Source organism: Eurytemora carolleeae, unplaced genomic scaffold (genome assembly GCF_000591075.1).
Source record: "Eurytemora carolleeae unplaced genomic scaffold, Eaff_2.0 scaffold113, whole genome shotgun sequence".
In the NCBI taxonomy this organism is placed as follows: domain Eukaryota; kingdom Metazoa; phylum Arthropoda; class Copepoda; order Calanoida; family Temoridae; genus Eurytemora; species Eurytemora carolleeae.
In genome coordinates, this window is record NW_019396138.1 from 389,711 (window position 1) to 458,467 (window position 68,757).

General features: G+C 32.8%; 9 protein-coding genes and 1 long non-coding RNA gene across 17 annotated transcripts in view; 4 read left to right on the forward strand and 6 right to left on the reverse strand.

Annotated features, from left to right (window-relative positions):
• Positions 1–7,862: 7,862 nt before the first annotated feature.
• LOC111696067 (uncharacterized) lies at positions 7,863–8,450 on the reverse strand. The gene is made up of 2 exons (XR_002763995.1): positions 8,231–8,450; positions 7,863–8,055 (listed from the first exon to the last, which is right to left on the reverse strand). It is a non-coding gene; the product is annotated as an uncharacterized LOC111696067 (long non-coding RNA).
• A 154-nt stretch (positions 8,451–8,604) lies between these two features.
• LOC111696066 (protein YIF1B-A) lies at positions 8,605–17,574 on the reverse strand. Of its 3 annotated transcripts, none has more exons than XR_002763994.1 (9): positions 17,503–17,574; positions 15,308–15,435; positions 14,172–14,298; positions 13,049–13,189; positions 12,470–12,566; positions 12,180–12,358; positions 9,610–9,825; positions 9,124–9,365; positions 8,605–8,815 (listed from the first exon to the last, which is right to left on the reverse strand). XR_002763994.1 is itself a non-coding variant. In XM_023465589.1 (8 exons), the coding sequence occupies exons 1-8, from the start codon at positions 17,536–17,538 to the stop codon at positions 9,222–9,224; spliced, it is 1,068 nt and encodes a 355-aa protein (XP_023321357.1). In that variant the 5' UTR covers positions 17,539–17,574; the 3' UTR covers positions 9,097–9,221. The 3 variants fall into 3 exon arrangements, 1 of the variants encoding a protein (XP_023321357.1); XR_002763993.1 differs by having other exon boundaries at positions 8,605–8,820; XM_023465589.1 differs by lacking the exon at positions 8,605–8,815 and having other exon boundaries at positions 9,097–9,365.
• LOC111696064 (mitochondrial import inner membrane translocase subunit TIM50-C) lies at positions 17,543–21,740 on the reverse strand. The gene is made up of 5 exons (XM_023465588.1): positions 21,112–21,740; positions 20,461–20,556; positions 18,776–18,993; positions 18,328–18,497; positions 17,543–17,816 (listed from the first exon to the last, which is right to left on the reverse strand). The coding sequence occupies exons 1-5, from the start codon at positions 21,707–21,709 to the stop codon at positions 17,693–17,695; spliced, it is 1,206 nt and encodes a 401-aa protein (XP_023321356.1). The 5' UTR covers positions 21,710–21,740; the 3' UTR covers positions 17,543–17,692.
• A 1,509-nt stretch (positions 21,741–23,249) lies between these two features.
• LOC111696071 (succinate dehydrogenase assembly factor 1, mitochondrial-like) lies at positions 23,250–23,747 on the forward strand. Its single transcript, XM_023465593.1, has one exon. The coding sequence runs from the start codon at positions 23,440–23,442 to the stop codon at positions 23,680–23,682; it is 243 nt and encodes an 80-aa protein (XP_023321361.1). The 5' UTR covers positions 23,250–23,439; the 3' UTR covers positions 23,683–23,747.
• Positions 23,678–26,676, forward strand: LOC111696068 (putative lipoyltransferase 2, mitochondrial). Of its 2 annotated transcripts, none has more exons than XM_023465590.1 (6): positions 23,678–23,770; positions 23,849–23,999; positions 24,668–24,811; positions 25,507–25,575; positions 26,023–26,156; positions 26,337–26,676. In XM_023465590.1, exons 1-6 carry the CDS (start codon positions 23,742–23,744, stop codon positions 26,563–26,565), a joined length of 756 nt encoding a protein of 251 aa, XP_023321358.1. In that variant the 5' UTR covers positions 23,678–23,741; the 3' UTR covers positions 26,566–26,676. The 2 variants fall into 2 exon arrangements, with proteins under 2 accessions (XP_023321358.1, XP_023321359.1); XM_023465591.1 differs by having other exon boundaries at positions 23,849–23,882.
• On the forward strand, positions 26,673–30,424 carry LOC111696070 (NADH dehydrogenase [ubiquinone] iron-sulfur protein 4, mitochondrial). The gene is made up of 5 exons (XM_023465592.1): positions 26,673–26,746; positions 27,285–27,419; positions 28,394–28,512; positions 29,463–29,619; positions 30,147–30,424. Exons 1-5 carry the CDS (start codon positions 26,681–26,683, stop codon positions 30,228–30,230), a joined length of 561 nt encoding a protein of 186 aa, XP_023321360.1. The 5' UTR covers positions 26,673–26,680; the 3' UTR covers positions 30,231–30,424.
• Positions 30,425–36,817: 6,393 nt separating this feature from the next.
• Positions 36,818–44,554, forward strand: LOC111696072 (pyruvate dehydrogenase (acetyl-transferring) kinase, mitochondrial). 3 transcript variants are annotated; one of them, XR_002763996.1, is made up of 10 exons: positions 36,818–37,166; positions 37,599–37,736; positions 38,549–38,637; positions 40,223–40,322; positions 40,706–40,793; positions 41,078–41,200; positions 41,399–41,484; positions 41,932–42,071; positions 42,376–42,653; positions 43,341–43,428. XR_002763996.1 is itself a non-coding variant. In XM_023465595.1 (10 exons), exons 1-10 carry the CDS (start codon positions 36,909–36,911, stop codon positions 43,415–43,417), a joined length of 1,287 nt encoding a protein of 428 aa, XP_023321363.1. In that variant the 5' UTR covers positions 36,818–36,908; the 3' UTR covers positions 43,418–44,554. The 3 variants fall into 3 exon arrangements, 2 of the variants coding, with proteins under 2 accessions (XP_023321363.1, XP_023321364.1); XM_023465595.1 differs by having other exon boundaries at positions 42,376–42,563; positions 43,341–44,554; XM_023465596.1 differs by lacking the exon at positions 41,078–41,200 and having other exon boundaries at positions 41,276–41,484; positions 42,376–42,563; positions 43,341–44,554.
• A 1,432-nt stretch (positions 44,555–45,986) lies between these two features.
• LOC111696073 (ectonucleotide pyrophosphatase/phosphodiesterase family member 5) lies at positions 45,987–55,503 on the reverse strand. Of its 2 annotated transcripts, XM_023465598.1 has the most exons (10): positions 54,616–55,502; positions 53,767–54,141; positions 52,619–52,774; positions 51,846–51,992; positions 50,461–50,711; positions 50,141–50,322; positions 49,637–49,768; positions 49,120–49,243; positions 48,314–48,362; positions 46,246–46,333 (listed from the first exon to the last, which is right to left on the reverse strand). In XM_023465598.1, exons 1-9 carry the CDS (start codon positions 54,937–54,939, stop codon positions 48,317–48,319), a joined length of 1,737 nt encoding a protein of 578 aa, XP_023321366.1. In that variant the 5' UTR covers positions 54,940–55,502; the 3' UTR covers positions 46,246–46,333; positions 48,314–48,316. The 2 variants fall into 2 exon arrangements, with proteins under 2 accessions (XP_023321365.1, XP_023321366.1); XM_023465597.1 differs by lacking the exon at positions 48,314–48,362 and having other exon boundaries at positions 45,987–46,333; positions 54,616–55,503.
• Positions 55,504–55,582: 79 nt separating this feature from the next.
• On the reverse strand, positions 55,583–58,400 carry LOC111696074 (peptidyl-prolyl cis-trans isomerase FKBP10). The gene is made up of 5 exons (XM_023465599.1): positions 58,244–58,400; positions 56,946–57,147; positions 56,675–56,747; positions 56,018–56,276; positions 55,583–55,783 (listed from the first exon to the last, which is right to left on the reverse strand). The coding sequence occupies exons 1-5, from the start codon at positions 58,360–58,362 to the stop codon at positions 55,645–55,647; spliced, it is 792 nt and encodes a 263-aa protein (XP_023321367.1). The 5' UTR covers positions 58,363–58,400; the 3' UTR covers positions 55,583–55,644.
• Positions 58,401–60,775: 2,375 nt separating this feature from the next.
• Positions 60,776–68,757, reverse strand: part of LOC111696081 (dual oxidase maturation factor 1) — a 13,252-nt gene continuing 5,270 nt past the window's right edge. Inside the window, exons 1-6 of one of the 2 annotated variants that reach the window (XM_023465611.1) lie at positions 67,283–67,394; positions 64,560–64,811; positions 62,643–62,881; positions 62,257–62,369; positions 60,985–62,010; positions 60,776–60,924 (exon numbers count right to left, since the gene is read on the reverse strand). In XM_023465611.1, the coding sequence (XP_023321379.1) occupies positions 60,882–60,924; positions 60,985–62,010; positions 62,257–62,369; positions 62,643–62,881; positions 64,560–64,785 (1,647 nt within the window). In that variant the 5' untranslated portion in view covers positions 64,786–64,811; positions 67,283–67,394 and the 3' untranslated portion in view covers positions 60,776–60,881. Of the gene's footprint in view, positions 60,925–60,984; positions 62,011–62,256; positions 62,370–62,642; positions 62,882–64,559; positions 64,812–67,282; positions 67,395–68,757 lie in introns of those variants that run through there. The other variant, XM_023465612.1, reaches the window with a different exon arrangement.

Genomic DNA, 68,757 nt, shown 5'->3' on the forward strand with positions numbered 1-68,757 from the left:
TCTTTTCTTTTTCTATTAGCTTAAATGAGGGGGGGGGGTGTTAATAAAAACGTGAGTCCATTTATTTAATAGTAAACACGACTGGTCATAAACAACTAAACCAATCTGACAAAGGACAAAAAGATTGTTGTTTTGTTTATGTGAGTTGAGTAATACAATGCAATGAAACTATATCTAATCCTCGTATCAGATATTCCAAACTATATATGGTAGGAGTAATTACCAGACCGATACAATATCAGATAGAACCTTAATATTAAACAAGGGAATTAACAGGATTTAATCTAGGAAGGGGAATCATGTGGCGAAGCGTCAAAATTTTTTCCCTCCAGACATCTCGGAAAGAGGAAGAATTGGTTATTATGTGAGATTACAAAAATTATTGCTTTAAAGAAGGCGTATTTGAGATTTCCAAGAGGGGCAGGGTGTACGACCCCATTAGGATTTCTATAAACATATTCCAAAAAAGGTCATTCTTCAATAGTTCTAAGGTCTTTCTCATTATTGGAAGAAATTATTTCAGGACTCAGGCCTCTTATTTAAACATGTTCTCTGTGATGTTTTGTAAAATAGTTTAAACACAATAAATGTAATTAAATTATAATTATTAAATTATAGATGTACAATGTAACTATGAGTTTCGTCTCTTTCAAATGAAAACCATTCCTCAGATTTAAAAATTTCAATCACAAGGTAAATCTCTGAAAGATATCTAAAATTTGTAAAACCCAAAAGGTTTTCTGATTATAATATATATTACTGTTTGGACCGAACCTGCTCCTGGTAGTGCTAGAGACTGGTATAGTGGTCTACCACCTGGAGCTTCTAATTTATCTATCTGATCCCATATGTTGCTCTGATGCTAACTATACCGTCCTCTCTTCATCTTCCGTTAACTTACTTTCACATTCTTACAACCTATTCTCTAACACGGTCATTGGAATGGAGGGAGGGAAGGGGGGGATATTTTGTAGCCCCATTCTCAAAGTACAAGTGCACTAAACAATTAGTTACCATCACACAAAGAAAGTTTGATTTTCTAGTCCCTTTATCTTTGTAACCCAATGTTTGTAGATCTTAGATATTTCAAACTATAAACTAAAAAATCTAAGTTTGAAATATCAAAGGTTTAAACTATCAGGTTGCAAAGATATAGGAATTAGAAAATTAAAGTTTTTAACATAGACTCAATTCCTTTTAATAATTATCTTATATAAAGCCGAGTTTTGAAATTGTGCGTGATATGTTACCTAAAGTTGACCAAACACGATAGTGTTGAAACAAGAAAATGCCTCCCGAAATTCACGGGAAACTCCGGGCAGTTTATGTTGTCAATTATAATAAGAGTTTCCTTAAAAACTCCCCTCCCCCCATGTCCCCATATCCCCATTTAAAATAAGCAATTAAAATATAACAAATAATTCTGCTGCCTTAAATATGAATTAGAAAGTAGGTTTCTCCTTTTATAGGTTTTTGCCAATGTTATCCCCCCCCCTCGAATTGAAATCATGATCCAAAACTTATTAGAACCACTATGCAATATACAATTATGTGCAGAAACATTAACAAACTATTAATTAAAATATTTGAATCCTTCAAAGAGAAATACTTCATCACTCAGAGCTGATTAACCTATCAATGGAATAATTGGAAGAGATGATATATTTAATGGTTATGTTGATAATATATCTATATCTAAATATTTAGGATATATATCAGAATGTTTGTAAATATTCGCCCCAATATTTGTATATATTGATAACGATCAGACGGCGCTCTTTGTCATGCAGAATCCCTCTGCAGTTTATAACAGATATCCTTCCTCGATTTGAATAAGTAAATTTAGTCCTTATAGATTTAAAAATCGAAATAAAAAGTAGGTAAATTTTTATTTTTTCTTTAAATAATAATGTACTAAAGGCCTTAAAAGGTTGAAATGGGAGGTGAGCGCCTTGAATTTCTATTTATCTGTATATATTACATATTTTTATATTGGTTGAACGGGATGAGCCTGACCAGTGTAGGTGTGTATCTAACTGTATCTAGAGCTCGGGGCTTCTCTGCCCTGATCTGAACCCAGTTTCTCCAACCAAACCATACTAAACCAAACTTCTCATCTAGGCATTTATTGCCTATAATCTGCATTCAGACCAGGGAACCTAGGATACTAAAGGAACCAGGGATACTAGAGGAACCAAGGATACTAGAGGATCCAGGGATACTAGAGGAACCAGGGATACTAGAGTAACCAGGGATTCTAGAGGAACCAGGGACATTAGAGGAACCAGGCATACTAGAGAAACCAGTGATACTAGAGGAACCAGGGATACTAGAGGAACCAGGGATACTAGAGTAACCAGGGATACTAGAGAAACCAGGGATACTAGAGAAACTATGGATACAAGAGGAACTAGGGATAATGGAGAAACTAGGATACTAGAGAAACTAGGATACTAGAGGAACCAGGAATACTAGAGGAACCAGGGATACTAGAGTAACCAGGGATACTAGAGGAACCAGGGATACTAGAGGAACCAGGGATAATAGAGGAACCAGTGATACTAGAGGAACCAGGAATACTAGAGTAACCAGGGATACTAGAGTAACCAGGGATACTAGAGGAACCAGGGATACTAGAGAAACTATGGATACAAGAGGAACTAGGGATAATCGAGAAACTAGGATACTAGAGAAACTAGGATACTAGAGGAACCAGGGATACTAGAGAAACTAGGATACTAGAGGAACCAGTGATACAAGAGGAACAAGGGATAAAAGATGAACCAGAGATACTAGAGGAACCAGGGATACTAAAGGAACCAAGGATACTAGAGAAACCAGTGATACAAGAGGAACCAGGAATACTAGAGGAACCAGTTATACAAGAGGAACCAGGGATACAAAAGGAACAAGGGATACTAGAGGAACCAGGAATGCTAGAGGAACCAGGTATACTAGAGAAACCAGTGATACAAGAGGAACCAGGGATACTAGAGGAACCAGTTAAACAAGAGGAACCAGGGGTACTAGAGGAACCAGGGATACTAGAGGAACCAAGGATACTAGAGAAACCAGGGATACTATAGAGGAACCAGGAATACTATCGAGTAACCAGGGATACTAGAAAAACCAGGGATATTAGAAGAACCAGGGATACTAAAGGAACCAGGAATACTATAGAGGAACCAGGGATGCAAGAGAAACCAGGGATATTAGAGGAACCAGTGATACTAGAGGAACCAGGGATACTAGAGGAACCAGTGATACTAAAGAAACCAGGGATACTATAGGGACTAGGGTTACTAGAGGAACCAGGGATACTAGAGGAACCAGGGATATTAGAGGAACCAGGGATATTAGAGGAACCAGGGATTCTAGAGGAATCAGGGAAACTAGGGGAACCAGGGATATTAGAGGAACCAGGGATTCTAGAGGAATCAGGGAAACTAGAGGAACCAGGGATACTAGATAAAGCAGGGGTACTATAGTAAGCAGGAATACTACAGAAACAAGGGATACTAGATGAACCAGGGATACTAGAACAAGGAACCAGTGATATTAAAGCAAAATATTGAATTAAATTTCCCAGCCGTCGTTTATGTCTTAACCCTTATAGAAGGAATAGGAAATCCTGTAGTTGGCATAAGAAAAATGGAAACGGATACTGGAAATTAGAAGAAGATGGAACAGGGAAGAGTTAGTATAAAACTAGGATGGATAGTGTTGTATTATTCTTCACAAGGTAATAAATAATCAAAGATTATACACAAACCAGACAGAGGCTTGAATTAATGGTGTAAAAAACTTCTTTAATTAATACTTTATTCACTTCTAAACCCCTGATCATAACTAATTATTCTAATTAAACAAATATTCAACTTATCGGAATTGATCTTGACGTAAAGGAGGTCTGACAGGAGTTTTATCAAATGCAAGGAGCATAAATATGAGAATATAATAAATTCTGTTTATGATGGACAAAAGTCACGAAACACCTTTCCCACCCTTTCTTAAACACACTTTTTTCTTCCTTCCCCTTCCAGTAATTCTCCCTTTTTATTCCCCCTTCTTAATTCTCTTTTTTCATTCCCCTCCCCACTTAGGTCTCCTTTTTTCATTCCTCTCCCTTTTCCCATCCCTATATTTTCTTCCTTATATTCGGGAAAATCGGTTTCTTGGCATGTCCTTCCTTTCTTCCAAATATTTTCTCTATCCTTCCTTCCTCCTCTTTCTCCCATCCTTCCTTCATTCCAAATATTTTCTCCTATCCTTCCTTCCTCCTCTTTCTCCCATCCTTCCTTCATTCCAAATATTTTCTCCTATCCTTCCTTCCTCTTTTTCTCTCATACTTCCTTCCTTCTAAGTATTTTCTCCTATTCCTTCCTTCCATCCTTCTTTCCTACCAAATATTTTCTCCTATCCTTCCTTCCGCCTTTTTCTCCCATACTTCCTTCCTTCCAAATATTTTCTCCTATTCCTTTCTTCCTCCGCTTTCTCCCATACTTCCTTCCGATTGCTTCCTCCCCTTTCTCACATCACATCCCCCCCCATTATCTTTCTTTTCGGCCCTCTTTCTCCCATTATTTCTATTGCTCCCCTTACAAAACATTGTAAACAAAGATTCTAAATATTTAATTAAAGATTGAGGTAAATCTGGTAAACCTCTGAACAGCGGGGGGTTCTCCCCCCTACCCCCCCCCCCACACACTTTTCGTGGGAAGGATTGTATAAAGGTTGGTCTCTGAGGTTTAATTCAAGGGATTGATGGCTAATCTTCTTCTGTATAATAAAGCTCTTCGCTCTTATATATATTATATATATAATTCAGCTATGGCTAAAGTTTTTGGAGTAAACCCATAGGTACCCTGGGGGTAACCAAGACTAAAATAAATTCAAATATTTTTTTCAAAAATTGATTTTTTATTTTAAAATTCGATTTTTCGATTTGGACACTTCAGCTAGCTTGTATACAATAGTAAAAATACAAAAAAACGATAATGGGAGATTGCTACAGATTTCAATTCTTCAAAATGACACCACGGCTATCCATTGAAACAGTCCCTTTAAAGTGGATTGGTAACCATGGTAAGGTTGAACCGTATCTAATTGGATCTGACAGGAATAAAGATTTGGTTCTCTACGAGAGGAAGGATACTGTGTCTCAAATCATGCTTTAGTATTCAAGGATTTGAATCCATATAATTGTGTTTGAGTAATGAATATAAACACATAAAATTTTACTTAACATGCACTGTTAAAAAACAAAGATTACGCATTTTTTTCTAGGTTTTAAATTGATGAAAAAAATTTCTTTCTTATATTTCAAAAGTCTGGCCAATAACAGATTTGGTATTATAAATAGATTATGATTATGAAGTCCATAGATAAAAATAATTGTTTGTTTTTTATAATACATATTTGGATATTTAAAATCGTGAATAATGTTGTTAAATTTAGAATATTTTTGAAGATTTGGATAAAATACCTTTAAATCTTCTGATCTATTTAAACTAGCCTTGAGATGAATTAAATCCCAAATATGTTAAAAATTCTAAAAAATCAGATTTTAAAGATTCATGTCGAAACGTGACAAGGTCTGACAAGTTCATTAAAATGTATAGAATGAAACAAAGTATTTTCAACTTCTAGGAATAAGAATAAAACCAATAACATCTGGATTCTAAAATGTTTAAAACATAATTGGAACGTATCAAGGACTTCAATTTAGTATCTACGTATAGTAATTAACCAATCTCCATTCAACAATTTTCAGAATATCTAATTTTCAGTATCAAGGGCTTATATATTGTATTTTCAGTATCATGGGCTTATATATTGTATTTTCAGTATCAAGGGCTTATATATTGTATTTTCAGTATCAAGGGCTTATATCTTTTATTTTTCAGTATCTAGGATTTAAACCTTGTATTTTCAGTATCTAGGATTTAAACCTTGTACTTTTAGTATATAGATACCTTGTATTTTCGGTTTCTAGGATTTAAACCATGTATTTTCAGTATCTAGGATTAAAACCTTGTATTTTCAGTATCTAGGATTAAAACCTTGTATTTTCAATATCTAGGATTTAAACCTTGTACTTTCAGTATATAGATACCTTGTATTTTCAGTATCTAGGATTAAAACTATGTTTTTTTTCAGTATCTAGGATTAAAACCTTGTATTTTCAGTATCTAGGATTTAAACCTTGTATTTTCAGTATCTAGGATTTAAACCTTGTATTTTCAGTAGCTAGGATTTAAACCTTCTATTTTCAGTATCATAAGATTTAAACCTTTATTTTAAGTATCTAGGACTTAAACCTTGTATTTTCAGTATCATAAGATTTAAACCTTGTATTTTCAGTATCTAGGATTTAAACCTTGTATTTTCATTATCTAGGATTTAAACGTTGTATTTTCAGTATTTAAGATTTAAACCTTTTACTTTCAGTATCTAAGATTTAAACCTTGTATTTTCAGTATCTAGGATTTAAACCTTGTATTTTCAGTATCTAAAATTTCAGATTTAAACCTTGTATTTTCAGTATCTAAGATTTAAACCTTGTATTTTCAGTATCTAGGATTTAAACCTTATATTTTCGGTTTCTAGGATTTAAGCCTTGTATTATCAGTATCTAGGATGTAAACCTTTTATTTCATTATCTAGGATTAAAACCTTTAAATAGAAGTATCTAGGATTAAAACCTTTAAATAGAAGTATCTAGGATTAAAACTTTGTATTTTTAGTATCTAAGATTTAAACCGTTGTATTTTCAGTATCTAGAATTTAAACCTTGCATTTTCAGTGTCTAGGATTTAAACCTTTTATTTTCAGTATCTAGGATTTAAACCTTGTATATTCAGTATCTAAGATTTAAACCTTGCATTTTCAGTATCTAGGATTTCAACATTGTATTTTCAGTGTCGAGGATTTAAACCTTGTATTTTCAGTATCTAGGATTATAACCTTGTCTTTTTAGTATCTAGGATTCAAACCTTGTATTTTTAGTATCAGGATTTAAACCTTGTATTTTCAGTATAAAGACTACATCCTGCGCATTTTTTAAAGTAGGATCAGACTTAATTTTTGAAAAAATTTCTCTTATTGTTTGATTAAAGTATTTCACGTCTGCATACGGAGCAGTGTTAGGCCTGTAAATGTTACCTACAACTGTATATTTATTCTTCCCATTTTTAATCTTAATAAATTGTGATTCAAAAACGCGAGCTAATAAGATTAATTAATTAATCGGTTCAAAACAAAGTGATTTCTCAACCCAGAGTCCTACTCCTCCCCCTGCATTACTATTTAGCCCCTGTTTATCTCTTACAGTAAAATGAAGTGGATGATAACCAGTTAAATCAAATGAAAGATTTGCAGGTTTATTCCAAATTTCCTGAAGAGCAATTACAGATATAGGATAAAACCTGAGAATCTCAGGTGTTGAACGATACAGACATTTATCTGATGTTTCTGTCTCGAGAAATTTACTAAAAACTGTGTCAAAATTATATCAAAACGTATTTATGTAAAATATACGTCTGTATCGCGTGACCAGAACTCCCTCCAATGGTAGTGCAGTATACTGGTTACATGATACAGACGGAGACACGTGACAATAATACTTTACTACCATTGATTGGAGTTCTGGTCACGTGCTCCGGACGTATGAATAATATTATCAATTATATCTACTAGAACTCGGATAGGTCTCAATCAACTTGAGATTCTCGGGTTTCAGCCTATACCCCCTTCCAATTATCCTTCACAGTCCCTTAAAAAGAAATCTTCAAAATAAAAAAATAAAAAAAAGGATAAAAAAGATAACATTTGGACTTGTGCAAAATATATGGACAAATTAGAAAATGTTGGGGAAATTTATTAAATTCTTGAGATTGTTAAAATGTATCACAAAATATTATATTTCCATCACAAATAATTCAGTTGTTTGTTATTCACACCGTACGCCGACAAGCTAAATAGCTTAGCTCTTTACCCTTAACTGAAACTTTTAACGAGTTTGCTACATTTGTTAAAAATTAAAAATGATCTTGACTTTTGATTGGTTGAACAGGAAATTTTTCAGGCTTCTAATTGGTCGAACCCATGAATTTCAACTAATGAGATGTAGCATAGAAAATAAGCTTCTTTGTAGAGTACAAAAGTTTGTAAATAAACCAAAACAATTTGTTAAAACGATTAAACGAACATACAATTTTGAAATATTAACATTTTTTGTAGAGCCAATTAAAAGTCAGATTACGTTTCAAGTCTTAAATTAAAATATTCTTTCATGTATTCGAATGACTAAAAATGGCAACTTATAAAATCCATTGATTTGCTCATTTTTAGTTTAGATTCCCAGACAAGCTCCAAAGGAATTCAGTCTTCGCCACAAACTCAAAATTTTTAACTCCTTAATCTTAGAAATCTAATAAAATAAATATTTCGAAATTATTTTATTTGATCTAACAGAATTCATGGTTTAAAATTCGGTTGCAAGACTCAATTTTTTTTTATTTGTAAAGGATAAATCTTATTCGTCCGTCGAAATCGGAGATAAAAAAGATGACGTGTTCTAACTCTCAAGGTGTAAATTGTAAATATTGTTGAGTCAGGTTTTATTAAATAGAAATAATTATATCATATTAGGAGACATATGCTGTTTTAAGATTTAAGTGAAAACAATAACAAATTTTCAAGTAATTAAAATGCACAAATAACAAATAAATTATTTGGCACTATTTGTTTATTATTTATACGATGGAAAATGCAAGTTAGGCAGAGAACAGGTTATTTAGGTCAATAAACAACTCTAATCTAAAATATATAATTTATCAATAAAACTATTGTTATTTTTAAACATATTTAAACCAATAAATAAACCTTATTTTTTTTGGTCAATGGTATAAAATATCTGGGGCGTGAACGATTTGCATAAAATATTGGATAAAAGAAGAAAAATGTTTTTTTAAAATAAAATTATTTTAATATGTTATAAGACAGGGCATATTTTCTTATTCTAATTTTGATAATTATTATTTTAAAACAACGCATTTTCATTCGAGACATAAAAAGATAAAATTTGAAATTTGAACCAAACTAAATATTTTATTACTATACTCTAGATTAGATATAATTGTTGGATCCAATAATAAATAAACAAATTTCCAAATCAAAAATATTGGTAAATTTTCCGTATTTGTTGTAAATATATTTATCTATATTTCTTCCGTAACATGAGTTGAGGTAAGCTGTGTAGGAACTAGGCTGTATGTTAACCACCACATAACCAGGGGTTGCCAGATTACCATCAACATTATCAACCAGATCTTACGCTTTCCATGACTCTCTACTCCATGCACCTTAAAATATTTATTCTTGATTAATGCCTTCAATAAACGTCTAAGCGGCTGAACCTATTTGATTTTTTGTAGGACTTCACTTGACACCAGATCAGGTTTATGGCCGGCAACAATAAAAAATTTTGTCTTTAAAAACTATATATTTTTAGTGGTGAAAGGAACACAAAAAAGAGGAACCCTCATCGACTGTACAGATACATTTGATCATTTAATAACGTTAATATTTACTATTTAGTTTCCATACCTCTGGTTCGATCCTAAGATGAAGAGTTCTGAAGAGGAATATTGCTAGAGCTAGAGTGGAGTAGAGAAGAGCAGAATAGTATCCAAGTTTGGAGAGTAGGAACCCGGAGAATAAACTGAAGATCATTCCAACATACTTGTACATACTGAAGGCAAGGAAATCCCACTTAGCCAGGGTAGAAGTGATCGACATCACAGTAGTACACAGGTACACAATCTTAACAGTACATATAGTGTATTACAGAGGTACACAATCTTCACAGTACATATTGTGTAGTACACAGGTACACAATCTTAATAGTACTAGTGTAGTACACAGGTACACAATCTTAACCGTACATATAGTGTAGTGCACAGGTACACAATCTTCACAGTACATATTGTGTAGTACACAGGTACACAATCTTGACAGTAAATATAGTGTAGTACATTAGTTCACAACTTAACAGTACATATAGTGTAGTGCACAGGTACATAATCTTAATAGTACATATAGTGTAGTAGACAGATACACAATCTTAATAGTACATAATAGTGTAGTAAACAGAAACACAATCTTAATAGTAAATATAGTGTAGTACACTAATTCATCTTAACAGTACATACAGTGCAGTACACTGGTACACATTCTCAGCAGTGCATAATACTGTAATACAAAGTACATAAACTTTAGTAGATACTTACATACATATTTATACATAATTTTGGCATAAATTTTCCTATAATATACAAAGTCAAAAAGACTATAATGTATATATAGTACATTAGCACACAACATATGATGAAATATTAGGAGGGTTTGATTGATTTCAACTTTGGAAAAAGAGGAGTTAAAAAACTTAAGCGTTGGCCCTCAATCCATTTCATTTCTTCCAGGGGCGTACACAGGAATTTGTACAGGGGTCTTAAATTGTCTTCTTCTTTCTCAGGGGGGAAGCCCCATGGCACCCCCCCCCTGTGCACGCCCTGATCTCTTCCGTATCCTTTACCGGCTTTAGTATAATATAGCACAACGATAAAGAATGAGATTGTAAAACGTTTTTAATATTTCACTTAAACCCATTGTTAGGATTTTATTACAACTCAAGTTCAGTTAATCAACCGTCCTTTTCAGGATACCTCCTAGCATACACGAACCAGATTCATACATTCATATATCTTCAACAGGATACAAATAGGATCCAGCTCATTTCAAGAATATATCCAGGGGGTGGAGGGCCTCTCATTTAAGGATATATAAGAACTATATCCAAGATTGTAGACAGAAAGAAAAATTGGATTTTTAAAAGAACTATCGACGTAGTTTCGAGCAACTCTCAAATTAAAGCTAGGAAACCTGATTCACAACTGTACCTTTAGAATACGCTTAAAGATAATATATGTAAACCTTCATTTCAATAAAAACATTAAGGATATCCTTATTTTCTATCTAGGAGTAATTGTAATCAACTGTGGCTTCACTGCAGATGTGAAATGCAGATTTCTGCAGCTGAGAGAAAAGAAGGAAATTGACCGAATTTAAAGTGAGCCCGTTGTGTACATTCAACTATTTAAATGTGAAATTACGTTTACAATTCCGTTGAATAATAGTATCTCGAGTATCCTGTACCCTAGAGAGTTTTATGCACCTGTTTAATGTGAAAAATCATTTATGTTTACAAGTATCAATTAAATTCAATAAAATTGATATAAAAAATTATTAAAAAAAGTATTCCTGTCTACTATTCAGTTTATTCTAGAATAAATGTACTAGACATTGGAAAACTTGTAGTAGTAGCTAGGGATATAATATAATATCTAAAGAAATCTAAATAATACTTGGAGATGGGACATCTTGTAGTAATATCTAGGATATCTGAAAGAGTATTTGAGGATATCTAAATAATACTCGGACATTGGAGATCATGAAGGTACATGTAGGTACATCTAGGATATCTGAGGGAGTATTTAGGGATATCTAGATAATACTTGGATATTGGAGATCATGTAGGTACAACTAGGATATCTGAGGGAGTATTTGAGGATATCTAAGATAATACTTGGACATATGACATCTTGTAGTAGTATCTAGGATATCTGAGAGAGTGAGGATATCTAAGATAATTCTTGGAGTTTGGACATTGAACATCTTGTAGTAATATCTAGGATATCTCAGGGAGTATTTCGTGGATCAAATCAAATCATCATGTTCAGGGATTGCTTTGGGCTCCCGCATACAGGGAGAGGTTTCAATTCACTGTGTACTTAGGTTTTTCAGCCTGGATCTATATAAAGTTTGTGTTCCTATTACGCTTGCTCGACTTGAAAACATTAAAACCCGATAAGATCCCAGCAGGGAGTATCTAGATAATACTTCGACATTGAACATCTTGTAGTAATATCTAGGATATGTCAGGGAGTAATTAAGGATATCTAGATAATACTTCGACATTGAACATCTTGTAGTAATATCTAGGATATCTCAGGGAGTATTTCGATGATATCTAAGAGACATATGACATATTGTAGAATAGTAAGTTATCAAGAGCATTATTTTTTTTTAGTAAATACAAATTAATAATTATAGTATACCAGGATCTCTAGGAAGAGTGCAGTAAGAGCTCCACTAGCCGTGGTTGCCAGCATCTCAGGACTGAACCTCTCCTGGACCCCGAGCATGTATCCGACCACGAGAATATACGTCACGAACGCCATGCTGGGTATATAAAGATCTGCGGCATTTAACTCAAACCTGGGCTGAACTGGTTCGTCTTAATAACAAGATGATTAAAACTGTCCAGTCTGAGAATATGAGAGCAGGGAGTACCCAGCCCTGGAACTAAGCACTGATTGAAATGTCGGGTTTAAAATTAAAATCTCACCATGATTATATCTGATGGACCAATCCTTGTGTGTGAATGGAAAGAGAATAAGTCCAAGCTTCTTGCTCACATAGGAGTTATCCACGGCAAAATAATACTAAAATATTTAGAAAAGATTAAACCTTAATTATTAAAGAAGTTGAAATCATCGTCTTATATTAAAAAGAAATTCATAAATGTTTCTTTTTCACGAAATATTCACAGCTAGGTTTAAATTGGATTGGTAACGGATTAAAAGAAAATTAACAATAACAGACTTTAATTTTTTATTGGGAAAATTATGAATATTATTTTAATTTTGATGCGGATCCGGATCCTAAATCCGCACTAGAATAAAATGAATTTGGATCTAGGTCATTTACATTTCTATAACATTTTCTGATTTTCTGAACAAAATAAGAGTTTTTCTTTATTTTCTTTATTTTTATGCTAAATCTTGATGAACCATTCAGAGATAAGGAAATTTTTGATATGTTAATATTTTGACCCTTGGGTCAGGATCCGTGGATTCGAATATTTTGGCGGATACGGATCCAAATAGCCAAAATGTTGCGGATCCAAAGGATGAAATAAACCAACCTTTAGCTGTCCAATTGAAACATATTTATCTAGATTCTTCTTAATCTCCTCCTGACCCTTTCCGACGAAGTCCCTCCCGTAGGACATGGCGAGGTTCGTGACCATGGGGTCCTGAAGCATTCCTGTACCAGGCATCAGAAACTACAATTAGAATATAACTTATAACAAATTAAGTGTTCTACGTTTAACTTGTCTTTTTCTACAGTCATAATCAGAAAAGCCCGGAATACATTGAAAATTAATCAGACTACTTTACATATAGAGGTTTCAGATAAGAATGGCCGCCCAGGGTGCTAGCGTGCACCGGTCCTAATTATCCCTGAGAAGTGAACCAAGCGGGTGTTAGCCGTGTCGGATAGATTGTCTTTAGACATTCAGATCTTTCTGAAAAGCATAGTATTGAGAGTTTCAGTCTCCCTCTAATTAAAATTAAAAACATTAAAAAATTAAAGTTACTAAAATGGCAGAATCTGTTTGAACAAACAATAGTGAAAAGTGATAAAGAACAAACATTAGTGAAACGTGATAATGAACAAACAAATCAATAGTGAAACGGATAATGAACAAACAATAGTGAAAAGTGATAATGAACAAACAATAGTGAAACGTGATAATGAATAAACAATAGTGAAACGTGATAATGAACAAATAATAGTGAAACGTGATAATAAACAAACAATAGTTTAATTTAATTGGTTTAATTGGTGTGATTATGTTTATATATCACGGGTGTGATAATTTAAAACATCTCTTTTCCGACTTCATTGGCCGTTCAGGAATTCAGCCAGCTATCGAGCTTGTTTTTGAAAATGTTCAGGTTTCCAACACTTTTGATTTCATATGTGATATGGTGATAAGTGGTAATGAACAAACAATAGTTAAAAGTGAAAATGAACAAACAATAGTTTTGAAAATCTGAAAAAAATGAAAATTGGACTTCAAAGAGCAAATCTTTAATGCTTTTTACACAAAATCCCCCCCCCCCCCCAATTCGGGGGGGGGGGGATGGGGGGGGGATTTTCAATATAATAAACACCCTTTAAACTTTCATTCCATAAAAGCGTAATAAAGCCGAATAGTTTTTTTTATATATTTTGCCGACTTTGTACATTAGATATGTCACCTGTTGATGTCCTGCGGGAGCTTGTCCCTGCGATATTCCGGCGGGAGTTAATCGTCCTCCCGCCTGCGGTATCCCTGTAGGGTTCAAATACCCTGGATTGTACTCAGATCCCCCGTATGTACCAAAGCTGAACAAGAAAATTAATTTTATTATAATATTTTTTTCTTCTAAAATGGCTTATCCCACCTCAAATTGCTTATTTTGCTTTGATAATAATGAAACTAAAAAACTGGAGAAAGATTAAATTTGTTCATTTCCACATTTTCCGAGACAACATGAAAAACCACATCAATCAAAATAAACTTCAGAGAAAAGCCGACCGCAATGCTGTGGTATATAAAAAGATGGTGCTAAAAAAATGAATACGAAAAGCTGTGCCACACTGTTGTGGGGTTATTAAATCAGTAATGAAAATAATTTGTTTAAATTTTGTATCGATTTTACAAATAATGTGATTTGAAAGAAAGAAAATAAGCGCAAAGAAAAAAGAAAAAAAGATATAATATCAAAAAATTAAAGTATTTGATCAATACAACAAAATAAATGCGATGCCATTTAAAACAAAAAGCAAAGAACCCATCCTTTATATTATTTATACGTACATGCAATGAAATCGCCTTATTTTTACTATCAGATGAATAACAAGAAACTTCTATTGCAGATTTATTATGTTAACCACTGTAACTCCTACTTTAGGGGTCCTTGGAGTAATCCAATAACTAAACTAAAAAACCTTAACATTTCTGAGGTTCTCCTGAAGTCAGAACTTAAGTGTTATAAATCAAGGGATTAAGCATTGATCTCCATCTAATGTAGATCTACGGATAACTTTAATTGAGGGATCAAGCATTAATCCTAAAATTAAAGTGCCCAACGTTGGATTTTGAGATCTAACGTTTTAGATTACCGAAACTCCACACACAAGTTCCAGCCTCTTGACAACAACCTTCTCATTTTAAGGAATGTTTAAACAATTTCTTGCAAATCTTCAAGTAAAGTACCCTATAGATAATTTACACATCCCCCAGTCTTTCTATTAGTTTCTTTTGTAGAAATCCACGAGTAGCTTTCTTGAGAAAACGCAGATATAAAATGTCAATCTATTGTTTGTTAGAAAAAATGTATTCTTCTTCTACCTTGAGTCCTGGCCGTTTCCTGGTAGTGGAGAGCTCTGATACTGGTTCGGATTGTAAAAGGTTTGCTGAACTGGATCTGCAGGTTTCTTAGCTGGATACCCACCGTACTGGTCATACTGAGCATCATACTTGAATACAAATTTATATTTTTATTTAAACTTATAAAATTAAAACAGAACTGAGATTTTTTGATGAATTGATCTCTGATTTGTCAAACCTGACGATTAAACTTCCATTCATTCAAAAGTTCTTAGCTCAATATGATTCATTAAAAATATTAACTAGTGGGTAGGTTTTCACCAAATTTTTGCAATGAAAATGTGGCATTTGTAGAAAATTATGGAAACAATTGAAAAAATTCACAACTGTTGACTGAAATTAATCTAAAACTTTAATTAGCAATTATGCTATGACCTTCTGAACAATGAATGAAAAGCATCTGTAGCCTATGTTTAAAACATAAATTAGGAAATATTACAGTTTGATTTCTTCAGGGGTGTAGAGACTTAAAATACATAACTTATTAAACTGTCAGCAGAACCAATAAAATGATTGACTCGATGACAATGTCACAATTTTAATTGGACTTTCTGAGGGTTTCACAAAATGAACGATAGTCTTCTGAAATCTACATAATTCAAAATGTTATTCTCCACAAGTTTAATTTAGATTCATAAGATAAAATATTTTACTGTGACAGAAGGCCCATGAAGAAAAACTAATCGTTTATTGAAAAATATAAGAAATGCAAATAATAAAGATACAGAAAACATATCTTCTGTCAGCTACATTTTGCCTAGTCACATTTTGCCTAGTCACATTTTGCCTAGGTAACAGTTTGCCTAGGTAACATTTTGCCTAGTAACATTTTGCCTAGGGTAACATTTTGCCTAGAGTAACAAAAGAGCGAATTTTTTGCCTAGTCAATAATTTTTTCACAAAGAAATTTTCATCAATCCGAGATTTTTTTTTCAATAATCCGAGATTTCTTTTTAAAAATCCGCAAATTTTTTGGCAAAAACTTTGCAAATTTTTGAAAATCATTCAGTTTCCTTTAACCCAATCAGAAGGAGAGACACATTGAAAATGGCTCCCATGATAACTGCAGGGCTTACAAGGCGGGGTAAGCCAAACTACAGAGATAAGAATAACTTCTATTATGTTTTCAATGGGAAGAGGGCAGAGACCAAGAATTGGCGCTGTTCCCAGAGATCATGCACTGCAACCCTAACAAGGAGGATATCTACTGGAATCCTGGTAGGGGATGTACTCCCAACTCATGGCCATACCAACAAGCTGCTGAAGACGAAAGCTAAGACCACAGAAAAGGCTGTGATTGAGAAGTATGCCAATGTTCAAGGAAAGCAGAGATCAAAGGACTCCAGACAGAGGGTGAAATTTGTTGTAGAAGCTTTCCATACCATGCCGAAAGCTGATTATATCCAAACCCTTGCATATGACCAGCAGAAGATAAATAATGATAAATAAAGATCACTTGTATTAATTCCTATGTATACTCCATGATTATGTAAAATGTATTTAAAAAATATATATATATATATCTGATGCATAACCATATTTTATCTTTTGTAGAGTGACAGAAATGTTAAAATTGCTGTACAGCTAAATTCAATTCAATTTATTAATTTTAATTCATTAAAATTTATCTGGTTAAACTTTAAAAAAAATGTTTAATTCTTGACAAAATTTGTTTTTTTTATAAAAGATTATTGACTAGGCAAAAAACATGCTCTTGCGTTACCTAGGCAAAATGTTACCCTAGGCAAAATGTTACTAGGCAAACTTGAACTAGGCAAAAAGTTACCTAGGCAAAATGTTACCTAGGCAAAAGTGAACTAGGCAAAATGTGACTAGGCAAAATGTGACTAGGCAAAATGTGACTAGGCAAATTGTGACTAGGCAAAATGTAGCTGAGCCAGTTTGTCTAATGTAATGTTAAAAACTTTAAAAATCTAAAACTTGATAAACCCTCCTGAATTTTGAACATACTTGAAAAATAAAAAAATAAAATGTAAAAAACGAGTAAAAACTATATCTTAACACTTTTCGCAATAGTGATAACTTACTTATTATCCTAATCAAAGATGAAGATCTTTGTAATAAATAAATAAATCAATAAATAATGAAACAAATAAATGGATGATTCGGTGATATTTTTTCTTTCTTCTACAAACCTGATAATTATCCTGATACTGAGGATCCCACGACATTTTATTCTGAAATCAAGAAATATTCAATAGTTTAATTTGGCGCCAAACCAATATTTTCATCATTCCGCAGACCTTGTACAGTTCACCACCGAATATCGGAGATAAACATTCCTCGCTGCGATTACTCGAAATTATTTCTACTCTCTTTAACAATTTATCGGCGGAATTTCGAAAATGCTGAAATTCCAGGAAACGATGAAAATCTTGAAGTTTCTTTCTCCTTAAGTTTTCTCTCTTCTTCCAACCTTAATTCTTCTTCAAGTTTTCGCTGATTCTCCCTACAGACATGTTTAGATTAGTTTAAAAATCAACAGAAGAATATCCAATGGAAAGAATTCTAATTAAAAGAATAAAGAAAGAGTATCCTCCCCGAAAAGGAATAAAGAAATTTACTTAATCTTTAATCTTAGAGATGAGGGATAACATTTACTGAATTTTTGTAACAAATCAGAATTTTCTAATTTTGTCTTTTTTCGCATATTTTTATGCTAAAACTCAATAAACCATTCAGAATTCAGGAAATTTGTATTATCTCTTTTATTGAATTGTTCGGTTTTGAGGTTTGAGTTAATTTTTTCTTGCAGTTTTTTGTTGATATTTTGCCCCGTGGATCCGCATATTTTGCGGATCCGGATCCAGGAAGCCAAAATCTCGCGGATCCGTTTAAGTATTGAGTTTGGGTCCGGGAAGATGATTTTAATGATCTAAAAGAAAAAGAAGAAAGCATGAAAAGATAAAATCGTGAGAAAAATCGAAATAAAAATATAAAGGAATGTGAAAGTAATATACCTGAAGGCTGCAATAGGATCTTTAAACTGTCTGTAGTAGGTCAACACGTCCCTAACATCCTCTAGACCACTGTCCTTGATCTCATGCAGCAGCTGAGCTAAACCGATCAGGTTCCTGTCCGTGTTATCTCCGTCCCATTTCTCCAGGATCAGTGCATTGTCAGGGTTCGACTAATACATTTTTTTAGGGTATTTATTATGAAGTAATGATTTTTACAAAATTTGGTTGGGGGGNTTTATCTATTTTCTCCAATTTAGTGAAAAGAAACCCTAAAAATTCATTACTCACAGAAAAAATATCTCCCCTCAAAGAGAGGTAATTATGTATCAACTAAATAAATATATTATACTTGATAAAATTTTTTTTTAGCAGAATATGTCAAAAAAAGGCCATTGGTTAAAAATTAAATAAAAGGGAAAAAATAAATATCTTAAGGTTTAAAAGATACCTGAACATGATCCTTGTTCCAGTCTATAACAATAACCTTCCTCAGATCTCTGTTAAGACTAGAGAGATCTTTAAGATGTACACCGTTCACGTATCTAGTCGCGTCTCTGTACAACTTGTACATAATGTACTGCTGCTGGGGATCCATGCCAAGTATTATTGGGTAGAAGGTCATACTGTTCTCCACAGTCCAGACAACCACCTCGAAGTTGGGATATCCTGAATGAAAGAAATGCTTTAAGGAATATGTATTTTTAGGCTTCTCTCCTGCCCCTGCCGACTTCGGAGTTATTTTGATATTATTAATACGCAAATTCATAGTTCTCTTTTTAACCTAAAGAGATAAAAATATAAAAAACAATTTGTAATTATATAAACAACACAATGAAGAGTGTAGAATAGGTAAAAATTGAGTGAAATAAATTTAGTATTCACAATATATTTACGCAAATTTGTCCCATATGTTTTTAGTAAAAGGGTATATATATATGATAGCCGGCCGTTTCATCTAATTGTCTTAGCGGCAAATGTTTGATTTTACAGTTCTGATAACTTGCTAAAGCAAACATATTTTATGTTGAGATAGGGTTTACCAAAAATTGCATATTAAAAAACCAAAAATTTCCACAAAAATCAATTTAAACATCCCAGGGCCAAATAATGTGTGGAACTGTAATGTATACATTATACACATGTACACTGCAGTGGTTGATGTAAACAAAAATTGTACACATATCCAGTTTTTCAATAATAGTCATGGAGGAACCATGTTGTTTTGCTATCGGGAAACGCAGAAAAAAATATTCTCCAGGATGGAGATTGTTTCCGGTACTTCAAGAATTCTACCAGAAAACAAAAATCTTACTGGAAGTGTGTAATACCAAGCTGTAAAGGTAGAGCTATCACGAGTGGGGATTTCATTGTAGAAAAAAACACACAGCAGATAGTTCTCTTGTCAGGTCCAGAAAAATTGAGACAAACCTGATTAAAAACTGCTCAAGTATTTTGAGAACACTTCCATTGGAAAGGAAACCAAAGGCTTCAGAAAAGCCCCGATGTTTCCTTTAGAAATTTGGAATAATGAAGCCACTACAAACAACCAAACTGAACGATGGTTTAGAAGTTTTACAGCTGACCAGCCTGGAATACAGACTGCAGGGAAGTCCTTTTTAGGTCTTAGAAGAGAAGACTGGCTAAACTTCTTTTCAAAGAGCCCAAATACAAGACCTGCACTGATCCGAAGCCAGCTCAATCGACAAGAATTCTTTAGAGAAATATAAGATTTAAACTAATTGTAAATTCTTTTGATGTATGCAATACAAATAATCTTATGGAAATAATAAATAACTATTTTTTTGTCAAATTATTAATGTTATTCATTGCTGTAGTTTTAAGTTCTAATCTAATCTAATCTTGACGAAATTATGTTGTATTAAAAAAGCAGCCCTGACTGCATTTAAGTAATTTGCCGCCAAAGGAATTAGGTGAAACGTCCGGCTATCCTATATAAATTAGCAAAGCAGTTATTAATGTTTTACCATAAAATTTGTAATATGTATTTGTGTTTGACAATCGCAATATTGATGTTTCAACGAGGATATTTTTGTCATCTCTATTTCGATAAAGCCTTGGACGGTTGAAATATTAAGGGAATTAATGAATGAAGGTGCAATGCAACCTATTTACCTATCTGAGATAGGAACATGTCAAGTCCTGGTCTTTTCTGAAACCTCCATCCGTGTTTATGAGACCAGGTTGAGTGAACCAACAGGCCGGTTAGTTCTACGAATATATTCAATTTATCAATCAAATTATTTACATCATTTTGGATCGTGATATATATTTAAATTACAATTTCCCGGACTTCCCGGAAATCTAAAAAGAACAAATTATTTTTAAAATTGTATGTTTTCGATTATACGGCGTATTTTGACATTATAAGCTTGGAGAAAATCTTAATTATTTACAACTAATTTTCAGTAAAGTTAAGGGAATTTTACTTTACCTAGGGTTCCCTAGACCAATTTTGCATACAATACATCCAGAGCTCAGAGAGGGGGTGTTTTTAAGTCAAAATTGGTCGAAGGAACCCGTAGATTCCCCCAACAGAGGGAGGTAAAGTTACTTAGCGTTCCTTGGGACAGTTATGTAAAATAATAACCCGCTCTAGGAAGTTTTCGTAAAAAATTGCGCATTTTCATCTCTAAAGACGGTAAGTTGTGTACAACTACTTTTTCGGGAAATTAAATTTCTTACCTAACCATGGATTCCCTCGACCTAGCTCTTACAACTATTAGAATAACATAAACTATATTCTTTATTATTAAGTAAACTAACCTAAAACAATTGTGTATTTTGGTTGATAGTATGGAGGTTCCAGTGGATCAGGGAGCAATTTATCACTAAACGGTTCCTCTATTAACTTCTTGGTGGTGAAGATCTTGTTCTTGAGTCTATGATAGTACTGGGAGGGGAAGGTGAGGTTTGAAAACTCGTCCTCAACATTATTACCGTGTTCATCCTGATCAGGGAGAGAGAATAAAACCGCATTACCGATTAGACTACCGCCCATCAATACTCCGAGGAAGATATATCCATACTTTTGCCATCTCGGCATAGGTTCTTGGGGTTTCCCTTCGCTCTTCTCTTCAGATTTCTTGGTTTCTGCAACCCTAGCGGAGAGAATCTCGTCGGCTAGGGAAAGTTTACTTTTCTCTCCTTTTTCGGTGTGAACCCCTTGGGAGAGAATAGAAAAACGTGGAACCTGGTTAGGTTTGATGAGTAAACTAAAACATCTGTAGGAACCAGGAACATTTAAGGTTTGAGAACTCCGAGTTCCAAAAGTAAATATGGGTCGGGAAATAATATTGTGTTGGTTTCTGACTATTAGATTAAGGTGTCTGAATGAGAAAAGAAATGAACTACTCGAGGCCATTTTGAACCTGAAATTAATGAAAATCTAGAAAAACATTTAGAAGGATTTCGATAGAATAAACTGGGTCTGTCCTAGAGAATAATTTTTGGACCTGACCACTTTTTTCAGCAAAATTATTATTATTTATTTTTTATTATTTTAGGGTTAGGTTAGGCTAAGACGATTTCTGGGCTGAGCGCTGCGGCTAGGTCAGGCTAGGGGGCCGAGCGCTGCGGCCACAAGTCCAATTTTATCAATATGTTACATATGAGATCCGTGTACAAACCTGATAGGAGGGAGGGGGCGAGGGGTCCAAAAATCGTTCTCCCCTAGGAATTTGCCAATAAACTTTACATATAAACCAAGCCTTTACTCCAGATATTACTTTTATAAAAGAAACAAAGCGCGAATTCTGTCGACAAAAACTCCGCTTCGAATCGATGATTTCGGAAAAAACTTGGAAATGACAAGTAAATATTAATTGAACTTTTTCTATAACTCCAAGTCTTGAATTCCTAAGTTGATCAAATGTAAAAGGTGTAGTAGCCGTTGCGTGACATACCTACTGTCACTATTTCGGCAGTAAATACTTACAGTCATGAATCAGAAAGATCCGGAAATATTTTAATCATTAATCAGACGACTATACTTTCTAATTTTTAAAATATGATTAATGAAACCTTAATAAGTAAATAGCCCTAGTCCTGTAAATTCCAAAATGTGGTCTGCCTTTATTATGCGTTTAAAATTGCCAGAGATATATATAAAGTCGTCTGACTAATTATCAATGAATTCAGGGTTATGGCTGTAGACCAAATTAATATAAAATTATTAAATTTTAGATAATTCAGCTTGAATTCAAATATGTTTTTGTTTTTCGTTTTATTTTATAATGTTTCATAGAAATTAAATAGCATGTTTGATGAAGCTGCTTCACTTTGAGTCAGAGTGTAAGATTTCAATACGTAGCGCGTATAATGCCGCAAACACAGTTTAAATGTATTTATTGATTAGAACTCAAATAGGCTGTTCATTCTTCACAAAGCTTTATATTTTAAACAATAGTAAATTGCTAAAACAGGGGCATAGAGTTTAAAATGTGTGCTTTTTTGGATTAGTAATTATTTTTAACTTAGCCAATGTCTGCTTCTTTAAATAGTTTTAGTTCGCGGCAGTTTGCGCATTGTCATTCATCTTTATTTAAGTTTCTTTTATTAGTTTCTAGTACTTTGGTTTAAGTTGCTTATTAATGGATAATAATCTACTTTCATGAAACTATGTTTGACCTTAGATAAAATACTTTGAATTTTAATTTAGTCGAATGCGTTGGTCGGCCTTATCATAAGAAAATAATTAAGATCTTAGCAATAAAGTTTATCTGGACCTCGATACCACTTTCAATTATCAGTACTTTTTCCTTCATCAATAAATTAAGTTATTTTATGGAGGGGGGGGGGGGCCTCAACATTAGATAATATTACATGATTTCGAAGCAAAAGTAATTAAGTTACTTTTTGTCCGAATGTTTTCAGAATATGATGCTATTCAAAATCTGTATAGATACCACCTAGTGAATCTTGTGTTCAGTTTCTGTATTTTCTATTGTAGCCGTTATAGTCGGATTTTTAGCGGGTTATAAAGTTATTTTATCCCTAAACATACTGATCCTAGTACTATTACATTAAATGTGACCATGTTTCAGATAGAATAATACCATTGTCCGTGCTGACATGAAGAGTGATGTTTGAATAATGAGACGAAGTAAACTCCAATCCCAGGTTCTAGGTTTATATAAACTATGCATGCGAGCTGCTGAAGCTAAACCTGGTTTTAAAGTGAATGTGCAGAGTGAGTTCAGAAGATACGCTGCTCTCCCTAGAACTGATACTCTCCGGGTAGAGCAGTTGATTAGGAACGGATACAGGAAACTGGATATGATGAAGGATCCAAATGTATCTGGGATGGGAAACTTTGTTGAAGAAAAGAAGAAATAGTAAAATAAGTTGTCATGTCGTTTTCTCTTGAACTTGATGATTATTAAGAAACTGAAGAAATGTCATCCAATACAATAAAAATTCTTAGGTAAACTTTAGTAGAATCTAATCTAAGATATTTAAAGAAAAATTTGAAGGAAAACAAAATTTAAATTTATTTATTTAGGTTTGGTGCACTAGAATATAATCGAGCTTATAAGGTCCAGGAGCATCTTGTAAATATATTAAAGACAGGAGTTGAAAATAAAAAATCTCATCCTAACTTTTTAATTCTTCTTGAGCACAAACCAGTTTATACAACAGGAATCCGTACTAAGGTAACCTAACATACCATGTTTAAAACCAGTTTATACAACAGGAATCCGCACTAAGGTAACCTAACATACCTTCTTGAGCACAAACCAGTTTATACAACGGGAATCCGTACTAAGGTAACCAGTCAATTTTAGCAAAAAAAAATTTACTTTTATTCTATTCAACAAGGAGTGCATTTTTTTAGAATTTGAATTAATATTTTAAGTATTTTTCCTTTTTTATATCTGTTAAACTAATTATACTAGTTAATTTATTTTCCATTAATTTGTGGCGCTTCGTTCAAACATTCTCCAACATTCAGAAAAAATATTTTTTGACGAGGGCAATCATTTTCAAGAACATTTAAGCTGTATGTCCAAATTTTAAATCATTGAATTTGAATTTATCTTTCAAGTATTTTCCCTCTTTTTGATACTTTTCATACTAATTCATTTATTTTCCACAAATTAGCAATTGAAACTTCTGAAATATTTGTGGCGTATCGTGCAAATATTCTCATCATACAGAAAAAAATATTTTTTTTGACGAGGGCAATAATTTTCAAGAACATTTTTTTCTGTCTGAAAAGTTTTTAAAGGAGGTTTAAATTTTTAAAGATATTTTGTTATGGTAACTAAAAGGGGGGTATTTAAGCTTTATGGCTAAATGTTAAAATCTGCAATTTATTTAGGAATATTCCTCTGATGAAGAGATGTATTTACGAAGTCTTGGAGCTGATTTTGTGAGAACTAATCGAGGAGGTCTCATCACATTTCATGGTCCAGGACAATTAGTTGCTTATCCTATACTCAACCTTACTCAATTCATCCCTCAGGTTCAAATAGTTGCTTAGCCTATACTCAACCTTACTCAATTAATCCCTCAGGTTCAAATAGTTGCTTATCCTATACTCAACCTAACTCAATTCATCCCTCAGGTTCAACTTGTTGCTTATCCTATACTCAACCTTACTCAATTCATCTCTCAGGTTCAACTAGTTGCTTATCCTATACTCAACCTTACTCAAAGGTTCAACTAGATGCTTATCCTGAACTCAACCTTACTCGATTCATCCCTTAGGTTCAACTAGTTGCTTATCCTATACTCAACCTTACTCAATTCATCCCTCAGGTTCAACTAGTTGCCTATCCTATACTCAACCTTACTCAATTCATCCCTCAGGTTCAACTAGTTGCTTATCCTATACTCAACCTTACTCTATTCATCCCTCAGGTTCAACTTGATACCAAGATTCGCATGTTCTGATTTCTAAACATTACAGAGATATATGAGTTATAATAGTTAAAAGTACAAAATCTTAAAAGGCAAATCTTACTTTAAGGAAAGAGCGAAAGAAGACCTTTACTTAGCTTTAAATTGGTTTTTACTGTTTTGCAATAATATTTTATATAAGCTGAGGTATAATTGTTATTTTTAAGGAAAAATAAATCCCCTAAAATGGAGACAATAATAAAATTGTTGGCCGTCAAATCTGGCGGAATGTACATTTTACACATTAAACTTTTTCAGGCGAACCGTAGAAAATCTGCACTTGGGATGAGATGGTATGTGAAAACACTAGAGGAGGTTGTAATACAGGTAGGTCAGGGACCATTAACTGACCAAAGGCCGAGTTTCAAGAATTTAAACCACGTCGTTGAACGCCCAAAAAGTGGATCCGGCTCAAATCTCGAAGTGCTGAATACAATTTTAAGTGGAACCATCTATGTTTGAACCGCATCTCAAACGCGGCTCAAATTCTTTAAATTCGGCCTCAGGGTGAAATTCATTCGCAAGGATATATATATATTTTTTCAACCATTGAATTGAATGAATTGGAAAAAAATCAAAAGAAAAGTGGTTTATTCCTTTTCTTTATTTTCCCTAGAAATGTTCCCTAAATACTAATTGGTTTCCAGAAAAGGCAAATAATTTATGTAAAATTGGGATTAAAAGTTATAACTTGCTGTATATTATATATATATACATTATATAGATATATTTTAGATAGTTTTAAAAAATATAAATACAATTTTCTTGTTTAAGGTGTGTTCTGAATATAATCTACAAGGATCCCGGTCTCCGCATACAGGGGTTTGGGTCGGAGACAATAAAATCTGTGCCATGGGAGTTCATAACAGTCAACTTATTACTAGCCATGGACTAGCTCTGAATTGCAAGTAAATATTTTATTTATATTATTATTTACTAGGCCCGTAACTTCCTTTACTGTTGATACTGTTGATTTATCTGCAAGACCTTCATCTTCGATCATTGTAGAAGTAAATGACAATAAAATTGAAAATTGTAAACAATGAAATTCTTTTGTGCAATGTAACAACTAAAAAACTTTATTTCAGCGTGGATCTTGATTGGTTTACAAAAATAATTCCGTGTGGTATAATTGGAAAAGGAGTAACCTCCCTCACCTCGGAGCTAAACCAGGAGATCAAAATAGAAGAAGTTCGTCCTGTCCTAGTCAAACATTTCGGAGACCAGTTCTCAGCTCAGATGGAGGACTGTTCTCCGGAGGACCTGGAGAAGTATCTTCCGTCTGAGTTAAACCTCACGCTTGAGCCGGATTCCTGATAATTATATTTAAACCAGTTCGTTCATTCCGTGATAAAACTATTTTTAATGTTGTAGAGATTTTAGTTTTGTTGGCCGGGTTCCTTGTATCCAGGTTCTAATTATTACAGATAAGATGGCAGGATTGCAGGTTGTAAGATCTGGTTTACTCAGAGGATTCCAAACAGCCTCCAGGCTCCAGGTATTAACCAAGGAATGGCTTCAAATATCTATATACAATTCGCCGACGATAGAAGCGCCTCAAACGCCGAAATCGACAAGATTTTAAACAAAAAATATTTTAAAAGTCAAATTGCACAAATCTTTAACAGATGGTCTAAGGTTTTTAAAAGTCTGTTGGATAAGGATAAGGATGAGCAAGAAGACTTATTATTTTAGTTTCAATATTTTGTTTTCTACATCAATTTCAAAAAAATATATTCCTCATTATCCATTTATGAGGCATTCAAGTTTTTGGTCACCTAATTTCTTATCTATTTAGCTGGGGTTGGATTAAGCAACGTCGCCATTTGAGCGTATGTTGTGATAGAATAAGGAAAATGAAGTTTTTGTAATTTTGTGGTATCGACATATCGTAACGTTTGATATCGTCTTCGAAATTGACAATGATTATAATTTGATGGGTGAAGAAACGAAAGAATACAAGAACTTTTTGTTTGAATCTCGACTTCCGGGAATTCCTACGACATTACAAGCTTGACAAGAAATATTTCTCCTAGGTTGCTTCTTTATCCCGGAGTATCCCAGTACTCTCAGATATACAGATCAAGGATAAAGCTAAGGAGGTTAAGAAATTTTCCGAGTCCGAGATCCTTGGTCAACATCAAACCTCAGGAGGACTTATTACTGTTGAGGTAGGAAGAACTTTATATGTTCTTATTTTTAAAGCTCAATAACATCATCCTAACTTAATCATTCTTGCTTTATTTCCTTTAAAATCTTCACTCTATTCGAGGGTAAAAATTGATTTTTATTAATATAAAGGATTTGAAACAAATGTAAAATGACAATATGTAACATTCTTTTAAAATTCTTTTTATGCTTCAGATCATACTAAGTTGGATGTTTTAGTGTTATGAGAAACAAAGTTTGATGTGTCATGGTCCTTAGGATCATAGTGTGATGTCCCGATAGTTGATCTTTTAGAGACCCAGAGATCATAGTTTTATGTTTCAGGGATAATATGATCCTGGATCATGGTTTGATAGTTTAGGTTCATAAGGATCATAACTAAATTTTTTAGGGTTCAGAGGCTCATAGTTTGATGATGTAGGGTCCAGGGGGATCATAGTTTGATTTTTCAGGGTACCAAGGATCATGATTTAATATTTCAGAGTACCAAGGATCATGATTTAATATTTTAGAGTACCAAGGATCATGATTTAATATTTTAGAGTACCAAGGATCATGATTTGATATTTCAAGGTACCAAGGATCATGATTTAATATTTTAGAGTAACAAGGATCATGATTTAATATCTTTGAATACCAAGGATCATGATTTAATATTTCAGGGTACCAAGGATCATGATTTAATATTTCAGAGTACCAAGGATTATGATTTAATACTTCAGAGTACCAAGGATCATGATTTAATATTTCAGGGTCACACGAATTATAGTTTAATTTGGTGTATTTGGGTCCTTTGGTAATAGTTTTATGAACTTGGTCCTGAGTAATAAGGATCATCATCATCATATTTGATGCTTTATGGTTTATGGTCCTTGGGATCATAGTTCGATGTTTCAGAGTTTTAAGGATCAAAGTTGTTTTATTGTCCTAAGGATTCATGTTTTAAAGCCCTGAGAATAATAACAGAATGTTTTAGGGTCCTGAGGATCATAGTTTGATCTCTGGTATGCCTGAGGAGCATACCCTTGAGCGTACAGTCAGGATTTATAAACCAGCAAAGAACGCTATGCAGTCCGGAACTGCCGGGATTAAAAGGTATATTTTTAAAACATTTTTAGAACTACTAAAGACATTCTGTGATTTTACAATGGATTAAAACCATAGAATTAAGTTCTTTGTTTTCCGTTTCACTTACAGTTGAGACTTCATTGCTACTTCTTAATGAACGATAACAAACCAGAATTTTCTTGAATGAATGGGTTTACTACAGGGTCACCTACAAAGGATCAGACTGTAAAGACGACGCGACCTTCTTTATGACGATTTCAAAGTTAAATTGAGTCTTCTGTCTTAAATTTATACTTTTAATAGTTTATTTCGTGAAATGATTTAGAAAGAAACAAGTTTACAGTTGTAGGGAACCATGAAAACAGGAAACAGATAGTATAAAATCCGCACAGTCGTCTCTGAAGTCTCATTCTTTGTGGGTAACCCTGTATTTTAGAAAATATGTATTATTTATTCAAAGTTAAACTTAAATACCTTTATGTTGAAAAATTTGTTATTTTAGCTTTTCATCTATAAAAACATAAAAAAGTCACACTTAAAAAATTTAATGATGAAAACATGAACAGATTATAAATACTCTATAAGCTTACAGTACTTGTTGCACAACTATTTTAGAAAATATTTTTAATGTAAATGAAGGAAATTATATTTCCGGGCCGTTGTAATTATAAGTGACTTTCCGGGCAAAGATGGGCATGCCAGCTTCACAACTGTACCTTTAAAATCTTTATTTGATTAAAAATGTGGAAGGTATTTTCGGTTTTCTTGCTTAAGTGTTTCTAAAGCAGGATTCTGCATGTCACTAAACAGAGAAGTTCGACGACTGAAAAAAGAGTTCAAAAAGAAAATTATGAAAACCTCTTGTATTCTTGATTTTACATCGCTATAAAAATACCGGACATGCCACTCTATAAATGGAGAGTCACTTGAAATTACCTCTAAGTTTAAGTGTCGATTTTCAACTGTATTGTTTTAAGGTGGAGGATCGAGTTTGATACTCGTGAGAGATGGGAGAATAATCTGATGGGTTGGAGTAGCTCTGCTGATCCTCTCTCCAACACACTTCTAGACTTTGCTAACAAGGAGGACGCAATCAAGTTCGCGGAGAAGAACAGCTGGACCTACTCTCTAGAGGTAGGGTTCAATATATCCTCCTCGGCTCGTGACACATTTCTTTAAAAGAAATTAGAAATGATACAAAAAAATAGCAAATTGGTTTTAAGAGTGATTAAAGGATAAAGGATAATAAGAAGAATATTAAGAAAAACAAGAAATAATAAAAGAACTTCCATGAAATAATGTGTACTGCAGTTTCTGGGAGAAAACTTAAAAGTAAATAAAACCCAGGCAGGTTAGCGCTGCTTTGCTTAGATTCCTTTCAGAAACTGCAGTAAACCTTATACTTTGGGGTTTCCTGTCATATTAATCCTTAAGGTTTAAGTTTTAGTAGAATTAAATAGATAAACTTATTAAATTTTTAATGAAGTTTACTTATAAAAGAACTGTACACCTGCAAAATTGATAAGAAATTCAAACTAAACGATGGGGAAGAAAATAAAATTATGATATACGTCTGAATTAGAATAAAAGATTTATTAAGATTAATAAATATCTAAACATACAAAATAATTCATGAAATGTTTAATATAATATAATTTCAGGACCCGAAGGAGCGTGCCCCAAAATCTAAATCCTATGCGCTCAACTTTGCCTGGAACAAGAGAACGAGGAAATCTACCAAATAAACCAGTTCTCCGCCAGCGGTACCTCGGCGGGGAAACATATCCTCCGTCAGCGGAATCCGCGTAGCAGAACTTTGGTTGATTTTCATATTGAGGGGTGCAGAACCTGGTAGGAATATATTAGGATATATTTGTAATACTGAATATTTAAATAATAACTTTTGAAAAACTTTACGAAATTAAATTGGAAATTGAAATTTGAATTCAATTCTAAATCTTGGCGACTAGAGAGGTAGTTGAACTAACCGTACATAGGATCAATTATTTGATGAAATGTTTCAGAAATGGAAAAACCTTTTTTTAAATTTTTCTTGTTTTTATATCACCAAACGCATGTTAAAAAAGATTATACAGTTATTTATTATGTAAACAAAAATCTGCAACTTCGTATTTTAAAAGGGAAATTCCGCGAAAAAAAAATTACAGAAAGTTCACTGTTATAATAATTATCTAATTCAGGCTAAAACGTCAGAATGCCCCTGGGTCAGGGTAAATAATGTACAATAATTATGATTTTGTGTTTATGAAATAACCAAATTGAACAAATGCGAAATATTTATATTAGGATTACAAATAAGCCAATATAACAACAGAAAGATGTCCCTGAAAATGTCTATAAACAATAATATTTTCTCATAAAAATATGAATGAGCATAAGACAGACAACAGGACGCAATTTATATATATCTATCTTTTATACTGTTTGCCAAATAGATAATCAAGTACAATAGGGAGCAACAGAGAAATGGACCAATTATACACGACGTCACAAGTGTCAAATAAAACAAGGAAAAGGAAATTTTCTCACATTAGTTGACATGTTTTCCAAGATTAATAAAAAAGTGTAAGAACAGAAATTAAAGAAGACATAAAATTGCACTTATTTTACTTTAAGATTTAAGCACTTTATTCTAAAATTATCACTATTATTAATAATTTGTCAGACACAAAAACAGATTTGACACTTGTGACGTCAGGATATAACTGTACTGAGAGTGTACAAATTCTACGTTGCCATCTATTGTACTAAATTCTATTTGCTTTTTTCTATTGCTAGCCATCTCTTTATAGGTTCGCCTAGCCGTAGCGTTCTTCTCTTAGCATGTGAAGACGTACCAACCTAGAATGGTATAAAAGCAGGGGTCCATATAATTCCTTTCTCAAACCTATTTGGGATTGATTTCTCAATCCTATTTGGGATTGATTTCTCAATCCTATTTGGGATTGATTTCTCAATCCTATTTGGGATTGATTTCTTAATCCTATTTGGGATTGATTTCGTAATCCTATTTGGGATTGATTTCTCAATCCTATTTGGGATTGACCAATAAAAAAAATGGGTACAAATTTATTTAAATGAAGGCAAATTGTTTGAAAATGATAATTCTAGAAAAAATAGGGGCAACATTGATCTACTTGGTGCAATTTTTAATCTATTGGGGTTCTATTTGTCATTCCGTTATGTGCAAAAAAAAAATGGGTGCAACTTTATAAATTTTAAGAGACAATCAAAATAAAATTGGGGGCAGTTTAAAAATACGAGGCAATTAAATAAATATGGTGGGCAAGTCAATTAATGTTAGGGCGCCAAAATGTAAGTGGAAATTTTACCTATTTTGTTTGGGTGCAAATTTTTTTATTTAGGTGCATTTTGTATCTAAAAGGGACATACATGTGTGTAATTTTTTACAATTTTTAATTAGGGGCACATTTTTTTGGGAGGGGGGCATAATGTATCTAATAGGGGCATAGTTAAAAATGTCCTTTTACTAGAATATTACATTAAGTTTGAATTTAGCAGTTAGCTCATCATTTCATCTGTATGTTTAATTCTGTTTTTGACGTATTATAAAAAGATCAAATTAATTCATGGAATGTAGAAACCACCTTAGGATTCATTATTGATTAATTTCATTCACTTCGACTTTTTTCCGTGCAATTGATTTTTAATGCTTCTCTTTCTGATGAAATTGTTATATTATAAACTTCCTCACTCCTCAGCCACTACGTAAATATTTCTTGAAGTTTTTGCAGTTTTTTCGGATCCGGATCCCAAAATATTGCGGATCCTAAGCATCCTAAAAGTTTTGAACAGTTTCTACAGTTGTACATAAGTATTAAGTATGTATTCTATTACCTCCTAAGATATATTATCCCCCCCCCCTCTTCCCTGAAATGAAAACATGTTCCTAATCCTAAAACTGCAATATTAGGAGGAATTGAGTCCGTGGCTTTCTCTGCTTCTATTGGCTGGAGTAGGATCGCCTGATTCTCACTCCACCAACTTATAAGAAATATCTTTTAACTGAGATCTTGTGTAACCCTGGCGCATGCGGTCTACGCAAATTATTAATCACCACGTTTTCTCGTTTATTTAGTTTTTAAATACGTATAATTGACAGTGACTGTTGGATATGATGAGATATTAAAATATAGCTTATCTTTAAATTACTTGGTGTCGAGAAAAATTATATTTCTCCCCCGAGGCTTAATTACGGTAATGCTAATTACAGATAATCAAATCTACTTTCTCCGTTAAAGATTTTGATCTTCAGAAAAGCCCAAATTGGAGTTTTTTGTGTGTTATTTTTTTTTTGTTGTGAAAATGTAGACATTTAAGAAAACGCGCGACCAACGAAAACTTCTTTAGAATTGAATCTTGAGATCTCCAGCCTTTCTGAGAAAAACACGTCCTGTTCCCCAATTTTGAGAATCCCTCTCTAGTGAGCCTATGTTGAATCTATATCTAACACAACATTCACTATTTTCTGTTTCAATCTTGTTTCGTTAAATCCAGAAGAATTTGATTGATAACAAGTTACTTGGGGGATTTCATGGACACTCTTTGTTTACTGCTGAGCACAGTTTAGTTTTCTATTTACTTTCAGTTGATAAAAATACGTTAATTTGGTGAGAAGAACAAATTTGTTAAATTTGTCTTAAACAAAATGGAGTAACCTTAAAACAATGGTATTTATCCTTCGATATCCTTGTTAACAAGGCTGAATTATAGGCGTTATCCTTCGATATCCTTGTTAATAAGGCTGAATTATAGGCTTTGTCCTTCGATATCCTTATTATTTAGGCTGAACTATAGGCGTTGTCCTTCGATATCCTTGTTAATTATGCTGAACTATAGGCGTTGTCCTTTTATATCCTTGTTAATTAGGCTGAACTGTAGGCGTTGTCCTTCGATGTCCTTGTTAATTAGGCTGAATTATAGGCGTTGTCCTTCGATGTCCTTGTTAATTAGGCTGAATTATAGGCGTTGTCCTTCGATATTCTTGTTAATTAGGCTGAATTATAGGCGTTGTCCTTCGATATCCTTGTTAATTAGGCTGAAATATAGGTGTTGGTCTTCGATATCCTCGTCAATTAGGCTGAATTATAGGCGTTGTCCTTTTATATCCTTGTTAATTAGGCTGAACTATAGTCGTTGTCCTTCGATATCCTTGTTAATTCGGCTGAACTATAGTCGTTGTCCTTCGATGTCCTTGTCAATTAGGCTGAACTATGGTCGTTGTCCTTTGATGTCCTTGTTAGTTAGGCTGAACTATAGTCGTTGTCCTTCGATATCCTTGTTAATTCGGCTGAACTATAGGCGAACAAAGAGATTAAATTAGTTCATTATTTATAATACCCAATTCTTCTGGGGGGGGGGTGGCGGGGATGGCCGGGCTCAGGTCTTACGAACACATTTCGGATTTTTATATCAAATGCTTAAGTTCTACAGCATACAGCGTGAATGTTTTTTTTCAAACTAAATCTATTCAAACCCACTTCCGGTCATTTTGTAACTTTTTAATTTTTCAGCAGAAAATATAAGAATTTGTAGATAAGTATCACAAAAAGTAAATAAAGGGAGGAGGGAGGGGATTTTTAAAGGAGAGTAGAAATCTGATTCATCTCTGATCTTGAAATTAGTTACATAAATTGTTTAGAACTGTTAAAACTGCACCCAGAGCTTACACGTGCAACTTCTAAACTTCTAGACTTCTAGACTTGTGCAGATATATTTATTTTTCTCCAGTTTCTGCTTAGTAATATTCACCTTCTAATCAGTTGCTAGGAGAAGTGGTTACTCTAACGGATATATGCCGTACGGACGGACTACGGTGTTGCATTTTATGACTTGAAAAGCAATAGGATTATTTGCTTGTACTTTGGAGACTGTTTTACGTAGGATTGATTTACAATCAATATTTGACATTTAAGCTGCATTTTTTTACAATTTTTACTAACTCTATAATTGTTTACCAAGTTGCTTGTCTCCATGTGGAAATGAATCACTGTGTTGTCAAGCGGGAGTTTTTAAGTAAACTTATTTCAAGTTTGTCTTCTAATTTAAAGAACATATAAACAACTTATATTTAGGCGTAAAAGAGTGTACTGTAATAGGATGCGTAGTAAAAATGTAAAATCTACAACGTATTTTATAAAATTCAAAATAAATTGTATAATTTCACATTTCTTAACTAATATATACTCCCCCCATTCTCTGCCCCTCCTTTTATAGCTTATCCTAAAAACTCTAAGCTTTCACCCCTCTCCTTCATTTTCGCATAAACATAATGTTGTTTTGTGAATCACTTATTTTTATATATTATTTCTCCGCTTGAGACTGTTGAAAGAAAACTTGTGAGACGGGATGGAGAATTCTCTGTTGACTGTTAAGTTTAGTCGAGTCAAACCTTTACTCCTCTCCGGAACCTCGTTTTCTATCCTTAGAATCAGCTGAAGTCAAAACTTTTAAGTTGTGAATCTCAGGATTAAGCATTGATCTCCATCTTATACAGACTTAAACGCTCATTTCATTCCTCTTCGATATCCTGTTGCGGTCATACCCTGAAGAGATAACTTTAAATGTTGGATTTAGTACTTATCCTTAATTTTAAAGTGTCCACATTGGATATATCGAGATCAAGCGTTCAAGATTAATGGTGCTCCAAATTTCCGACCTATGTTCTTATATTGGGGAGGGTGATGTGATTTAGTCATTATAACACTGTACTGCAGTGGGGGTAAGCAATGTAAACAAACTTTCTTATTCCAGTGATGGTATGTACAGTATGTACAAGAAGAAAATTAAATATGTAATGCTCTGTATTCTCTCTTTCAAACTTAATACTTTCTTCTCTTATGTATCCTTAATTCTAAAACAAGATTGTTAGACATTTGAATTTATAATTTCAAAAAAAGATACAGGGAGTTCCAAAATAGAGGCATGGCAATTAAGTAAAGTGTTTTAAATTGTTAGAAGATCTATTGCTTTTTTTATTATTATTTTCAAGAATTAACAATATTTTGATCCTAATGTTAAATGTTGGGAAAAGGCTAAACTCACAAATAGTACCTTCTACATAACCAAAATATTTGAACAATCCCTTTAATCTAATACGAGAGGGGAACTTATATTAGAAAGCTCAAAATTTGTATAATGTTTTATGTTTGAGTAAAGCGTAAATATTAACTTTGAACGATCTATAACACGCAATTTCTTTAGTGTGATCTAGTTTTTATTGTATTTGTAAGTTTCTAAACTTGCACTCCGCGAATAATTCGAATTTCCGAACTACAAATATTGCATTTTCTTGCAAGATAAGTTTAGTGGTTTGCAGGCTTCTGTGGCTTAACTTTTGATGCAAAATAAGAGAAAACATAGAAAAAATTTTAAATTGTTACTTTTCATCAGATAGTGCATGTCACTCCACAGGGAGGAAAAAATCTGATTAATTCTTTTTAAGATTCAAGGAACGTTACTTTTATTTAAAACATTTATTAACGATTTTTTTGGATAATTTTTGGAATTTTAGACATGATATTTTTAGAAGTCTTTTAGTTGGTTTGGAGTCATAACATGCTGCATCAATTATATCTCTTTATCTCTATACCTCTTCGTTCTTTAAAATTGTTTTTAAATGGAGGACAGGACTTAAGAAAGTTTCTAAGCTGTCAAAAAAAATTATGAAAACTAACAAATATTTCCTATTACAAAATATTATTTAGCTAAGAAATAGTAAGGTCTAAAATTATATTAAAAAGTCTATGAATGATACTACTCTCATATATTTTCATTGCTAACAAATATTTCCTATTACAAAATATTATTTAGCTAAGAAGTCGTAAGGTCTAAAATTATATTAAAAAGTCTATGAATGATACTACTCTCATATATTTTCATAACCAATTTTCACTTTCTGCTGTGTTGGACAGCTACAGGTCACGTGATGTCTGGGCTAGTCACGTGACTAATTTTTTGTTGCCTGGAAACTCACACAGTTCCACTAAACCAAGAGGTTTCTTCATGGTTTCAGCTTCGATAAGTAAACTTATATTTCTATAAAGTTTTAAAAAATCATTATGAGAGGTTCTTGAACCCTCTTTGAATCACTCTGTCCGTGAATGTTCCGTTGTCTGGGTTGGTAACAGAGATATACACCGGAGCACGCTCTAGGGTCGTGATAAACCCGGCACAAAGTATAGAAAGATACCTAGATATCCACACCAACTCGTCTGCAGACTGCAGTTTTACTCCAAACCTCAGCTGACACAGAAACCTGAACTTGAATTATGAAAACTTTAATGTTTAATATTTAATCTATATTTCAGATAATATGTTAGAAGAAGTTTAAAAGAAGCTGAAATTATATTGTGAAGAAACCAAAAAAAAAATAATTCAAAATGAGGATCACAACTTGCTTAAACAATTTGAACAAACTTTTGGACTTGAAATCTTTGAAACTTTTGGATCATTATTCTCAGTTTAATCCTAGTCCTCTTTCAATCAAACAGTTTATGGAGTTTGGACGGAGTGCAACTGAACCTGAATCCTTTCTCTTCCTTCGGAAAGAGATCCCCGTCCGACTCTCAAACATAATGAAGGAAATCAACCTTCTCCCGGGAAACCTTCTTCAGATGCCATCAGTTCTAATATTACAGGTAGAGAGCCAAATAATCTAATAATCCATGAGGTCTGGGACCAAAGGAACTGAGTTCAATTCACTTATTATGGTTTTCTAATCCATATTTCTCCACAACCTTATGTCATAGACCTCTGATATTTCATCATATGAAATCTGTGAGATCAAATAGTCTTCAAGTTTGAAATATCAATGGTTTATACCATCAGGTTGCAAAGATATACGGGTTACAAAATTTGAGTTTATGTCAAAAACTCTTTAAATAGATAGCGAGAAACAGTTTAAATATGTAGACTAAGTTGAACTACTTCGATTTAACTTGAACCGGGGCACAAGCGAAGTGGCTCAACTTCTCGCTGTTTATTAATTTTGGCCCCTTTTTTCATTTTTTCTTTTTCACGAAAACTGGAGATTTATTTCTGAATTTGTGAATAAACCGTTTTTTTGGCAGGACTGGTATGCGCAGAGCTTCCGTGATATTAGTAGTTTTGAATCCCGGGAACCGAACCTAGAAACCCTAGAGGAGTTTTGTACTATGCTAAAAACAGTTCAAGCAAGACATACAAATGTTGTTCAGACGATGGCTCAGGTAGAACCTTGATGAGGATAGTTCAGTAAAGTAGGAGAGTAAAGGAGTAAAGTGAAAGGTTGATGAAATGTGTTGGGTGTACTGTCCACTTTGGTTCTAGTACTCTTCGTGGAGAAATAAGAGTTTTACGTTGGGAATGTTTAAACAGGTCAGCAGAAGTTGAACTATCTAGTTTCTTGTGTGGCCAATATTAAATTAAACCAGCTTTTAAATTTCATAAAACAGTTCTATTTTTATTTGTTTGGTTGAAGCTGGGATGGAAAGCTTCTAAATAAAACGGTTTGGTCTCAAAATTCTGATTTTTATACAATATGTGCTGAAGGCGAAAGGTTAATAAGAGGAGTTAATGATAAGGCTGGGAGGAGATTAGAGGAGAAATTCGGAACTGAATTCTTCCAGGAAAGCTATGATGGGCTAATGTCAGCTCTTACCTTTTTAAAATTCCTTTACGGTAAAGTGGCCACATTGGATATATCGAGATCAAGCGTTCAAGATTAACGAGACTCCNGTTTTAATTGTTTTGTAGTTTTCTATTATTTGAGTTACTTCAGTTTAAAAAAAACAGAGATTTTTTGTATATCAAAAATATTTATACTAGTTTATTTGTGTAAATTGCAGTCCTAATAAACTCAGAGACTTGTTTTATTTTTTAAAAATCAAATACTTTCCCTTAATATTTGGTAATTATGTATTTTTAATGTTGTTTTTGATACCTTCTTGGTTTCGGAAAGTTTAAAAATCTGGAGTTAAAACATTGTAATTCTTACTTAATTAAGCAAACTGTATTGAAAAAACCTATTTCTTGTTTTCAGGGTGTTCTAGAACTCAAGGAATCCCACCTAGTCGACAATCAGACAGATATGGCTATTCAGTACTTTCTAGATAGATTCTATATGTCAAGGTGCTTATTATTCATCTTGAATTATGATTTATCTGTGGGTTTCTTATACAGAATTTTTTTGGTCAGATTCAAATCTCAACAACGATAAAACATCCCATTTTTCTATATGTGTGAGCCTGAAAAAAACTCGATTTTGCCAATATTATTTATTTTATAACAAGCGGACCCGGTGTTGTGCGTCAGTTTATCTCCACTGCTACAATTTGTCTCACATTTAAGCTTTAACCATTTTAACCAAATGTTAGACATTCAAAAGGAAGTTCAGAAATTGTGTTGAAATGAGTATTCTCTACAGAAAACGAACTGATTATCTGGTTTCTTGATAATTAAATAATTGAATATTTAGGAGAAAATACAAATTAAATTAGTTAAATAAATGCATATATAGAAGAAAATACAAATTAAATTTGTTAAATAATTGAATATTTAGAAGAAAAGACAAATTAAATTTGTTAAATAATTGAATATTTAGGAGAAAATACAAATTAAATTTGTTAAATAATTGCATATTTAGAAGAAAATACAAATATCAAGGAATCCCACCTAGTCGACAATCAGACAGATATGGCTATTCAGTACTTTCTAGATAGATTCTATATGTCAAGGTGCTTATTATTCATCTTGCTTCATGATTCTTTCTTATATCTGTGGGTTTCTTCCACAGAAATTTTTTGGTCAGACTCATGTTAACTGCCATTTTATATGATCAAATCTGCCAACAGCCAGTTTAGATAAAAAATCTCAATCCATTTTTCTATATTTTTAAGTATGAAAAACTTGATTTTGCCAATTTTATTTATTTTACAACAAGCGGTCCTGGTGTCGTGCGTCTGTTCATCTCCCCTGCCACAATTCGTCTCACATTTAAGTTTTAACCATTTTAACTAAATGTTAGACATTCAAAAGCAAGTTCAGAAATTGTGTTGAAATGGTTAAACTTTACAGAAAACGAACTGATTATCTGGTTTCTTGATAATTAAATAATTGAATATTTAGGAGAAAATACAAATTAAATTTGTTAAATAATTGAATATTTAGAAGAAAATACAAATGCAATTTGTTAAATAATTAAATATTTAGAAGAAAATACAAATCAAATTTGTTAAAAAATTAAATATTTAGAAGAAAATACAAATTAAATTTGTTAAATAATTAAATATTTAGAAGAAAATACAAATTAAATTTGTTAAATAATTGAAATATTTAGAAGAAAATACAAATTAAATTTGTTAAATAATTAAATATTTAGAAGAAAATACAAATTAAATTTGTTAAATAATTGAATATTTAGGAGAAAATACCAATGAAATTTGTTAAAAATAAAATATTTAGAAGAACATACCAACGAAATTTGTTAAATAATTGAATATTTAGAAGAAAATACAAATTAAATTTGTTAAATAATTAAATATTTAGAAGAAAATACAAATAAAATTTGTTAAAATAAATAAATATTTAGAAGAAAATACAAATTAAATTTGTTAAACAATTAAATATTTAGAAGAAAATACAAATTAAATTTGTTAAATAATTGCATATTTAGAAGAAAATACAAATTAAATTTGTTGAATAATAGCATATTTAGAATATCAATCCGAATGCTGATTCACCAACACACACTACTGTTTGAAGAGAACGCAGATAAAGATACAAAAAGAGTCGGGATTATAGATCCAACCTGTAAGGTAAATAACAAATTTTATTCTTAAACAAAACAAAAAACATTATTATTTCATTATTTTTATCCCATCAACGTTCACTGCAAAAAAATCAGTCAGAATCTTTCGATCTTACATTCTTCTAACACAGTTATAGAACCTAAACTACCAGTGCATTGTCCACCAAAATTCAAATAAAAAACTTTGCTCGAAATCAAGATATTTTGCTTATCGCAAATACTTCTTATTTTATTGCATAACGAGTCTGTTTTATGGGCGTAGAAATTAAGTAATTGAGTTGAGAATTGATTTTCATTGAAAACCTCTCTGTATATCTAATTTTTTAAAATAATATTCTAATGAGCATTCTTCAATTTGAAGACATGTAAAAACAATTTTGTCTGTTTTAGGTAAAATCTGTGATAATGGAGGCATTCACTAACGCAGCTTTTCTGTGCGAGGAATATTATACAATTGCTCCAGAGATTGAAATTAAAGGTGAAGAAAAAAGATTCTTTTAAATGTTTAAAATTTCTTTGCTATTTCTTTACCCCTAAGTTAATGAACTTTCATTTTTTTCTTGACGAATAATTTATGTCCCCCCTTTTTTGGATAATGTTTTAGAAATTTTAATTTCTTTGAACTTAAAAGGTTTACATTGTGGATATAAAGTTCAGTTAATGCAACTAACCGTTATTTATAATAGACAAAAGTTTTATTCTTAGTTTGGATAAAGTTAATTTCTCAAATATCTAAATTTTAATATTGTGTTTACTGTTTAGGTCTGACCAAGATGGTGAATGAAAAGGGAAAGAAGGTTGCCCTGTCTCTTTGTTATCCTCCTCCCCACCTTTACCACATCCTATTCGAGCTTTTTAAAAACTCGATGCGAGCCACAGTTGAAAATAACGCCCGGTCTGGATGTAACGCTACACCGGCGCTCAAATTATCTAGATTGTAACATTGTGTTTACTGTTTAGGTCTGACCAAGATGGTGAATGAAAAGGGAAAGAAGGTTGCCCTTTCTCTTTGTTATCCTCCTCCCCACCTTTACCACATCCTATTCGAGCTTTTTAAAAACTCGATGCGAGCCACAGTTGAAACACATGGAACAAAATCCGAGCTTCCTACGGTAGAAGTGCTAGTGGCTAAAGGAGAACATGATGTCAGTATACGAGTTAGTGATCAGGTAATTTACCCCCCGCCCTTTACTGGACGCTATCTTGGGTTTAGTGTTGGGAAACATTAAAAAAAATGTGCCATATTCAAATTGCTAGAAAACAAGATCATTTTTCTATGAAAACTAAATTATATATATATATCAACTTTATTTCAAATTGCGTGCTGAACCTCAGAAGTTCATCTGAGAATTAAAATTCAAGTTAAAGGCGAAATCAATTATTTAAACTGCACGAATTTCTGTTAAGAAATTTGTTGGAAACGTATTTGGTGGTGAGCCAGAGAAGATGTTTAATTGTCAACTCAATAAACTCATCCCACTGGTTTACATATTTTTTTGAAGCAAATTAATTTAATAAAGTTTATATTTTCTAATTATCCTCAGCTTAGAAATTAAGTGTTTATTATTTTTTGGCCAAAAAATCGAATAGTTTATTATTATTATGTTATGATTTAGGGTGGAGGTATACCCCGGCATATCACTGATCATCTATTCCACTACCTATTTTCCACTGCTCCTAGACCAAGTATGACTCCATCTAAAGCTCCATTAGCTGGCTACGGATATGGACTTCCACTTTCAAGACTATATGCAAGGTAAAACAAAAAAATCAAAGATAGTATTGACAAGTTAAGAAATGATAATTGAAATTTCTTACAATTGTCTATTTGAACCTAAAACTTCTGAGGGTTCTAACAAATTTAAGCTTATGTTTCATTAAAAGACATTAAACAAGAAAGGACATTTACAAAAAATTTTTTTGTTTAAACTGAAATATTAAATGACAGAATTCCATACAAAAAATAAACCGGTTTTATTCAGGGATACATATTTTCTTCAACAATTTTATGTACTTTTTAAGGTTTAATTGTTGAGTTTATGGGAACTTATTTTATTTAGATATTTTCATGGTGATCTGATCCTGAATTCATATGACGGATACGGAACAGATGCTGTCGTGTACCTGAAAGCTTTGACCCATGAAGCTAACGAGCTGCTACCTGTGTTCAACAAGACTAGCACAAAGCAGTACAAGACAGCTGTTCCAACCGCAGACTGGACCGACCCGTCGTATTGTGTTTCCAGAGGTAACACTAGAGGGAGTAGATAGCTCTGCTGGTTCGGATCTAGGAATCAGTTAATCTCAAGCTGTTAGAATGAGGTTGCTTTCTAGGAAGGTACCACATATCCGACATTATTTGTTTTGAAAACAAATATCCCTTGGAAATGATTCTTGTTTCTTTTAAATAAAATTCCTAGATCATAAGCTTGCTAATAATTTACCGACTAATATTCAAAATCAGCTGATTTTAAGTTTTTAAGATATCAATAAAAACTGAAATGTAAATCAGTTAATTTTGAATTTATAGATAACTTATCCGATACAAATTCCTATATTAACAATTGAATTTTTTTAGTTAAATAGCTTTTTTTTCTAGACTAAAAATCTTCCTAACCACGTCTTTCAAATTTATAGATTATAAATCAGCTGTATATACATTTATAGATTGTAAATCAGATAATTTTAAGTTTATAGATTATAAATCAGCTGTTTTAAAACTTATGGATTGTAAATCAGATAATTTTAAATTTTTTAGATTATAACTCAGCTATTTAAAATTCCTAGATTAAAAATCAGCTTATTTAAAATTCATAGATTATAAATTCATAGATAATTGATTTTCTTTCACCACATGACTAACAGAATATTCTAGTTTTCTTCTCCAAAAGTTCATCAGGTTGCAAAGAAATAGAGATTAGAAAATTTAAGTTTGTGAAAAAGACTCAATTTCTTTCTTGCCTTTTAATCTTTTTGATTGTTGAAAAGCAGATTACATTTTATTCAAAATAAAACTTGTGTTTAGGTTCCAAATCCCTGAGTTCTAAACTAAAAGAAAATCTGTCTGAGGAGTACAAACTGTCAAGGTCTGGAGATCAGTAAACAATACGCTGATGGATATTGGATATATAGAGTTAAATATTCGTCCTTTGCGGGATAAAAAATATTCTCCCTTTGCGGGATAAAAATATCCACCCTTTGCAGGGTAAAATTGTTCACATTTGCGGGATAGATAGTGAAGTTTCAATCTATGAAGATATTTTAGATTTAAAGTTCCAAAGATCAATGATCAAGCTTAATTTCAGATCAGTAGCAGCCTATGCTCAACCCAAAATCAAAGGGTTCGGATCAGTTCAAGAAAACAATTAGCTTTGATCCCATTTTGATTGTTTTTTGTTCGTTTAGCCTCAACAGTCTAGAAGTGGAGTCCTAAATTCCAAGAATCCCGCATTTTTTCTCAAAGTAAATTTAAGATATTTACAACACTTCAATGGCATTATGTTCTAGATATTCATTATTATTATATCATATCTTAAATCATCTAATTAACTTATATCTTTAAAATTTACATGATAGTTAATAACTTCATAGAGCACCTATCTAGAAATATGTAAATTAAAAAGTTTAGTTAGTTTTCTTAGAACAATTATAGATGAAACCTATTTCCAAAATGGGTGTCCTGTAGTCAATTGTACATAATACTTAACACAGACGGACGGAACCGAAACCCATTCAGTTTGAGATTTTAGTTCACTATTCAAAAAAGTATGAGTAACGTTAATCGTACATTATCAACTTTACCAACACTCGGTTTCAAAAATATAAAAAGGAATTCTATTTTTTTATCTTAAAAATGTTAAGGAAGGGTTAAATTATTCATTTTTTGCAAATCTTTTCTTATTATTAGTTTAAACTTTTAGGTGAAGAAAATCTGTGAACTTATTTTTTGGGAAAATCCATTAGTCGCAAAAAAAACCTACGAACCCTCGTAATTGTTATCTAGACTTTAAATTCTAAAAATTATTTTCTAGAAGAATTTATTTAACTTATTGTACCAAAGAATGGAAAGGGTTACTTCCTATTGTACTACTTTTAAAAGTACACATTATGCATGTGCTCAAAGTACATCGTTATTTCAAGAGGGGCATACACAGTACGGAGTTTAACACTATTTTGGTATCTCTTATTGTCAACATCCGTATATATAAATATTTAGATTTAATAAATATTAAAAAAAAACAATTTCTATTTATTGAAAAATCGGTAGAATTCAATATGTGAGCGATGTTAAATGGACTGTAAAGGAAAAATGAAAGGGGGTACAGGCTGAAAGCTAATCCCTTTAGCTCTTGATCGCGACCCATGAAAGTTATATCTGATGTTCCTGTCTCGAGAAATTGATATAAAACTGTTAAAATTATACGAAAGTTCATGTATGTAAAATTTAGAAAATATTGAACTTAAATCACGTGACCAGGGCTATCACCAATGACAGAGCAGTATACTGATCACGTGGCTCCGCCTGTATCACGTGACCACTTTACTGCACTGCCATTTGTGGAATTTCTGGTCAAGTAATACGGACGTATAAATAATATTATGAAGGAAATCTATGAAAAATAGAAATAACAAATATAAAAGTAAACCTAATTTACAATTAGCTTTCTCTGAGATATCATCGTTTTCAGATTGGTTGCTTATTTGCTGAATTTGATCTTTTTAAACCTATACTAATTGTATATATATTAATTTTCGTATGAATTCGACAAAGTTGTATATCAATTTTTCGAGATAGGAACATCAGATATGACTTTCATGGGTCGCGATCGAGAGCTAAAGTGAATAGCTTTAAGTCTATACCCCCTTTCATTTTTCCTTTACAGTCCCTTTAATAGATATTTTATTTTAGATTCTTAATATATTTGATATTTTTGTAATCATCTAGATAGAAATTATTTCAGTTCTAATCCAGATTTGATTCAGATTCAGTCTTTGTCACCTTTCATTTTTCAAGAACACGATCGATCCCTTTTATTTAATATTGTATAAATGGGTTTAAAATATGTGTTTTTTATTACAAGAGCAATGAAAAAATACAAAGAAATTACAGCAAGACTGGATAAATACATATTTCCCAGGAGGATTTCGAAATTTCGACTCCCAATTTTTGTGTGTGAAATTTTACGCACAATTTCTTGGTCGGATTTAAGCTCAAACAACTAAAAAGAATTAAAGGGTTTAAAAAGTGAAGTCTTAAACAAACATTAATAAGAATATAAGTTCTAGAAAAATATACTTCATGACTTGAAATTCAGGTTTAAAGTATAGTATTAAAATGTACAGCTCTGTATTACATTTAACGAAAAATCTTTAAATTCATGTAAAGAAACGGATTTTTGATATTTTATTATAACATTAAGCTTGAGAAATTTTAGAATTAAAGATACATTTTGAGATTAAAAGAGGACGGAAAGGAATCGAGTCTTTGCCACAAACTCAAATTTTCTAATCCCTTTATCTTCGCAACTGGATAGTGTAAACTTTTGATATTTTAAACTTAGTCTATTAGATCTAACAGAATTCATAGTTTGAAATTTCTAAGTTCTAGGACATTGGGTTGAAAAGATATAGGGATTAGAAAATCACAGTGTAAAAGATTAAATTTCTTTTCACGTGTTTTATGTTTATATATATCTTAGTTTATGTTTTATTTCTTCAAAATTTTAAATCGTTCCAGCCAAACGTTCGATTTGATAAGAATTCAAATCGAAATTTTGCCATTTAAAGTATCGAAGTGAAGTTTTGCTAACATACAATACATAGATACTAGATGAAGAGATATTATAGTTTAATAAATCAAGTACTCAAGCTAAGTAACAACCCTGCTGTAGGAGTCAAACTGTTTCCTCAAACTCCATATCCATCATGAGAGCTGAGGAGGTTAGGAGTCCAACCTTATCTTCTTCAGGTCCTCCTTCACTACCGTCTACACGACTCTCATGCCGTCGGTTACTCTTCCTAAACCAGAACCAGGTTATTATATTGAACCCTCTTCCGCGCTAAATATTCCAGTTAACAACTCCGTTCTAATTATGACGTCTCATTTACCCAATATTTATTTCCTTTTTGAGATACAAGTTTATGGCAATTTATTGCGAAATAAAGAAATAAAGCACAAATTTGCTGAAAAAAATTAATTGTGGGAAATAGGAAAATAGTTGATTTTTAAAAATTATGCAAAATTAGTTGCAGCAATTTCAATCCTAAATGTGCTCAGTAAATACTGCAAGAATAAGACCAGCTGCTGAGCTAACAGCTTGAATCAGTTGAAATTCAGTGCCGTAGATTAAAAAGCTACCAGCCGAAGGAGGATTTCCGTTGTTTTATTGGGGAAAGGGATTAACTTAATATTGTAATTTTGAGCCTATTATATATAAAAAAAATTCTAGTCAAAAGTGACACAAGAAAGAAAAAAATGATAATTTGTAAAGAGCAGGTATTATTTTTTTATCGTTTTTTTCAAAAGAACCACATGATTTACTCAGTATTAATTCTTATATCCATACTGATAAATGATAAAAGGTGTTACTAAAAGAACGACACAAGATGGTAAAACTCAAAATTAATCAATTAAAATTCTGATAGAAGATGACCAAAAACCCAATAAATGTTAAGAACAGGACTCAAAAACCCAATAAATGTTAAGAAAAGAAAACGTGATAAACCCTGAATAAAGTTACAAACAGAAAGTAATTTTGAAGGCTTTTTATTACATGTCAACTATAGTTCGTTTTAGATAAAAATGAAAGTCAGATCGATAAAGGACACTAATTAGTAGTGATATATAAACATCAAAGTCATTTTCTAACCTTTAGATCGGCACATTTTTAATTTTTTAATTTACTATTTTTTTTAAGTAAAGACATTAGACCGTATAGACCACAATTCGGAAAGCTTAGGCACGAATGTGATTTACTTGTCGTTACTCGATTTCCAAGTTGATTGTGATAGGTTTGCTGTTTTAGGAAGTTTAACTTTAAAAAGGCCCCACATAAATACTGTCAATTTGTGACGGTTTCAACATTTCAAAATTGTATTCTGATAAAGTTTGTGCTTATTTTACTTTACAAAATCATAAAAAAGTAAATTTGTGAAACCTTTAAAAGTTGGACCAGAGGCCGAATTTAAAGAATTTGAGCCGCAGCTTAGATTTAAGCAACGGCTCAAATATGATTGGTTTCACTTTAAATTGTATTCAATTTTTCAAGATTTAAGCCTGCGCTCAATTCAAACCGGTTTTGGGGGGATTTGAGACGCGGCTAAAATTGATTAAATTCGGACACAGAAAAGTTTTGAAAAAAAAACGAACAAAGTAATTAATTATAACTAATTGGGACAATCTGTAAACTATAAGCAATAAAACTATGTTCAATTTAAATTATAAATTTTTCAAAAAAATTTGCTAATACTGAATTGTATTGCAAAATTTTCTTTTGAGTACCAGGAGCATGGGCGGATACAGTATTTAAGTGAGGGGGGTGCTAGATTTATTTGGGAACAAAAAAATCCAGATTTAGGAAGTAAAAGAAAAGCCGAAGGCGAAATTTTTTTTACTTTCCTGTTTTGCACTAGGTTTTCTTTCCCTTAAGTGCTATTGAGAAGCTATTCTGAAATCTCAATCTGTCAGGGGGGTGCAAAGGTAATGCCGCCCCCCGTATCCGCCCCTGACCAGGAGACAAACAAATTAAATGCATGTACATGTACTCTGTGTATAAAGTATCATAAAATTGGTAGCTTGTACTTAAACAAATTTAGATACCTTCTCAAAATTAAAGATTTTTCTTTTGAACATTTTTTAATTAATTCTAAAACCTGAATTTTCCATGTTATTTGTTACTTTTGTTATCAATTCACACACACCTACTGATAAGTTATACGTACAATGAAATAACAAAACATTAATAAACTGGTTCTTCCTAATTCCCAGGACTGACTCACCCCTCACTGTATAACAGTATCAGGTAGCTCAGGTACCCGAGTATAGGTTCTGCAAACACCAAACAATCAACTTTTTTTTACCTCACCTGGAAACTTTTAGATAAACGGAATTCGTCTTTCGATCTGTCTATTTAAAAATTCCCAGCATATTGCTACCAGGATGATTAGGTAAAAAATAACAAGCTTAAACAGTAGTTTCATTTAATTTCTTATTAAAGAGAAGAATTAAATTGAATTGGTAACATTTGTTTTTGCTTATTTGTGTGTTCTCAAAGCTCTGTATGCTTATCTGTTTTATAAACTTTGTGTGTTCTATACCCTTTGTATGTTTTTTTTGTTTTAGTGTTTGCTTCTTGTATTAGCTCTGTGCTCTTCTACTTTCTTTTTGTGTTCTTATAAGCCATGTGTTTCGATGTGTTTTTTATAAGCTATGTGTGTTTCTTTGTGTGTTCTACACCCTCAATGTTTTTGTATTTTTGTGTTTGCTTCTTGTATTAGCTTTGTGCTCTTATACCTTCTTTGTGTGTTCTATAGTCCATGTGTTTTTTGTGTGTTCTATAAGCCATGTGTTTCTTTGTGTGTTCTATAAGCCATGTGTTTCTTTGCGAGTTCTATAAGCCAAGTCTTTCTTTGTTTGTTTTATAAGCCATGTGTTTCTTTGTGTGTTCTATAAGCCATGTGTTTCTTTATGTGTTCTATGAGCCATGTGTTTCTTTTTGTGTTCTATAAGCTCTGTTTGTGTTTATGGTTTGTCTAGCTTTTTTATGTTCATAGGTTTTTGATCTTATAATAATATAAAAACTTACACTTGTGAGTATCTGTATGTATGATTCTTTGCGATATCTTTAGTTCGAGATCTATTGAACCAACAGCAACAGCAACAGCAGATAAGAAGAATCAGGACAACAAGGATACCAACAGCAGCACCAGCTAAAAACATAATCTATATGTTTGCTTTGTTTGTTTGTGTCCAATAAACGAAAAAACTGCTGCTGAATAAACCCACAATTTTTTTCAAGACCTCAAATGACTCCATAGAAAGTTTATGGCCGGTTAAAAATTTTGCAAAATATTTGATAAATCATTTAACAAAAAATATCTCTGAATATGCTGAATACATGAACTGATCAAAACCCACACAAAAATCTGTTCTTGGTCAATGGAGTCAATGATTGCGCTTGAAAAAGGGAATCTGCACTGTTTAAACTGAATAAAGCATTTAATGGCTTTAAATTAAAAATGTCCACTTTGGATATCGAGTTTAGGCGTTGTAGATCATCACTTTCTCATTTAAAAGTATTGACCTCAGTTAAGGTAACTGACCTTTTGGAAGATTTTCCTTCTGTTGAATATAGTCTATTGCCTCCTTGATAACTTGTACTGTATGACTGGGTGGATTGTAAAGGTAGGATCGGAATACATCCAGGCTTCCGTTAGTAGGAGGAGCAACCAAACCTAGATTAAATAATGTTTCTATAATCTTCAATTTCCTTTTTTAAAAACGGAAGGAAATTAATGTCTTGCTTATAAGTATGGAAATACAGAGCGTCCCTTATCATGCATATTAGATTATCTCCAAGCTTTACTCCAAAATAAACCCATAATAATCGAAAAACCCAATATTTTCTGCAAGAAAAAATTTACATAAGCCTTATTCAATTTTAACGAAGTGATATATTTTTCTTAACATTTCCTATTAGTCCCAAAAAAAACATAATTTAGACTGACTGATGATCTTTTATGATATGGGACACCCTGTAGAAAAAAATTATTTAAACTTACATTTTAAAACTTTATTTATGTTACTGTATAACATGTATTTATTACCTAAAAGATGAGCTATCAGTGGGAACACATCCACTGCGTCTACTTGAGCTATTTTCCCCGGAGTCAGGACGGGTTGGACAACTCCGGGTCCTCGAATTAGTAAGAAACTCTGCATGCTAGGTAGGCTATTATCATATCCTGCGAATCCGTACAGGTTTGAAAGCCGGACACTCCGGTTCGATCTGAATATTATCCGTATCATGATTATGAAATCTCAAAGAAAATTTGAATTTTTATTTCATTAAATTAAGAAATGTTTTTATTCTTATTTATTATTAATTTTTAAAGTTTTCTGAAACAAAACATTAATAAATCTATACCTCAGATTTAAATCCTTGACCTCCTTATAGAAAGTGGAAGCGAAGGCAAACCCTTCCTTCGCCACGAGGACAATATCCGTGACCCTGTCGTTGTTCTTGTATTTGTACTGGTCCGGGATCCCGTGCTTGTTGTACAGGTTGAACTTGTCTGTATCCTCGCTACCCTGGAGTGCAGCGTATATATCTAGCTGCTTGTCAACATGTACAGGTTGTAGGTTTAGAACAGGGTTCTCACCGTATATCTGATACTCCTGAATAATATCAAATTAGAAGAAAAAATTAAATAAGTTTTAGGAATTTTAGAAAAAATCTTGATCGAATTATCACACATAAAATGCACCCCGTTCAGTTAAACTCATTAATATCAATACTTTGGAAGAATTTATATAATGTCGCCTTGAATTTGAACTTGAAGCTGTCAGCTGTATTTTCCTAAGCTGTCAAAATTTTCTGCCAGAAGCTTTACAGGGATTTATTGTTTAAGTTAATAAAACAATCTAAAGTTTTGTGTTGAGATTTAAAGTTTTTATCGTGAATGAAAATTGTCTAAATTTTTTTTGTAAAGATAAATAAATAGCCCTGAACAGCTTAATTCAGTTGGGCGTTTCATATAACCAAGTAAAAAGTGATTTAGACGACATTTTAAAAATTCTTCTGATATATTAATATTAATAAGTTTCTCCAGCCATTTAAACCTGTCCAAACCGTCTTAGGTTTTTTTGTAATCTAAGTATAAGGTTTACTGATTACTTGTTTCGAACTTCTAATCCAAAATCTTTGAAGCCTGAAAGTGTAAACGTTTGATATTTCAAACTTTAACTACTTGACGAAGCATAAATCATAGAAAGAAATATGAAAGGTCTACGACATTAGGTTGCAAATTTATTAAAACAGATAAGAAAATTATTAAAAAACATATTTTTAGGTTTCATGGATTTATTCAAGATAATGGATTTATTCAAGATTATGAATTAATTTAAGATTATGGATTTATTTAAGATTATGGATTAATTTAAGATTATGGATTTATTTAAGATTATGGATTAATTTAAGATTATGGATTTATTTAAGATTATGGATTTATTCAAGATTATGGATTTATTCAAGATTATGGTTTATTCAATATTATGGATTTATTCAAGATTATGGATTTATTCAATTCTATAAGCCATGTGTTTCTTTATGTGTTCTATAAGCCATGTGTTTCTTTGTGTGTTCTATAAGNTGAAAAAAAATTCAACCCATTCGGTTCAGCCGTTTGGCTGGCTATAGGCAACATATATATACGAATGTATTGTTTTATTATATAGATTATGAACTTATTCAAAATTTTGAAATTTATTAAAGATCTCCCTGTGAGAATTTAAAAGTTCTTTAAGATTTACCTTCGAGTCGACGAGATTGCTGACATCAAAAACATTCTCTGTGGTGACTTGAAGGAACCCATGGAGGCCGGTTAGGACAAGGTTCGTATCCTCGGCTAGACCTCTTTCCTCCAGCACCTGGAGCAGGTAACCAACAAGCTGGTCAACCTATACAACACAACAATCAGGGTTCTCCTTCTTTTAACCCTAACCTAGTTGGATTTCTATAAAATTTCCTTATATATAGAGATAGGAAGGAGACTTGAGAGTGTGATATATGTCAAATTTTTAAGCAAACTCATATTTTGAATATTAAGATAAATATTAAAAAATAGAAAAGTTATTGTTTTAAAATTATGGAGAAAAAAATGGGGGTGGGCCACCCAAGGAAGGGTTAATACAGGGTCACCAAGAAGTAAAAATATACTAAATTATTAAAAAAGAAATTGTAAGAAATTGTGGTGGGTAATTAACCCTGTACATGAACATTGCGAATTGTATGTCACTTTGAAATGCTATAGATAGAAAAAGGAAAATAACTTCTCAAATGACTAATTGATCATTGTCTCAAAATTGTGCTGACTGCTGGTGTTAGTTTATTTTAAATATTTGAATAATTAAAGCTTCATTAATAAATATTAAATTGTGATTAAAAGAAATCGAATTTGGTGATAACATGTATTTAATAATTTCCCCCAAAATTTGTGTTTATAAAAGTAAGAAAGTATAAAAAACACAAAGATTACATTGACCTTCATATATTCTTATTAGAGTTTAAATAAAACGTTTAAAACCTTGTAAACTGCTAGATCCACCTCCTCTGACTCCGGTCCAAAGAATCTGATCGTATCTCCGGGTTGGTCCAGGTAGAACAGAACTAGGTTTACCGGCTTCTCTGATCTGAACCAGTCTACAACTGTATTCACCTGATTAGTCCATCTCAACCAATCCTGAGAAAAAGAAAAAACGTCAAATAAAACCAATTTTAACACCATTTTTTGGGGGGAGGGGAGGAAGCTGGAAGGGTGGAAAATACTTGGCTAACGTTTTTTTACTAGTTCCCCGATTATATCAATATTCAATTGGGGTTAACTATAAGGATTATAAGGCATCTTTGATGCATGGTGAAATATTTAGAAATTATGTTTTAAATCTTGAAACACTACATTGTAAATATGTTATAATACAAGAATTGTAGAATATTGGATTTTTGTTTCCCTGGTGTCTATGCTTAGAATGTTAAATCTTTTAACTTCTTAGACAAATATTTTGGCCTTCCTTTTATATTTCGACCTTCCATTTATATTTTGGACTTCCTTTTATATTTCGACCTTCCTTTTATATTTTGGCCTTCCTTTCATATTTTGACCTTTTGAATTGACTAGCGCAGAATTATATAATGAATTTTTAAATAACAACTGTTCTAAACTGTTTAAACTATTATGAAATGGTTTGTGAAATACGATATTTTTATAGGATTTTTCTCCTAAACTTAAAGTTTTTAACCAAACTATTAATTCATAATAGTCTTTGTAAGTAGGCATTAGAATTATGCTACATTTACGATGTACACGGGCAGCCGCAGTAAATTTGAATTTCCGAGTCGGGTCAACCTTTCCGGTCCCAGTTTGTACCGTATCACCCGGACATTGGGTATATAAACAGACACTTAATAGGACTAGCCGGTGCAACAAGGTTGACGTGGTCAGACTTTAGGTTGAATTTACTTTTACTAAACGGTCAGAGGTGCGTGTGTATAATGTGTAATATCTCTTCCTACTACATGCTTTACTTTTGCACCAGCTGCCATCGAGAAATTATTTAACAGGTGTTTTCTAACTTCTATTTCTAGAACTAGAGAAACTAACTTCATATTGAAGAATAAATACCTTTTTTTGGATATTTGGATATCTTAGATATTATCAAATAACTAGCTTCTAACCTGATCTGTAGTTTTATTAAAGAAAAATCTATCGATATTTTCAGTTTGGTTCACAGGGTTGGTTTCCTCATCTTCTATATGTCCCTCCTCCTCTCCATCCGTCCCATCAAGAGTATCTTCTATGCTGTCTGGCTCATGTAGCAATCCCCATGAGTCCTGTTCTTGTAGTATTCCAGACTCCTTGGATAAACTTCGTCTTCGTCGATCCGTTCTTCGTTCCTTGAGTTTTGAAGTTGGTGTCGTGTGCTTCGCTACCGACTCGTCGATATGATAAACAGTTCCCCACAGCCTCATGTTCTCCTGGTTCTGATAGAACTGTGCTCCAGGCCAGCCAACTGATCCTGTCAACCCCTCACCTCCATAAGCGTGTATATCCTGGAATATATTGAAAAATCTATCACAAAAGGTTACCCAAAAAGGATTAGACCCTAATGACGACCTCAACCTAATTAAATACGACGGTTTCAAGGTTGAACCTGGTTTTCTAAAGGTCAATTTAATAATGTTGAAACCAAATATTTAGGAACTAAACTCCAAGCGCCCATCTACTAGTAAAAAAATCTGAATGAATTGGTGCAGTTTTTAAAATAATAATTTTTAACCTTCTCTGGGATCATGTTAGTTGCCACAAAAATTTTGTCCCAATCGGTTCAACCGTTCTGATGTTCATTGGATACAAACAGACAGACAAGCAAAGTATATATAAAGTATATTGATGTTAAAGATGCGGGGAACCAAAAAGGTAAGAAATAATGTACATTTAATTGTTCTTTGCGGGTAACCCTTTACCTCAAATGACTGAGTGAATGTAAAATAAAATTTGTTTTCTATATATTGAGAAGAACTTACAGCAATTGTTGAAATGTTTGGATTATAATTCCAGAACAGCATGTCTGTGTACTGTAACGGTTTCCCGAAGTAGTTGACCTCCTTGCCCAGAACTCCGGTCATCTCAGAGTGCTGACCGGTCACCATAGCTTGCAGGGTTGGGAGTGATTCGGCAGGAAATTCTGGTTTCATACGAAACCCGGCTCCGTTCTCAAATATAGAGTCAAGAGCAGGGGTTGAGATTCTCCGGAGAAGCGTCTCCGTTAGTCCCTCAAGAACTAGGAGCAGAACCCTGGTGCTCAGGGTAGCTGGAAGAACAGAAAATAACAAAAATAGATATCTCATTCTTAAACTGGATTCAAACCAGTTTTAAGCTGCTCATATTATCCAAGGTTTGTACGGGAGACTGGGTGCTTGTGTACCGTAGGCTGAATATGATCTTGATAGGCTGGATTAGAACTGGAGCACTTGAAAAATTTAAAAAACTGGAGGACTGGAAGAACTTTATCAGCTAGAAGATAATATGAGAAGAAGCTGTAAGAGGTGGATTACTGAGTAAACTGTATAACTGGATGAACTGGATAAACCCACCTGTGCTGAGAAAGCTGGTATTGATTGCTCCAGCATTATGCAGGTCATATTTAACACTTGTAAACTTTGTGGATATCTCACACTAACATTGTTCCATGTTTGTAGATTATAATTTATTACTTACATTAGGCAGAACAATTTAAGCACATGTACACTTTTTATTCTCAACTGTTTTTCGTGGTTGATATTATAAATCCTAGTATCGTGGTGTATAGAGAAATAGAACTAAGATTAGAAGTAGAGGATCAGATTACACATTACAGTGTACAAGTCCGGTATATTAATATGTTTTTAATCTCAGGGGGTTCATAATATGAACCAAGCTCAAGAAGATCTCTAAACTGATTTTGTTGGAAGCTTAAATATCATAATTCTTTAAAACAACAAAAGACACAAACACGTTTCAGTGAATAATTTATTTTTTAGCAAAATTTGAACATGTTTGAGTTTACAGAAGATTTATCCTGAAAATCCTTTCAGGTTTCCGTCAGCTATAGTGTCTAGGAAAGCTAAGACAAGTCCTTGATCCTCAGGTTTCTTATCCCGGACTCGGACAATCCTAACATCTATCTTTACACTCTCTCCACCCTTCACTTTCCTAAATAATCGTTGGTTTTTTGTCAGAACATATAAACAAGCTTCCCCGTCCTGGTAGAGATATGTATTTATTGGGATTTTAAGAAAAAAATTAAACTCATTCCTTATGTATTTTCAAAACAGCCATTTAAAGCTCAGTTTGATAAACAATTTTTTAAATTGAATTGAACACGCAATTCTATAATGGAGATTTACTTGAAGTTTTGACGACTGCAGTGCCTTTAGGATGACTTACCCGTCACTTTTCCCTTGTTCTCCGTATGCCAGGTTGGGTCCCAGGAGCAGGGTTCTCTCTTCATCTACACAAGCTCCGGTCAACCCAGACTCCAGTCCTCGAACAAACCTGATTGCTTTGGGGTTTCCGAATCTGATCTCCAAGGACGGAGTGTCAATGAAAACATTTCCTTTTCCATCAGGTTGGATAACTCTACCCTCAATATCCATAGTTACATCAATATTAGGTCTGGCCTTCTGTCCTTCATTACAGCTTCCACCTGGAGTAAATATATCAAACTTTAATCTTTATCTCGGCTTGGAGATAACAAGATGGTGTTTTCTCTCATTTCAATCCAGAAGATAAAACATGAGAGGAAAAAACTATGAAAAAAAAATGCATTAAAAGGGATTGTAGACGTAATTTCAATGACTTCCATCTGCAAAATGGCATGTCTGATTTTCAACCATTTTACCCTTTAACCCAAAAGAATTACTACGGAATCCCTTAAATCGGACAACAGTTTAAATCGGACATGCCAATCCTTAAAATGAAGGAACACTTGAAATTATGTATACAGTCTCTTTAAAAAGTAAAAAGAATGATTGATAGGTTTGAATTAGCTCCGATCAAGGAAATGAATAAATGAAGTTTAACAATGAAAAATGTTATGCTAACCTGATGCAGGTTTAATGGTTCGGACGATTCCATTCAGACTTGTGAGGAAGTAAAGAGTTGAACCGGGGGGAACCTGGAATTAAAACATAATCTTATAAGTTCACTTACCCCCCCCCCTCCCTTTTATTAGTGTTTTAGGGACTGTAGAAGGAATTTCATGTTGCAGGTCCGATTTGATCAGTCAAATATTTAAAGATTATCTTTGTAAATGAAACATGCCACCCTACACCCTACACAGCCCCTTTAAATATGTTTTTTATTTTATCTAAACCTTGTCGGAAGGACTATCTCCGTATCCGTACTCTGGAGGAACTATAATATTAATCTTCTCTCCAGCACAACCTCCCTCCATACCCTGCTCTAACCCAGGAATTACGTTCTTCTCACCGATCACGAACTCCGACTGACCGCTATCGAACTGGGTTCCATTGGATAGAAGACCAATATACTCCATAATCACTTTATCCCCTTGTCTAGACAAATGAAAATAAATTATGAACAGATTTTAAAACCCCTCCAACTCCAACTTGAGGAACTGATTACTCATTTTAAACTCTTATTTTCAAATCTTTGTTTTTGCAACCTTATTTAAACCTTATATAAACCTTATATAAAACTTATATAAACCTTATATAAACTTATAAACTTTTAAAATTTCAAAATTTTAACATTTGCATTTCATACATATTCATAGTTTGAAATATTAAAGGTCTACAACATCAGATTGCAAAGATTTCTGTAGACATTATCATATATTTTTGGATTTCATTTTATGAGAAGAAAAATTGTTTTATTATGTTTGACAATAAGAATAGTTTTAAAATTGGCTATTTCTGTTTAAAAGATTTGGTCCACCGTCCCGTTTTGCATTTTAAACATAGACTGTAATTATGTGTACCGCACACTGTACAGCTTGCTCTAGCTGCTTAAAAGTCGGCCCTGTACTTGAAATAAACCGGAGTTTCCAGTGACTGCAATTTTAAGTGACATTCATGAAAAGACTGGGGTTTCCGTCTCACAGTGACGAGGATACGGTTGTTAAGCGGATATGTCTCTAAATGGATGGTCACGTGTAATTAGTGTTGTTATTTTTTTTGGATCGTTTTTTGAAAAAAGTTAATAAATTATGTTGAAGTCTTTGCAATATCTTTATCCAAAATATAAAAATTGGAAAAACGATCCAAAAACGATGGTTACAACACGCTTGTTTTTAGATCGTTTTTGAATCGTTTTTGGGTCGTTTTTGGATCGTTTTTAGATGGTTTTTGGATGGTTTTTGGATCGTTTTTGGGTTGTTTTTGGATCGTTTTTGCATCGTTTTTGGGTCGTTTCTTGCATATATCTTTTGCCAGGATCAAAATTTGCCAAACTTAAAGGAATGCAAATATTTTAAATAAAAAATTGCTATTATTACATTATGACAAATTTTGACCCTGAAAGAAAAAAACGAACCAAAAATAATTACAAGTACAGTCCCTTTAAGAGAGATAAAATGGAGAACGTTAAGGAAAAAATGCAAAAGTTAAAAAATATGAAAAATAGAAAATAAATAAGCAAAATTCATCTCACCTTGCACGATCATTGTTTGAGCAGTTCAGGGGAGGTTCTGCCTCCTTCTGGAAGGTTTCATTCTGTCCTGCAACCTGCCCTAGGAGAAGGATAAATATAGAGGGGAGAGCAGGGTTCATGTTGGTTCTCTACTCTAGAGTCAGCAACCAACTGAAGGAACAGGTTTGGGTTCAAGAAGGAACTAAACAATGGGTTCTCTCAGCATTTAATGCAACAACAGTAAATATTTGTTCTTTGTATTTGCATGTTCAATTCATCTAAAATATTTGATTATCATTGATAGTGAAAAAAATAAGAACAAAACAGCTTCATTGCTTCTTGAAGTTGAATACTCCCCCCCCCCCCAAGAAAAAAAATATATTTCTTTGATCAAAATCTAAAAGGAAGTTTTCTTGTTTTTTTAAGGGTTTAAAGAACGACGGAGAGTATATTTATCTGACTCAATTAGAGATATGAATCATGAGAAAGGAACTAAACACTTGCCTCAAACTCTAAATATCTAATCCTTATATTTGTGCAACCAGTGGCCGAATTTAAAGAATTTGAGCGGCGGTTTAAATTTAAGCCGCGGTTTAAATATGGTTGGTTCCACTTAAAATTGTACCAAATTTTTCAAGATTTAAGCCGGCGCCTAATTTAAACCGGGTTTTGGCGGATTTAAACCGCGGCTCAAATTCTTTAAATTCCATCTCTGATGGCATAAACCATTGTATTTAACTTCAACTGTTTGATCAAGCAGAGTTCTTAGTTTGAAATATAAAAAGTTTACGACATCAGATTGCAAAGATACAGAAATTAGAGAATAAGAAAAATAATCCCTGTCCTATAAAGTTCTTCTAAATCATATTTAAAACTACAAAAAGTGAGAATTATACTTGCTTAACATAAAACAATAACAACAAAATAAGCTGACAAAGATAATATTTTGCTAAATAATTGGGAAAAGGATTGAATTATTCTCAAATCCAAAGAGAAATGATAAAAAGGTCATCTAAGATAAAAATATAATGATTGTATTTGTTAAATGGGCACTATATACACCCTCCCCAAGCCTAGCTCCTGCTCCAGATTGTAAAAAGATGAAAATTACGCGAAAAATACACCCTTAAAGACCAACAACCAAAAAAAACGCTCTTAAAGACATGTGGCACTCATCACATTTTATAAAATTTTAATATTTTTTGACATTTACGAAATCTACGCAACATTTCTTAACAATGAAAACCACTGAGATGTCTGTAGCACGAAAATTTATGATACATATGACAATTTGAAGTTTACCACTTTGGTTTAGTTGAGTTTGTACAAAAATTGAGTCTTTGCCACAAACTCAAATTTTCTAATTAACATATTTTTATGGGTAATGTTACGTAGTTTTCGAAAAGGCCCAAAAATCTAACCACAATGAGAGTCCCAGAACCTTGAAGATCGTTATTTTGGGCCACCCTGTAAATCGTTGCCCCTTATCATGCAAACCTTTGGTATTTTAAACTTTGCCTATTTGGTTTAACAGAATACATAATTTGAAATATCAAAAGACTACAACATCCGGATCCAAGATATTTAAGGATTAAAAAATTAGAATGTGAAGCTAGTGATATTTATGTATTACATGTGTGAATGCAGAAATTAAATGTGCTTTAATCCAGGTTCCCAGGCCATATTCTATAGCTTAACCTCAGGGCTTGACAATTAGATATTTCACAGAAATTCTGAAGAAATATTAATTTTGTTCTGGAATCTTGTAAATTGTAATAATCTCAAACTATTAATGAATTCCAATTGGACCATCAAAAAGCCTGGTTTTTACAATTAATTAAACTGGTGTTCAGGATATTTCGACCATTTCCATTAAAATAGATAAATGGGAACAACATATGTCAGTAGTTGGTCCTCCTAAAATGATATACTCATGAATCAATGATAAATGATGATTCTTAAAAAAATTGTAGAAGTAATCATGTGACCCTCAATTAAAAGAAAAGCAGAAGAGCGTCCCTGATAAACAACGGTAAAAGTTATAAGTAACCTTTACCTTATCAATTATGAGAAAGATGTCGTGGTGTTTCTCGCATAAAAAGTTTTCAATTAAAAAAGATTCCCTCGTTTTTGTATCAGAAATGCACAAGTCATTTTATATAGAAACCTAAGTTCGAAATATTTAATTTTCAAAGAGAAAATGTTTGATATCTCATGCATAAGGGTACCGTTGTGAATCGAAAATTAAAATGACGTCTACTGTCCTTGAAATCGCTGATGTCGCCAATTGATTACATAAATCAGGAGTCTACATTTTTAGAAATATTATAATTCAAAACTATTAAAGCATCATGAGTCATGACAATGCTGACTGCTGATGTAATGGGTTGGAAATATTATAATTCAAAACTATTAAAGCATCATGAGTCATGACAATGCTGACTGCTGATGTGATGGGTTAGAAATCTTGGGACGCAATCTGTTATCTAGCAGAATAAAAAAAATATAAAATTTGAAAAATATAAAAATTCAATTTTTTAGTAAAACAGTAGATTCCATTTATACATAACTTCAGATTTATTTAAATAATTATCAAATTACACAGAGATTTACATGAATAAATTATACGAATATCATCTCTTTTCATTATGGTTGAATTTCACCAGTTGTTCTCAGGACGGATATGCTCTCCAGAACTTCTCCTAAAATATTTTTTCCAATTATAAAATCCAAAATATTTAAGAAATAAACAAGCTGGCTACCTGACTGCGTTAGTTATAGAATCCTTTCTATGGCTGACAACAATGGCAACCTCGTCTCCTCGTTTTGCCTCCGCAGAATCTTTTCTTCCTTGGGTTTGATTGCTTGCTATACTCTGAGCACTATCTGCCCGTTCTATTCCTCTCTCCGGAGTAGGCGTGCTCCAAGCTCCTTCTTCATTCCTCCCAGCTTTCCTGCTCCCGCCTCTAGATAGGATACTCATCCCTAGACTAGCGAAGCTGGATCCACTTGACTCGGAATCTGTTCTCCGGAACTTATTGAAATGTTCATGGAAGGCAGGGACGGAGAGGGTTGGTCTTAAGTCCTGGGAGTTTGGAGCCAGTGCAGAGCTAATACTGGAGCAGGAGCTTTCCTTACTGTCCGTTCTTCGGAGATGTTTTCCAAAATCGTTAAATCCTCCTCCGGGTAGGTCAAGATGGTTTCTGCCATGTTGTCTGAACGAAACTGATTTGTTGTTTTTTCTTGAGTCTCTGAACATTAGATGAGGATATCTCCAAGGGGATTTAGGTGCTTCCATTTCAAATGCATAGTTGTCCAAACCCTCAGGGTGAGCTGATCTACCGTCCCGGTCTCTCTTAGACAGTCTTCGGAGTAACCTTGTTCCTAATCCTGCACTTGGAGGCTCCTCTAGACGTGGAACAGCTTTCTTCTTCTTCTTCGTCTCATGGGAGTCTTCAATGATTGTGTGTCGGTCGAAGGGAGTTCCAAAATCTACCTCAAGGATAGTGGAAAACTTGTGAGGATAGATCAAATCAATCAATGAAACAGCTCCACCGAGTAGAACGCAGAGAACGCCGGCAACCATGACCAACCAGAAGCTCCAGCCGAAGGAGAACATGAGAATGGTCTGCTCCATCCTGATCTGGAGAGGAGTTGAAGGAAGGAGTTGGGAGTAAAGGAAGTTAGTAAAGAGCAGGGTGAGTCCTGTGAGAAAGACCAGATAAGCTCCGTATCTAGGAACCACAACAAGGAGAAGGTTGGAGAGTAACCACAAAGCAAAGGCCATCCTTAAAAATATGAGAATCATGAGTTTAAATGTTAAATGTTAGATCTAACTCTAACAATTGCATAGTAAAAGATTTGTAAAATATCATGATGGAATTGAGTCTCTTTACCACAAACTTAAATTTTCCCGAGCTGATGGTGAAAACTTTAGATCTAATTAACAAAATTCATAGTTTGAAATATCTAAGGTCTACGAAATTAGGTTGCAATGATGCAAAGAACTCAGTTCCTTTGACAAGAAATATTACCAGAGAAATATAGAAGTATAGTATCCAGCCTGTCTGTAGCTCCGACCCCAACAGAAACCTTCAGCATCTACAGTAAAGTACTCACCGACAGTTAGAATAGGAAAGGGTAGTCCCTGAAATAAGAGAAACAAGATTTATAAGGTATATTCATATATTTCGAATTTTATCTTTAGATATCTTACAAAATTAAAATCAGATACGAGTCACTATCTTTATGTTTGTATTATTGTTTTTGACTAGATAGTTTACTTGGATAGTATCCAAGTTACAATCAGGGTGAAACTCATGTGTTTGAGTCTAGGCAGATATCCACACAAAAGTTTCTACCTCAGGCTAGTTACTAAATTAATTAATATGACGGTTCATTCAAATTCTTATGGTTTTACCTTAACAAGGGCTTTATTGTATTCTTTCTTCATTTGGCTAGCTCCGGTCCAATGGAACCTCTCATTGTAATCAATACTACTGGAATGGTTGTGGATGGGAAGAGCTCTGAGTGTAACATTAACACTGTTGAGACCAATATTAATCCCAATATCAGCGTTTATCTTCTCTCTAGAGAATGCTCTGTATGCTGTGGATATCTGGGATTCTGCTGTATGCCAACCTGATCCATGCTGACCGACTAAACATAACAATATTTAGACCTGGTTCAACCTGATCCATGCTGACCATATAATTCAAAACTATTAAAGCATCATGAGTCATTTTTGCATCGTTTTTGGGTCGTTTCTTGCATATATCTTTTGCCAGGATCAAAATTTGCCAAACTTAAAGGAATGCAAATATTTTAAATAAAAAATTGCTATTATTACATTATGACAAATTTTGACCCTGAAAGAAAAAAACGAACCAAAAATAATTACAAGTACAGTCCCTTTAAGAGAGATAAAATGGAGAACGTTAAGGAAAAAATGCAAAAGTTAAAAAATATGAAAAATAGAAAATAAATAAGCAAAATTCATCTCACCTTGCACGATCATTGTTTGAGCAGTTCAGGGGAGGTTCTGCCTCCTTCTGGAAGGTTTCATTCTGTCCTGCAACCTGCCCTAGGAGAAGGATAAATATAGAGGGGAGAGCAGGGTTCATGTTGGTTCTCTACTCTAGAGTCAGCAACCAACTGAAGGAACAGGTTTGGGTTCAAGAAGGAACTAAACAATGGGTTCTCTCAGCATTTAATGCAACAACAGTAAATATTTGTTCTTTGTATTTGCATGTTCAATTCATCTAAAATATTTGATTATCATTGATAGTGAAAAAAATAAGAACAAAACAGCTTCATTGCTTCTTGAAGTTGAATACTCCCCCCCCCCCAAGAAAAAAAATATATTTCTTTGATCAAAATCTAAAAGGAAGTTTTCTTGTTTTTTTAAGGGTTTAAAGAACGACGGAGAGTATATTTATCTGACTCAATTAGAGATATTATGAATCATGAGAAAGGAACTAAACACTTGCCTCAAACTCTAAATATCTAATCCTTATATTTGTGCAACCAGTGGCCGAATTTAAAGAATAATAACAATATTTAGACCTGGTTAATCATAATCCACATACAACATGGATAAACAGAATACGAGTGTTCATTTTTATGCCAATTTTGCTTTTTAAATCAATTATTTTTTAGTAAACATTTAGGGAATAATCCTTTGTTTAAAGGAATTAAGTGTTTGCCACAAACTCTGATTTTTTAATCTCTTTATATCTTTACAAGTAGTGTTAAATATCAAAGGTTTACACACTCAGAGTGTTAAGATTTTGGGATTAGAAAATTTATGTTTGTAGCAAAAACTCAATTCCTTTGAGTTAACTTTTACCGATATTTAAAAGTATTCTAATATGGAAAAGTAAAAACGAATTCTCCAAAAGAGACATTCAAATATTATTTCAAATATGATTTCTGAAACCTCCGAGTTTTAACTTTTTCAAGTGAAAGAAAAAAGACTATCCATGATATACAATACATACCCTAATGTCGACATAATTCATAAGCTCATTAAATGTTAAGTTAATAGCATAACCTTCAATTAACTTGGATCTGATAGGTTCAGCCGTATACATATATCCATATACATATTTATATACATATACTTTAAGTTTGTCTGTCTGTATCCAAAAAAAGTCTGAACCGATTGGGCCCAAGTTTTTTGTGGCAACTCACATGACCCCAAGGAAGGTTTATGGCTGCGAAAATTCGAGATCGATTTAAAATGCCAACTTTGAGAGTTCAAAGCTAAAATTGTTAACAGGAAAGGTGACGCGAAGCGTCCTAAATGACTAGTTGGGACGAAAATTTCTATACTAACCTAGTATAGCGGTTCCGACAAACAGAGAAAGAGCAACACTGGTGAATGTGGTGAACCTCTGCCTTCTTACTCCAGGGAAGATGATAAGGAAGGCCAGGAACAAGGTGACGAACACGATGTAGAGGGTGAGGGTGCTCACGTCAGCTGTGACAGGAGTACGGTTTGTGTATGAGTAGAGGGTTGGACCTCCATTCTCACGAAATGCATCAAACCACCCTCGCATCATCTTTCAATACCTCGCCTCACACACTTCTAAACATTATCCTAGCTAGGTTTCTATATATTAACATTTATCTTGTATATAAAATCTGATACAATGTATATATTCAGACACTGCTACTATAGAACTGTTTGATACCTCCTAGCTAGGTTTCTATATATTAACATTTATCTTGTATATAAAATCTGATACAATGTATATACTCAGACATTGCTACTATAGAACTGTTTGATACCTCCTAGCTAGGTTTTCTGATATTAACATGTATCTTGTATATAAAATCTGATACAATGTATATACTCAGACAGTGCTACTATAGAACTGTTTGATATCTCCTAGCTAGGTTTCTGATATTAACATTTATCTTGTATATAAAATCTGATACAATGTATATGCTCAGACACTGCTACTATAGAACTGTTTGATATCTCCTAGCTAGGTTTCTGATATTAACATGTATCTTGTATATAAAATCTGATACAATGTATATACTCTGATACTGCTACTATAGAACTGTTTGATATCTCCTAGCTAGGTTTCTATATATTAACATGTATCTTGTATATAAAATCTGATACAATGTATATATTCAGACACTGCTACTATAGAACTGTTTGATATCTCCTAGCTAGGTTTTCTGAACCGGATGTATGGGATGATATTCTATCATTTGCTCAATGGGTTGCGTGCTAATCATTTAGAATTTGGAAATATATTAAAGTTATGCTGAACAATAATAATAAGTGTTGAATAAAAATACAAACGATATTATTGAAGTTTAGGTTTGAACTTATTATAGAATTGAACTGTTAAGCAAAGTATTATATTTAAGAAACTAAACACTCACCAAAAAATGTAATTTTCTTCTCCTTTTATCTTAGCAACCTACTTTAAACCTTGGATATTTCCATCATAAACTATTTGAATCCATAGTTTGAAATATCAAAGGTCTGCGACATTAGGTTGCAAAGATATAATGATTTGAAAATGACATTTTGTGTCGAGTGTTTAGTTACTTTCTAAAATGTTAATAATGATTTTATATCTTGCTAGACCGGATCTGAATTATGACTAGCATCAATGATTTCTAATGATGGAGCAGGATTGAATTCTGTTCTCTTGGTTTAGAAATAGGGATTCCCAGGTTCAGAGAACTAGAACTATCCAGGTATTACATGTCTCATGCTTTTTTGTGAAAATAGGCTAGTTCATCTTGATTGAACTTTTCTATTTCTTTTTTCCCTACTCTCCTATCCTACTTCTTTTCCGTCCTCTACTTTCGTACTTCTACTATTTCTCCTTATCTTAAAGGGAGTGACCGGCAATGTATGGTGGTTGAACTGAATATGTAGTATTGTGGACAAATTTTTTAGAATTCATTTGAGACATATAAAACGGTTCCACAACGTATATTTACTGAGTTTGAGCGCAAAGTCGACATTCAAAATCATGAATTTGGGAGGGTACGTTTCCAGAATCGGTTTTTTTAAAATTATTAAATAACGACGACAAAAAATGTAAATAAAATTCTACAGTAAGCTAATTAGTTGTTTGGAAACAGGTTGAGAAAATAAAAATTAACTCTTATCATCGAAAAAAAGTAATCTTATTCAAATATTAGTTTCTATAATCTCTCATTTATTAATAAACATTTTCTGCAGATTTTCTGTAATTTTTATCGAAAAGGCGACACTCGAAGAATTTGTAGAAATCTGCGAACAAATTCATAGAAAATAAGAAATTCAATATAATGATGAAAACGAAATAATTGATTCTAGCATTGCAGATTTATTGACAAATTTATTTTGAGAAATATGTTCCTAAACACCCAATAAGTTTACCGTAAAATTTTTACTATATTTTTCGTCGTCGTTATTTATAATTGAAAAAAAAACCCGATTCTGAAAACGTACCCACCCAAATTAATGATTTGAACGTCAACTTTACGCTCAAACTCAAAAATTATACATCGTGGAAACGTTTTATATATCTCAAACGAATCGTACAATACTGCATACTCAGTTCAACCACCATATATTGCCGGTCCCTCCCTTTAAAGGGACTGTAAGCGTAATTTCAAGTGACCATCTATTTAAAGATGGCAATGCCCGATTTACAAAGTACGGTACCCTTGAAACCTTAATATTATCAAAAATGAGGAAGATAACTCCTTTTTCTGACTCTAGATAGTTTATTTCTGATAATTTTTCCATTGTTTCTTATAATCAAGAAATGCGCCGGTCACGTTTGTAAAGAAACCGCAAATGAAAATAAATACTTCAAAGAAACAAAAACATAAATATCTAATTCATACTTGATCAGACAAAGCTTTAAAGGGTACCGTTGTAATTGCCATCTTTGCATGGAGGGTTACATGAAATTGCACTTACAATCCCATTAAATTTGCCTTTTTTCTTACTCCTACTCATATTCTTACTTTTATCATGTTTTATCATTAACTCCTAGTCCGTCTTGTCTGATGAGAAGCTGGTTAAGAGTTTACCTGAATAGTTGAACCCAGGTTAATCACTGCCAAGTTTAGGGTTCAGTGCAATGTAATGCTTTCCCTCCTTGTCTGGGTCTTGTTTAACCTATAGGTTCACAAGATATCCAGCCTAGGATTCAAACCTAACAATCCGGGACCAATTAAGGAGCCAAGCCCTGTTCAAACCCAGTTTTAAAGGTTAAAAAAAATATGAAACTGGAGAATGCTGTATGTGCAATCCTACTGGAGAAAGCAAACCGACTGAACCACATTGAAAGAAAGAGAAATACTAAAAAGCAATGATTCAACCAAACCGAAGTCTTCTTCCAGGGATTTGTTCTGCTCTACCAATTTTCTCGATATGGCTAACTGTGCAGTAACCTTTATATAGGCAGAAAACAACTATTCAATATTCGGGCCTTGTTTCCCAATTTCATGGTTTAAATCACAATGGATAAAACTATAATTAAACAAAAGGAAAATCTTATTTCTCGTCATTGGAAAATTTAGAACCAAATAAATAAACCGAGGAGCTGAACATTCGCCTCAAACTCAAAGTTTTCAATATATATAACTTTGCAACCTTTTGGTGCCAAACTTAAAATTTTTAAACTTTAACTCTATGTTTTATCAGAACTTATAGTTTGATAAATCAAAGTTCTACGTCTTAAAATTGAAAAAATATAGTGATAAGAAAATTAGAATTTGAGTAGAGTAGAACTAACAAACAAACCAAAATAAAAAACAAGTTTTCTAATCCTATTAAACCAAAAGACATAATTGATATAATTCCTTTTTCTTCGACGAAAACTTACTATTTAACATCTGCATGATTTATTCAAATCTGGTTTTAGAGCTGAAAGTGACCAATACAAGTTAAAGTTACAAAAAAAAACTTCTCATTCTCAGTAACAAAGAATGTTTAAACTAAAGTAGATTGTTATGTTACATTTAATGAAAATTCTTTAAATATTCGTATTTTGTGTTGATAGGATGAACGGAAAGTATTTACTCTCTTTAGTTTTGTATATTTGCTAATTTTAGCACTTTTGTGAATATCAAAATAATTTTGTTTTAATCTTAAAAATTAAATTATATTCGGTATTTATTAGACTCGTTAGTCTGGAAGACGAATTTTTAATAAATCATAGATCTGGTAAAACTCGGAGGCGTCCATTAATCAAACTGATATCATTGTATTTAGGAAGCATAAAACCCCTCATATCAAAACATAAAAGATAAAATAATATTTTCTGATCAATAGAACGGATTGAAAGGATTCCTAAAGGGCAACACTAGCTTGTAACGGTTTGGTGGGCAGAGTTTGACTGGCAACACGAACAGTGTTCAACACCCCCACCCGGAGAACCCAAGGTTAAACCAGGCCTAGACCGTTCTATTCGAAGCGCGCGCGCTCAGCTGATAGAACTAACTGTGCCTGACATTTTCATGCGCTGAAAAGGAACTGAGAAGTATTCGCCTGGTTTGCTCTA

What these genes read in the sequence shown, in the direction of transcription:
- LOC111696066 (XM_023465589.1), bottom strand. Translation starts at nt 17,538, where the DNA reads ATGTCGTGGGATCCTCAGTATCAGGATAATTATCAG. An exon ending in GGAAACGGCCAGGACTCAAG is followed by an intron (nt 14,299 to 15,307) that starts GTAGAAGAAGAA and finishes TTTCTTGTTCAG; the next exon opens with CTTTGGTACATACGGGGGAT. An exon ending in ATCTTAGGATCGAACCAGAG is followed by an intron (nt 9,366 to 9,609) that starts GTATGGAAACTA and finishes AAATATTTTAAG; the next exon opens with GTGCATGGAGTAGAGAGTCA.
- LOC111696064 (XM_023465588.1), bottom strand. Translation starts at nt 21,709, where the DNA reads ATGGCCTCGAGTAGTTCATTTCTTTTCTCATTCAGACACCTTAATCTA. An exon ending in AAAATACACAATTGTTTTAG is followed by an intron (nt 20,557 to 21,111) that starts GTTAGTTTACTT and finishes ATATATTCGTAG; the next exon opens with AACTAACCGGCCTGTTGGTT. An exon ending in GATCCTATTGCAGCCTTCAG is followed by an intron (nt 17,817 to 18,327) that starts GTATATTACTTT and finishes ACATGTCTGTAG; the next exon opens with GGAGAATCAGCGAAAACTTG.
- LOC111696071 (XM_023465593.1), top strand. Translation starts at nt 23,440, where the DNA reads ATGAGACGAAGTAAACTCCAATCCCAGGTTCTAGGTTTATATAAACTA.
- LOC111696068 (XM_023465590.1), top strand. Translation starts at nt 23,742, where the DNA reads ATGTCATCCAATACAATAAAAATTCTTAG. An exon ending in TTACTCAATTCATCCCTCAG is followed by an intron (nt 24,812 to 25,506) that starts GTTCAAATAGTT and finishes AAACTTTTTCAG; the next exon opens with GCGAACCGTAGAAAATCTGC. An exon ending in GGACTAGCTCTGAATTGCAA is followed by an intron (nt 26,157 to 26,336) that starts GTAAATATTTTA and finishes ACTTTATTTCAG; the next exon opens with CGTGGATCTTGATTGGTTTA.
- LOC111696070 (XM_023465592.1), top strand. Translation starts at nt 26,681, where the DNA reads ATGGCAGGATTGCAGGTTGTAAGATCTGGTTTACTCAGAGGATTCCAA. An exon ending in AAACAGCCTCCAGGCTCCAG is followed by an intron (nt 26,747 to 27,284) that starts GTATTAACCAAG and finishes TATTTCTCCTAG; the next exon opens with GTTGCTTCTTTATCCCGGAG. An exon ending in GAGGACTTATTACTGTTGAG is followed by an intron (nt 27,420 to 28,393) that starts GTAGGAAGAACT and finishes AGAATGTTTTAG; the next exon opens with GGTCCTGAGGATCATAGTTT.
- LOC111696072 (XM_023465595.1), top strand. Translation starts at nt 36,909, where the DNA reads ATGAGGATCACAACTTGCTTAAACAATTTGAACAAACTTTTGGACTTG. An exon ending in TCCAGAGATTGAAATTAAAG is followed by an intron (nt 40,794 to 41,077) that starts GTGAAGAAAAAA and finishes TTTACTGTTTAG; the next exon opens with GTCTGACCAAGATGGTGAAT. An exon ending in GTATACGAGTTAGTGATCAG is followed by an intron (nt 41,485 to 41,931) that starts GTAATTTACCCC and finishes GTTATGATTTAG; the next exon opens with GGTGGAGGTATACCCCGGCA.
- LOC111696073 (XM_023465597.1), bottom strand. Translation starts at nt 54,939, where the DNA reads ATGAGATATCTATTTTTGTTATTTTCTGTTCTTCCAGCTACCCTGAGC. An exon ending in ACTGATAGCTCATCTTTTAG is followed by an intron (nt 49,769 to 50,140) that starts GTAATAAATACA and finishes TATTTAATCTAG; the next exon opens with GTTTGGTTGCTCCTCCTACT. An exon ending in GAAGGAAAATCTTCCAAAAG is followed by an intron (nt 49,244 to 49,636) that starts GTCAGTTACCTT and finishes TTATGTTTTTAG; the next exon opens with CTGGTGCTGCTGTTGGTATC.
- LOC111696074 (XM_023465599.1), bottom strand. Translation starts at nt 58,362, where the DNA reads ATGAACCCTGCTCTCCCCTCTATATTTATCCTTCTCCTAGGGCAGGTT. An exon ending in AACCATTAAACCTGCATCAG is followed by an intron (nt 56,277 to 56,674) that starts GTTAGCATAACA and finishes TATTTACTCCAG; the next exon opens with GTGGAAGCTGTAATGAAGGA. An exon ending in GAACAAGGGAAAAGTGACGG is followed by an intron (nt 55,784 to 56,017) that starts GTAAGTCATCCT and finishes ACGATTATTTAG; the next exon opens with GAAAGTGAAGGGTGGAGAGA.